The sequence below is a fragment of the Lactuca virosa genome, chromosome 4 (assembly GCF_052849685.1).
Source record: "Lactuca virosa cultivar CGN04683 chromosome 4, Lactuca_virosa_CGN04683_v6, whole genome shotgun sequence".
NCBI classification, from domain to species: Eukaryota; Viridiplantae; Streptophyta; class Magnoliopsida; order Asterales; family Asteraceae; genus Lactuca; species Lactuca virosa.
In genome coordinates this window covers 530,651,551-530,722,828 of record NC_136429.1, presented here as the reverse complement: position 1 = coordinate 530,722,828, position 71,278 = coordinate 530,651,551, and the positions used below count along the sequence as shown (strand labels likewise).

Genomic DNA, 71,278 nt, shown 5'->3' with positions numbered 1-71,278 from the left:
ATGGTATGAGTGAACCTTGGCAGCTATTGTCTTAGTGCCTAACAAAGAACCATGGCAGCTATTGTCTTAGTGCGTAACAAAGAACCTTGGTAGCTATGAATTTAGTACCGTATAGATAAACCTTGGTGACTATGAAGTTAGCGCCTATTGAATAAACCTTGGTGACTATGGAGTTAGCGCCTACTGTTAAGTAAACCTTGGTGACTATGGAGTTAGCGCCTATTGTATAAACCTTGGTGACTATGGAGTTAGCGCCTACTGTTAAGTGAACCTTGGTGACTATGGAGTTAGCGCCTGATAGCTATGGATTTAGTACCTAAGAGATAAATGTTGATAACTATGGACTTAGTACCTGATAGATAAACTTTGGCAGCAATGGACTTCGTGCCAATTCCTTAGGTCAATCCTTAGGAACGAATGAAGGAAGGATAGTCGATTCTTAGGGTAAAACCTTAAGAAATAAAGAAGATAATGGGGATGGGTAACTGGGTTGATTGTTTGATGATTGAAAATAATAATTATATTATTGTGGGTTGAAAACCCTATATGCTCACCAGGTTCCCAAGCCTGACCCACTCAGTTTTCTTTGCATTACAGGTAATGGCACAAGAGTATAAGTCAGATGACTTGACGAGAGATTTTGGATTATAGACCAGTAGTTATAAATAACTGTTGTAAGGTCTGTATTGTACTGTTTATGCTTTTGGTCTGTATCGGAACATGACATCCCGAGATTTTGTTATTTAATGAAAATACATTTCTTAAAAGAAATGCTTTGATAAATGGTTATCATATTTTGTTTTTGGGACAAATTCCGCAACTGTTTTCTTTAAAAGATAACTCTGATTTTAAAACAAAGCATAAACAAACCGGTCTTTTCTGGCCGTGAAATTGGGGATGTCACAACGTAACACCCGAAGCTCTTTGGTTGAAGACCTTATTTTATTTTTTAATTGTTTCCGTTGTAGTTTAGTCAATAGTTAAGTGTTTTAGATTATCTTAGGAGATGTAGAAACGATTATTTTGCTATTTAATATGCTTTGAAAATTAGGATGTTACAATCACTAAGATTGCCGGTTTCTATTTACTCAAAATAAACAAGAATATATATAAATATTATTTGAAGATAAGATAAATGTGTTTTTACTCGAGTAATTTTATTTTATTGGGGTGGAATTCGAGTTAAAATACAAATAAAAGCTTAGTAATATTTAGGACGTCCACAGTCCATTGAACTATATCAAGTTTAATGGATTATCAAATCATCATATTATTTTTTCTAGAACTTTATCATTATTTTGATAGAACGAATTAAACTTTATTAAATTCAATGGAACATACTTTAAAAAACATTTATTACAAAAATTTATGACATGTATTTAATGTTTTATTTTTTCTATTGAAGATTTCAATGGTCCTTCATATTCATATCTATAGAACTTAGATATAGAACTCTAAGGTGACATTATATTATGGTTGATTTTAACTTATTGAAAGTCAACTAGATACTCTACCCATTCAAATATTCAATTAAACTATACATTATGGTATGTATTATTAAAATGTATATAGTTGATAGGTAAACCCGACAACAGAGCGGGGGTTTGACCCTGATCCGCTCCAAACCCGTGCAAAGTTGTAACATACATAAAATATGGTCCCAAAATTTCGTTTTTAAATTATTAAATAAACCACATCTGTCAAAACGTCCAATCATGTTCTTAAATCAAAATATCCATAACAAATATCAGAGTAAACATCCCAGGAAAAATCATCATTGTGTGTGCAATGCAGTCATCCCGAGCTCTTCCCTTTGCTACCGGAAGTACCTGAAACCAAAACTGAAAACCATAAGCACGGAGTCTCCCCAAACTACCACATACCATACATATCATGCAAATAGGAGATACGGGCCCCGCCCACACTCGAGGAGATATGGGCCCCACCCACACTCAGATAACAGGCCCCGCCCTAAGAGATACGGGCCCCGCCCACACTTAGTGAGATACAGGCCCCGCTTACACTCATCTAACTAAGAGATACGGACCCCGCCCACACTCAGCTAATCATGAGATACGGGCCCCGCCCACACTCTGTGAGATACTGGTTCCGCCCACACTCAGCTAATCATAAGATACGGGCCCCGCCCACACTCTGTGAAATACGGTCCCCGCCCACACTCACATTCCTAACAAACACATACAAGTATCACACAAACAGCAAGTATAACAATCTAACAATCCGACTGATATCTATACTCAAGTAATGATGAGATACAGGCCCCACCCACACTCCGCGTTCCTAGACAAGAACATACAATCTACAGGGGTCGTCATTGGTGCCTTCGACCCGTTCAATCCAGGAGGGAAACTCACCTCAAGTGTCGGATGATAGCTGAAATGTCCCTGCTCCAGAATCAGCTCTACTCAATCCCTAAACCAAAACAACCCATTAGATACTAATCTATATTCATAATCCCATAAGGGTCAACATTGGTCAACTTTCCCTATCATTCTGTCCTCACGTCATGACCTTCCTTGGCTCACGTTGTGAGAGTGAACTCGACTTGGATCGACACAACGAGTCAACTCGGTTCACTCGTCTCAGGGTTTCAGATCGGTGCAATCATCATGCTCACGTCGTGAGGCTATACTTCTCATGTCGTGAGAAATGTTATATTAGCATTAAGCTCTTAATCCTTTAAGAGGCATGATGGGACTTTCTAGAATGTCTTATCCAGTCTAAAGGACCATTAAAATCATAGCTTTTTAGTCATGCACGTCCAATGCATGAACTTAACACTAGCTAGGTCAAAAAGTTGATATAATAATAAAGATTCAAGCTTGGAGCCCAAAACTTCCATAACAATCTAGATATGAGAGTTCTAACACATCAAATGACCCAATGGTCCATAAAGTTGCAAGCTTTATGGACCTCATGCATGGTAATCCAAACTTCCATGCAAAGAAGGTAACCATAACGTACATCTAGCAAGATTAGAAGAGAAAGGTGGGATCTTTGAGACTTATAGAAGCTTATAAGCTCAGAAATGCCACAAGGAGGGGTCTGGCTTGCCAAGAGGAATCGCCTCAAGAGCTTCTTCTTCTTCTTCAAGGAACCAAAACACCAACAATCACTCAAGAGCTCAAGAGGGTTGATTCTAGGGTTTCTCAGAGGTTTGAGGGTGAATTTAGCTGAGGGTGGGCGACCCTGGCCTCCTCATTCTATTTTATACTCGAAGTTTTAGGGTTTGGGACCATCAGGCTCGACTCATGTTGTGAGGCCTTATTCCTCACGTCGTGAGGTTCGAAAGCGCGGGGAGTCAAATGATCAATGGTCCTACTCATGACGTGAATACTATAGCTCACGGTGTGAGCCTCTTCTAAATGAAAAAATTAATATTTTTAATACCTCAAAGTCCGGATGCTACAATTCTCCCCCACTTGAATTAGACTTTGTCCTCAAAGTCTACTGCTGCTAAGAAGAGCTCTGGGTAACGCTCCATCATCTCTTCCTCTGGCTCCCAAGTCCATTCTGAGCCCTTGCGGTGCAGCCACTGCACCTTCACTAACTGTACAACCTTGTTTCTCAAGGTTTTCGTCTTCCGGTCTAGTATCGCCACTGGTCTCTCGACGTAGTTCAGGCGATCATCCACCTGAATATCCTCCAAGGGCAAAACTGCGGAATCATCTACCAAACACTTCCGCAGCTGCGAGACATGAAATGTACTATGGATCTGACTAAGCTCAGCCGGTAGGTCTAGCCGGTACGCCACCTTGCCCACCCGGGCTAAAATCATGAACGCACCGATGTACCTGGGACCCAGCTTACCCCGCTTCTTGAACCGAATGACACCTTTCCAAGGTGACACCTTCAGGAGAACCATATATCTTACCTGGAACTCCAAGTCCGATCGGCGCTTGTCGACATAACTTTTCTGCCGACTCTGAGCAGTATGAAGCCTGCTCCGGACCTGCTGGATCATCTCAGTAGTCTTAAGTACCACTTCCGTACTCTCCATGACTCGTTGACCGACCTCGCCCCAACAAATCGGGGTCCTACATTTCCTCCCGTAGAGCATCTCGAAGGGAGGTATATCTATGTTAGCATGATAACTGTTGTTATACGAAAATTCCGCTAACTAAAAATATGTATCCCAACTCCCACCAAAATCCAGTACACATGCGCGTAGCATATCCTCAAGAGTCTGAATCATCCTCTCACTTTGTCCATCCTTCTGAGGGTGAAAAGTTGTACTGAAGTGAAGACGTGTGCCTATCTCTTCGTGAAACCGCTTCCAAATTTAGAAGTGAAACAAACATCTCGATCTGACACAACCGAAACCGACACCCCATGACGTGCCACCACCTCGCAGACGTAGATCTCGGCTAGCTTCTCAGCTGATATACTCTCTTGGATAGTGGTTGAAATGCGCACTCTTGGTCAACCGATCAACGATGAACCAAATCAAATCCACTCCACGTGCAGTCCTGGGAAGCTTTGTGATGAAATCCATAGTGATGTCTTCCCATTTCCACACGGGAATCCCCAACGGTTGCATCTTGTCGTGAGGTCGTTGATGCTCGGCCTTGACCTTCTTGCAAGTCAAGAACCGCTCCACAAACCAGGCCACATCTCGCTTAATGCATGGCCACCAAAAATCAAGGTGAAGATCCTTATACATCTTCGTTGCCCCGAGATGGATGGAGAACCTAGACTTGTGGGCCTCCTCCATCAGAACCTAACGTACACCACCCAGATATGGCACCCAGACCCTTCGATGCAGGGTCAATAATCCACGGCTATCATAATCAAAGGAAGCCAACTGACCCACAATGCGCTCGCTCTTCCGGTGCTCTTCCTTCATAGCCTCTACCTGTACCTCGCAGATCTGCTCCAGCAATGGAGTAACCGCTATCATCCTCAAGCATATATCCCTGATCGGAGCCGTGACTGCCTTGCGGATAAGAGAATCGGCCACCACATTGGCCTTCCCAGGGTGATAAAGGATCTCGCAGTCGTAGTCCTTCACCGCGTCCAACCAACGACACTACCTCATGTTCAGATTCGGCTGGTCCTTCAAATACCTCAGACTCTTGTAGTCCATGTAAATTGTACAACGAACCCCATTAAGGTAGTGTCGCCAAATCTTGAGGGCGAAAACAACGGGCCCCAGCTCCAGATTATGTGTCGGATAATTCGCTTCATGAGGCTTCAGTTGCCTCGAAGCGTACGCAATCACACAACCCCGTTGTATCAGAACTACACCCATACCCGTGATCGAAGTGTCATAGTAACTATGAAATCGTCAACATCCTCTAGCAAGGCCAGAATCGGTGCCTCGCACAACCGCTGTCTGAGAGTCTCGAAAGCTGCCTGCTGCTCAGGCCCCCAACGAAATGTCACCGACTTCTTGGTCAGTCGGGTCGATGGGACAATAATCTTGGAGAAATCCTGGATGAATCTCCGATAGTAACCCGCCAAACCAAGAAAACTCTGAATCTCGGATGGAGACCTCGGAACCTCCCACTACATCACAGCCTCTACCTTGGCCGGATCGACCAGAATACACTTCTGGTTAACAAGGTACCACAAAAACTGCACCTCGCGCAACCAGAAATCACACTTGGAGAACTTTGCGAAAAGTCTCTCCTTTCTCAATGTCTCCAGCACCTCCCTCAGGTGCTCCTCGTGTTGCTCTTGAGTCTTGGAATACACCAAGATGTCATCGATGAAGACTATCACTGACTGGTCCAACATTGGACCGCACACGCGGTTCATAAGGTCCATGAATGCGACAGGAGCATTGGTGAGCCCAAACGGCATCACCACGAACTCGTAATGACCATAGCGAGTCCAAAAGGTTCTCTTATGCACACCGCCGTCCCTTACTCGCATCTAGTGATAACCCGATCGTAGATCAATCTTGGAGAAACAAGATGCACCATGTAGTTGGTCAAAGAGGTCGTCAATCCTCGGGAGGGGATAACAGTTCTTCACCATCAGCTTATTCAACTCCCGGTAGTCTATACACATCCGATAAGACCCGTCCTTCGTCTTCACAAACAGGATCGAGGATCCGCAAGGCGAACTGCTCGGCCTGATAAATCCCTTGTCTAACAGCTCCTACAACTGTGTAGACAACTCCTGCATCTCGGGAGGAGCCAACCGATATGGTGCCTTGGCACCCGGAACTAGGTCAATCCTGAACTCCACCTGCCTCTCCGGAGGTACCCTAGGCAAATCCTCCAGAAACACGTCCGAAAACTCCCGTACGATAGGTACATCATGCACGGTCTCCTTACCCTTATCCCGGATATCCATAACATAGGCGACATAACCTGCGCAACCCTACTGAAGGTAGCGCCTAGCCCTCGCTGTAGAACACAAAGTCGGCCCATGTTGCGGTCTCTCGCCCTGAATCACCAACCCTCCCCAACTTGGAGTTCGAACCCACACTAGCTGCCGCTCGCAGTCGATCACTGCCCCATTGGGGCTCAACCGGTCCATGCCCACGATAACCTTATTCTATCGCAGGGGAATAGGGACCAAGTCTATGGAATACTTCTCATCGAACAACTGTAGCGTACATCCCCGATGAACCCTCGCAACCCGAACGGTCCTATCATCTGCAATCTCTACATCAAGAGGACAGTCCAGTTCCCCCGGAGCTCGAATAAATCGCTTGCTAAGCGCGAGCGATACGAAGGATCGGGTAGCCCCCAAATCAATTAATACCAGGGAAGATATATCGTTTACAAGGAATGATCCTAAAATTAAACACATCAATCACAAATGACAATTCAGTATAAATAAAGTGATATGGAGAAGTACATACATGTCAAAACATCGGGAGCTGCACACACCTCCTCTGCTGTCAGCTGAAAATCCCTGCTCTTCACCACTAGTGCATTGGTCCGACCCTGGCGGCCGTCCGTAATCCTCAAGTTCGCAGGAGCGGGTGCTGGCACTAGTCCCAATGCAGCCAAACTCAGACATTGGGCCCTTTTTTGGCCCGTTCTATTGCACTAAAAGCAAATCAGATCAGATACCGGGGTGATGGTGGTGGTAGCAGTATAATCCTTGTAGACATGACCAGTCCGGCCGCACTTGAATCCGCCATAACCACCCACCCTGCACGCTCCCTCGTGTGTCCTACCACACCTGCCGCAGCGGCCTCGGCCCTGCTGGCCCTTTCCTCGGGAATCCACCTTGGGCCTCTTGCTCGAACCCTCAACACTGGTCACCGACTCTGGTTTCCTCTTCCTCTCCATCTCGAAATCAATCTCCCTCTCCCGAGCCCTCGCTATCATATCTTCCAGCGTTTTGCAGCTGGATCGGCTAACAAACTGCTGAATATCGATCCTCAACATATCATGATACTGGGCTTTTTCATCTCCTCGTCTGCCACATACTGCGGAACGAGAAGGGCCCTCTCCCTTAACTTAGCGGTGATCTCAGTCACCGTCTCAGTAGTCTGCTGGAGATCCTGGAACTCCTATACCAGTTGTTGCACCTCTATCACTGGTGCAAACTCGGCCATGAACCTGGTCGAGAAATCACTCCAAGTCATCGCATCAATGATGATATCGTCTCCAATAGCACGACCAACCTCCTCCCACCAATCACGTGCCCTGTCCTTCAGAAGACAGGAAGTAATTCGGACCTTGTCCCCCTCGGGACAACGGCTGGTACGGAAGGCGTTGGCAACATCTGCCAACCACCTGCTGCTAGCGATGGGGTCCCTAGCCCCATGATAGTCTGGAGCTCTACAAGATCTGAACTCCCAGAATGTCAACATATGCGTCCCCATCATGGTCGTCATCTCAGTGTGGAATGCGCTCAGCCTCTCATTGAGGATCTCCAAAATGCCTCCTTGACCGTAACGAAGATCACAGGAGTCTGGTCAATGATACTACATGTAATCTCAGATGAGATGAACTCCCTCATCTGATCGTCAAGCTGCCCGGCTCTAGAGCCCGAGCCTGATCCCTCGCCGGCACCAGAACTGCCAACTAGTCTACCATGTAGCGTCACCATACTGAAAATACACCATAACAATCATCAGAATACTCATCATAAATCGAGGGATCACACACGCTACAAGTTCCATGGTTTTATCTCAACCCTCCTTGTCTCGAGTATGAATCCTCTGCTTTCAGTAGTACATGCCCATACTACCTTGCACATCTATTCGTACTTTCCTCAAGGAATGCCTTGACTTCACCAAGTCTCTTTCACTACTACTGCTCGCTGCACTTATCTCATCCTAGGCTTGCCCTAGGGTAATCTCCGACCTACTCTCCGCCATCAGTTGCGTAAGAAGTCCCTGCTACCTCACCCAAACTAGCTCGCGAATACCATTACATATTACTAAGACCAGATAATTTTTCGAATGAGAGGTCTCTCCCTACAGCGGTTGGACTCAAACAAGTGTTGTGAAATAGGGCTAAACCTAACCTTCTGAAATTATTTAGTCCCCGTAATATGTAACTTAGCGTATTCGTTTACTAGTTAGTTAAAGATAACTAGAACTCCTAACAGCACAAAGCAAGAAGCATTCGAGCAGTGAGTAACCAAAACCAAGCATATCCTAATCAGGCCATCATATCACTGACTAATCAGTACTGGCATGTAGTTCAATAAGCTCATACAGTAGGCATACAAGGCATCCTTCCAAGATCCTTAGCCCTAATCTAGCATGCAGTTCACATATTCACAATTCATATCATAATATAAACATGTATGGATAATTTGGGAGAACTTACTTGAGCTCGGCTGATTGCATGCACCACATCCTTTTCTCTTTTTAAAACCCTTTTTATAAAAATGATTTTCTTTTGAAAATTTTCATATCAAGTCCTCAGTTTGAGTTCAGACACACACGAGAGTGTGCCCGAATCCCTCAAACCAAGGCTCTGATACCAACTTGTAACATACATAAAATATAGTCCCAAAATTTCATTTTTAAATTATTAAATAAACTACATTTGTCAAAACATCCAATCATGTTCTTAAATCAAGATATCCATAACAAATATCAGAGTAAACATCTCAGGAAAAATCATCATGGTGTGTGTAATGCAATCATCCCGTGCTCCTCCCTTTGCTACCGGAAGTACCTGAAACCAAAACTGAAAACCATAAGCAAGAAGCTTAGGGAGTCTCCCCAAACTACCACATACCACACATATCATGCAAATAGGAGATGCGTGCCCCGCCCACACTCAGCTAACTAAGAGATACGGGCCCCGCCCACACTCTATGAGATACGGGCCCCACCCACACTCAGCTAATCATGAGATACGGGCCCCGCCCACACTCACATTCCTAACAAACACATACAAGTATCACACAGACAGCAAGTATAACAATCTAACAATCCGACTGATATCTATACTCAAGTAATGATGAGATACGGGCCCCACCCACACTCCGCGTTCCTAGACAAGAACATACAATATACAGGGGCCGATATTGGTGCCTTCGACCCGTTCAATCCAGGAGGAAAACTCACCTCAAGTGTCGGATGATAGCTAAAACGTCTCTGCTCCGGAATCAGCTCTACTCAATCCCTAAACCAAAACAACCCATTAGATATCAATCTATACCCATAATCCCATAAGGGTCAACTTTGGTCAACTTTCCCTATCATTCTGTCCTCACGTCGTGACCTTCCTTGGCTCACGTCGTGAGAGTCAACTCGACTTGGATCGACACAGCGAGTCAACTCGGTTCACTCATCACAGGGTTTCAAATCGGGGCAATCGACATGCTCACGTCGTGAGGCTATACTTTTCACATCGTGAGAAATGTTCTGTGAGCATTAAGCTCTTAATCCTTTAAGAGGCGTGATAGGACTTTCCATAATGTCTTATCCAGTCTAAAGGACCATAAAAATCATAGCTTTTTAGTCATGCCCGTCCAATGCATGACCTTAACACTAGCTAGGTCAAAAAGTTGATATAATCATAAAGATTCAAGCTTGGATCCCAAAACTGTAACACCTTGACTCCCAGGCATAAGTTTTAAAGCCTTATATATACATGTTTAAGGACCTACTCGACGAGTTGGTTTCCCCAACTCATCGTGTAGAGGCGGGTTAGCCCGCGTGGATTAATGGACCTTCTCGACAAGTCGGATGACCCTGACTCAACGAGTAGAAGCTGGAGAATGAAACCCTAATTTCCAGCATTTTGCACCCTATTTAAAGGGTCATTAGCCTCCCTCATCCTCCCTTACCATTCCCATTGAGTCCAGAAAACCCTAATCTCGAATATCCTCTATATGTGTGTGTAAAGAAGCTTGGATAGTGGTTTTGTGAAGAAGTCTTGAAGAGTGAGGAGCTTGGATCGAAGATGAGGAAGTGGATTTGTCATCTACTTCATTTTGGGAACTAACATGATGTAAAAAGCTAACACCTTGACCCTTCCATACTTAGATCTCTCCTTTGGACATTTATGGTCATTTTTGGGGTTTAATGGAGCCACCTTTGGGTTTGAGCTTGTCACAAGGACATGGTCTTAGATTTGGACTCCTATAGGTCCCAAATCCATAAAGCTATTGTATTGACCTCTCACCATGCCCTAAACCTCATAATAGACATGGTTTTGGTGTTTTAAGCCTTTAAGACCATACATGCACGTAAAGTTTGCAACTTTACATGGTAACCATGCCTTAGGAAGCTAGATCTACAATTTGGAGCGTTGGAATAGCTTAAAAACATCTGAATGAGAAATGTACTGAAGGGACTCGATGAGTTGCATGGTCAACTCGATGAGTCAGATGAAGATTGGGCGTTTTTAGTTCTGCATGGACTCGACGAGTCAGCGAGATCACTCGACGAGTTACTTAGGGTTTTCTCGACTTCTGGACACGCATGAACTCGACGAGTTGTCTGGAAACTCGACGAGTCAACTAGGGTTTTCGAGACTTTTTGAGTTCTGAAGGAACTCGACGATTCTGTAAGCTGTACTCGACAAGTTGGGTCAACATGGATTGTTAACCTTGACTGTTGACTTTGACCAAGGGTTGACCAGTTTAACGTCTGAGGGCATTTTGGTAATTTGGGAATTTTTGGAAATGGATCATTAGTGGTTATAGGTGTTGGTGTTTGGAGCTGTGTTTCAGGAGTTGATATTTGCAGTTCAGTCGACAGTGAGAGGTGAGTTATCCTCACTATGCTCAAGGGTCTAAGGCACCAAGGCCGGCCCTTTGAATTGTTATTCGGATATGTTACTGTTGTGATATGCTATATCAGTATCCTAATATATAGGATGTAGTTATGCATAATGACCTGTAGTTTGGTCTAGTTATGCATAATGACCTGTAGTTTGGTCTGATTGTCTATTTACTGTTAGGTGATTACCTATTATATGTGCACATGCTTGATTGGTAGTTGAGGGTATTCCATCCTGAGGATGATAGGACCCTAGTATGTTGTCTCTATAGACTGTATATGATTATTTGATATATGTGCACATGTTTGATTGGTTGTGGGCATTCCAACCCGATGGTTATGGGCCGAGAGTATTCCATCCTGAGGATGATTGGACTCGTGATATGCGGGCATTCCAACCCAATGGTTGTGGGCCGAGAGTATTCCATCCCGAGGATGATTGGACTCGTAGTATGCAGGCATTCCAACCCGATGGTTGTGGGCCAAGAGTATTCCATCCCGAGGATGATTGGATTCGTAGTATGCGAGCATTCCAACCCGATGGTTATGGGCCGAGAGTATTCCATCCCGAGGATGATTGGACTCATAGTATATGGGCATTCCAACCCGATGGTTGTGGGCCGAGAGTATTCCATCCCGAGGATGATTGGACTCGTAGTATATGGGCATTCCAACCTGATGGTTGTGCGCCGAGAGTATTCCATCCCGAGGATGATTGGACTCGTAGTATGCGGGCATTCCAACCCGATGGTTGTGGGCCGGGAGTATTCCATCCCGAGGATGATAGGAATCATAGTATGTTGGCATTCCAACCCGATGGTTGAGGGCCTGGGGTATACCAACCCGATGGTTGATTGGCCCCATAGTATGTTGTTTGTTATTGTATGTGTATTGTTGTGTGTATGGGTATTTTGCGGGTAACTCACTAAGCCTTCGAGCTTACATTTATCGATTATTGTTTCAGGTACTGCGGATGACCGCGGGAAGGCGAAGGCGTGACCATACACTTCCTCGATTTATGATTATGATTTCAATGAAACTCTGATATGAAACTATTTTGAAAACATTTTGTAATAAATAATGGTTTTTGAATGATTTAAAAATTTTAAAATTTTCATGAATTTTATGGATGTTTCAAGTTGGTATCAGAGCCTTGGTTTGAGAGAATTAGAGGAACACTCGTGTGAATCTAATCTCAAAATAAGGAAAGGTTTTTAAAAATGATTTTCAAACGACTTTAAATTACAAAAGAGGATGCGAAGTGTAGGATCAGCCGGAGCCAGTAAGTAGACCCCAAAATTCCATACAAGTTATCTGATATTGTGATATGTTAGAACAGCATGCTAGTGATAGGCTAGGGATCTTCAGGATTTGCATGATAGAATTGTCTGATTATATAATACCCGATAGCCTATGATCCTTGCTTATATCAAATTGACATCATTACGGTAGTTGCTTAGTGTATGCATCATAGTTGTACATAACTAAGATCTTATAGCCTGAGAATGTTTGGTTTGGCCATATTTCCTGTTCTTGTCTGATGAACGGCTTAGGTGTAACGCCCGCAGATTCGGGCTGGTCAATTTAGAGACAATAAACATCAAAAATGAGTTTTTGATGGAAGATTATTTAGAAGTAGTAATCTTAACCAAGTTATAGTATATGTTACAAGGGTTCCGTACATATAAAGAACGCCGAAATCCGACTTATAACGAAGAAGTTATGCCCCATCGAAGTTTTGCGACAAAAACCGGCACGACACTGCGCGACGTAAATAGTGAATTTACAATAGATTGAGTTTTAGCCTTAGCGATCTAAACGAAAGTCGTAGCATACGTTAAACCGAGAGCGTGCATAAAAATAACGCCCAAATCTGACTTCGTATGAGGAAGTTATGATTTTTCTAAGATTTTGCATAGCAGTTTACAGCCCAGAGTTCGAATTTTAGATCGATCGGTTTTTGGCCAACGCGACCTAAATGAGAATTGAAGATCTCATTAATAGGAGCTCAACGATAAAAAGACAGATGAAAACGAAGTCCGTATGTAGAAGTTATGAATTTTACGCAGTCATTTAATAGTATAATCTTCTCTTACTGTTAAATTTAAAATCGGTTGAGAATTAGCTGATGGAGTCAAAAGGAAAGTTGTAGATCTAGTCTTTACCTATGTGTGGATATAAATAACATTGAAAATGGAGCTCGTATGCTAAAGTTATGAATTTTTAAAGATTGGTTGTTTTACCTGATGTGTTCGGCGCCACGTGTCAGCACCAGACAAAGCCTTGGAGCCTACGCAAGTCCACGACGTGAATTCAAGTTTCATGACGTGAGTTGGCCCCAGACAGCCTATAATTAGGAGGTCGGGGGAAGCTCTCTTCTCACACCTTTCACCACCTCTTTCTCTCTCTATACTCTCTCTCTCTAACCCCCCCCCCCCCCCAGCCTAAGGTAACTCCCTAGCACGAGAAGGAAGCCCGGAGCGCCCGACGGCTCCGAAAAGAAGAGCTTTCGGCTCAGAAACTCTGTTTCGGCGGAGCCTGGTTTTGAGAAAAACCCGCTGTAAGTGAGATGTACTTACACTACCTTAAGTATAGCTAATATTTAAATATAGTAATGTTATTAGGACCTTATAATAAATATTTGGGCTATTATTATGAGTTATATAAGTGTCGTGATAATATCTTTTTAACCACTCGCGGTACGGGGAATCTGGTTTGAAGGACCGCTTGGGTTGTTGGATTTCAGAAGTGCTATATGCCAAAATGGTCCTACCATCCGGTGTTTCGTGTCTGGCCCCTGTCTGTACATAATGGGTGAAAAGTATTATGTTAACGCTTATATAATAGTAATAATAGCAAGACTATTAATTAGTCTCGGTGAATATTAGACTAAACTCTAGTGGTAATAATACTAGGTTTCGTCCAAGGAAATTGTTTTGTTAAGAAGCGAAGCGCTGTCTGAGTTCGGAATCACCACCTTATCAGGTGAGTGCATAGCCCCTTTCATGAACATGATTTTAATACAAGTATTGATTGAAGTATTAAATATATGTTTATGTGCGAGTTATTTGATGTTGCCTGAAATACATGTTAAGAATATACCTAATTATATATGATGATTTAGGATAAAGAGTAAACCTAAATTAATTATAAGGAATATTGGGTAGTATTTTCTTACGAGCACGAGTGAGTTATACTCAAAGAATAGAACTTTAATATATGTCATTGATCCGGGAGCATGGATTAGACATAGTCATTGTCCCTAGTCCGAGAGTATGGATTGGACATAGTCAAATGTCATTAATCCGGGAGTATGGATTAAGACATAGTCAGTTGTCCTTAGTCCGGGAGTATGGATAGGACATAGTTATTCGTCATTAATCCGGGAGTATGGATTTAGACATATACATTTGTCCCTAATCCGAGAGTATGGAATAGGCACAATTATTGATCCGAGAGCATGGATTAGGTCCGGGAGTAAGAGGTAAAATTTAAGGTCCGAGAGTATGGATAGTCTCGTTGTGAGGATTGACGGGGTGGGGTAGGAATTGATTATATATATGGGGAAATTGTATATTTTGTGAGTTCTAAATTATATATATATATGATATAGCATTGTGGGATTGAAATCCCTATGTACTCACCAGGTTTCCCAACCTAACCCACTCAAGCTTGTTTGTATCACAGGTGTCGATACGAAGCCACATTAGACTGAGAGATTAAAGAGATATAAATCATTAGTAATGTAAGTCCCAAAAATTAGCTTGAGTATCAATCAGATCCACTTGCTGGTGCGGAATCCCAGTCAAGTGGATGATGCAAGATAGAATGGAGAAGAAGAAGAAGAAGAAGAAGAAGAAGAAGAAGAAGAAGAAGAAGAAGAATATCAATCTATGATGTATTGATGATAAGATTGATGCTCCAACATGAGATTCACACACACACACACACTTCTCTTCTCTCTTACTTTCTCTCACTAGAACACCTTGATTTACACACACTTAGCACCTACCCTTGTGTTCTACCCTCTAGGCCTACATCTATATATATGGACCGCAAAATCAAGGCCCAAACCCAATGCTAGACCGAAAACACATGGGTTTTCGGTCCAAGCTACAAATAAACTAAATATTACTTTCGGCCCATGACTAAAAATAATAAATGCTTAGAAAAGCAAAGTATAAACCATATTTTTGACCCAACAATATCCCCCTTGGTTTATAGCTGTCTTTTCTTTGACCCAACAAACTCCCCCTAAAAATGTAGTTGGCTTTTCTTGTCAATCTTCATTTGGAGCTTGGCTTCAGCTTTTATCTTCGATATCTTCAGGACTTCAAGATGAGCATATGTGTAACACACGGTTCCTGGTACGTATTTAAATTCAATTAACTTGGTATTTTACCCTGGGACTCGGCGAGTTGGAGGCCCAACTCATCGAGTAGACTCGACTGTTGATCGGAGGATTAAGTGACCTACTCGACGAGTCGGGAGACCGACTCGGCGAGTAGGACTGTCTGGATGAAACCCTATTATTTGGGTTTGCACCCTATTTAAACACCTTAAGTGGTTCCTTTTACAGCCTCCATCGTCCATTCCACTCCAGAAAAACCCTAATACGAAACCCTAACCATTGTTGAGTGATTTTGAGTTCTTTGTGCCATTTTGTGCAAGTTAGAAGGTTGAAGAGAAGAAGAAGGAGCTTGAGATTTCAGAAGGAGCAAGGAGATCCAGAGGTTTTGCTTCATTTCCTGTTTATTAGAGGTAAAAAGTCTAGACCTTGCTCATCCTTTCATTAGATACTCTTTTTGGGAGTAACTTAGGGTTTTTGGAAGCCATTCTTGGATGCAACCACAATTTTGGGATAAGAACTTCAGATCTGGAACCATTGAGGGTTCCCATGGCATAAAGGTGCCAACTTTATGGCCATGGGAAGCCCATGCATCTTATAAACCCCATTTTATAGCTTTTTGAGCCAAAACCCCCATGCATGGACATCAAGATTGGAACTTTACGTATAAAATGGAGCCTAGGAAGCCAGATCTATGGTTTTGATGCTTAAAGACCCATTATAATCGACTGAATAGTTTTGGATAAAGAGGGACTCGCCGAGTCGCTTGGGTGACTAAACGAGTCGGATCGTATTTCCCATCAAACCCTTTCTGTTGATGGACCAGATGCTAAGTTAGGAGGACCCTTAGTTGTCTAGGCTCATTAGCAACCTAGAAATGATGGAACTCGGCGAGTGTATGAACAGACTCGGCGAGTTCAAGGCAATGTCCCAACCCCATGAAGACGGACTCGACAAGTTCAAGGAAAACTCGGCGAGTCATAGACTGGACACATTCATACGGATGAAGATGAACTCGACGATTTCAAGAACAAACTCGGCGAGTCGGTTGAAGATGGTCCCTTGCTATGATTGAAGGAGAACTCGTCGAGTTCTTGCTAGACTCGACGAGTAGAATCCGGATTGAAGCATTTTGAAAGGATAGGGACTCGACGAGTGGGCGGACCAACTCGGCGAGTCAAGTCAACTGGATGTTGACTTTGACCAAGGTGTTGACCTTGACTGTGACTTTGACCTGAGTTGACCGGGAAATGGTGATTAAGGAAGAGTGTTATGTGTAGGGTCCGAGAGGAGTTGATTCCCGGCATCAAGTTCAGTTCAGACGCCTTACGACATCGAGGTGAGTTACCTTCCAGTAGAAGTGGGTCTACAGCCATAATGTTGGCCCACTAGTAGGAGATGTATGTTAGATGATTGTCTTTGTGATATTCATCTAGGTTTGTTGCTACGTTATGTTTATGTGCTAGTATGATACGATGCTATGTGATAGTGGTAGTAGGGGGTGAAATAGTCCCCGGATACTGGTTGAAAGATACCGAAGGGGTCGTCAGAACCCGTGCATGTCTAGTTGTATGATTATGATATGTTATATGTGGTAGTAGTAGGGGGTGAAATAGTCCCCGTAACCGGTTGAGATAAACCGGAGGGGTAGGTCGGACACCCCGATATGTCTGATAGGGGTAGGTTAGGCACCCCGGTATGCCTAGCAGGGTAGGTCGGACACCCAGATATATCTGACAGTATGTTATTGTATGTTATGTGGTATGATGGGGGAACTCACTAAGCTTTTTGCTTACAGTTTTCAGTTTTGTTTCAGGTACCTCTTCAGCGAAGGGGAAGGAGTCGGAACGGTAGTAGCGCATCGCACACACTCGATTTCCGCACTACGACATTCTTGGGATTGTACTCTGACATAATTATTATTCCATGACATGTTTTTATGACACTTGTCTTATGAGTTATGAGTTGATATGGTATTGATGTTGCTTTTCAGTAAACAGTTTTTAGTAAATTACTTAATCACAAATGAAATTTTTAGTCTTAAAAATCGAGGTGTTACAATATGAATCTTCTATGCGAGTCACTTCATCTTGAACAGTTGGGCATTTCTTCAAAAATTTGACATTGAATGCACGTTGGGTGTGGAGGCTTCTTGTATGGATTCTTGAAAATCTGCGCTTTCAGCTTGAGAATCTTCAGAGAGAATATCAGAGAGATCTAATCTTCTGGATCACTTTAGCAGGTACATAGATAGCAGCAAATTGATTGAGGAGGCTTCAATGCAATTCGTCACATAATCTTCAAGTCAGCTTCACCTTGCTTCAGATGTTGAAAGATTGTATGTTGAAAAATGATCTTCACTTCTAGTTCCTTCGAATGAATGTTCTTGAATGATCTTTGTTGCGCCTTGAAAAGTAACCGTGACTAAAAAGTCCATGTGGATCACAGAAAGAATCATAAAGACCCTTCTCACCACAGTTGTTCAAGGATGAATCCTTGGCTCAGAAAGAGACTTCTCGCAGTATCTGTCTGAACTCGGAGGAACGCACTGCGATTTGTTGAGTATCGGAGAACTACTCGTGGCTAGTTTTGATGTTAGCCCCTGTATATCCTTGATCTCATAGATCTCAATACAGTTATCAAGTTAACGATTTAACTTGGCCCTTGGCAAGACGTTTAGCGATACATGTTTCCCGGTTGGGTGAATCGCTCTGGTGTCGTGACAGTTCTTAGGTAAAGAAAGCTGACAAGACCAATCTGACAATTTGTACCGTTTCAGACTTTCAATTCCTTAGATACAACAGTTTTTTAAAAAGAAACTGCCTGATTGGCATTTTGTACAATGTCACACCAGGTATGAGCCATTATCCGTCAATTCATGGGTGAAATCTAGAACATATAAAATGTTTACCGTCAATTCAAAAATAAATGGAGTTGGATTTTGGGTTTCACATAGAGTCATGGTGACAACAACATCAAAGATCATAAACACAGACTTTTTGGCAACCGTCAGCCGAGTTGTTTTATACTCTAACCTCAAGGGGTACCGGTACGTGGAAATGATTTGATGGAGAAGTTTTAGATATGGGTGAAGAATGGTTGGGTGTTTCACATTGGTCATGGTGAAAATGACCTTTGATCATTAACATTTGATGCGAAGACTCCTATTAAGACTGGTATATGTCTCAATATGAAAGAGTCTATCACTTGCATTTGAATCATCCGGCAATTCCTTGTGAAAGTATTGTGAAGTGTAATGACCGTCAATTCCTTTCCACTTTCAGGTTTCTTCTCCTTGCTCAGAATATTTCGATACAGTCTCCTTGAGTCTCATCTTCTCCTGAATTTACTTTTCAAGACAAATGAAATTTTGAGATAAACATAAAAAATAAAAGTAAACTTAGCACACTAAGAAAAAATAAAAGTAAAATACGCTCAAAAACAAAATTTTTGGATTTTTTGATTTTTCTGAAAAAGAAATAAAAACAGAAAGAAACATATTTTTGTATTTTTGAAATTTTCTAATTTTTTGTTTTGTTTTTTTTAGTTCTCCCCCTAAATTTGTGCATATAAGAAAATATGAACAAATAAAATCAAAAACAAAAGTAAAATACAAAAACTTTTGGGATCAAAGTTGTCAGACAAATTAACTTGCCTTTATCACTAAATCTCATATCATTTCCCATATGATTACCTACCAAAAAAGACATATTTTTTTAATTTTTGATTTTTTTTTTTTTGATTTCTCCCTCATAAGTTGAGCATAGGGAAGAAATAAAATAAATGCGCAAAATTAAAAGAAATTTTGTCTTTGAAACGAATCATTTTAAGAAAAACTCAGGAGCATCGAAAGAATTCATACCGAAAGTCAGCAATTGAAGAGGCAAGCAACAACGAATTCAGCCTTAGTTGTGTATCAATCTCGGAACAGATCCAAAAATTCTTCACATCATGAAGCACAAACCCCATTTGTGATCCTCTTCCTTCTTCCTTTCCCGCAAAGGACACATACTCTCACTTAAAGTTCTGAGTGTTGTACAGTTGAGAGATGCCTCCTATCAAATGCCTGGAACAGCTACTATCAACAAATCGAAGTCTGATGATATGCCTCCATAGCTGCTCTGACACAGAGCGGGATCAGTTGGTCTTTGGAACCCAGTCCATTTTGAAACTGGGTTGACATTTTTCATCAATGCAAGGTACTTTCTCTCATGACATATCCTGCTTATCACAAACAGAAGATGAAGAAACGTTAGAATCATTAGATGATTTGGGAGAGTGAACCTTTGGTACCCATCTATAGTCGGGTTTAACCCATTTCTTGTTCGATCGGATGGGTGCCTTGTCACTTGCTTTTGAGTTTGAAGTCGGTCGTCGAGATGGCTTTGACCTAACTAGTAATGATTTCACTGGAGCATCTCTTGAGCTTGGCGTCTTGGCCGACATTGACTTCTTGTTGTTGGGAGTTGATTTCTTGGTCTTCTTTGCATTCCAGTCACCATTTCGTGATTTTGACATTGAATGGTTTCTTTTGGAATAGCTCCCTCTTTGTGCATTCTATCATCCTTGTGCGTAGTAGGGAACGTATGCACGATTTGGACAATTTTTGGTAATATGTCCAGGTGTTCCACAGTGAAAACACGTTTGTTTCTTCACTTGGAAGTTATTTTTGCTTGTCCTTGGTAGCACACCCTTGCCTTGTCTCTGATTGTTCCCACAAGCACACTTGCAGCAGGCACTCTGCTTAATTTACTTGTTTTGGTGGCTTGTATTTACCAACAACATGTTGATTAGAAGCAACTGAGTTAGAAGCAACAGATTCAGAGTTCAAGGTGACATTTGTTTGTTCAATAGTGTTCTCCTTGTTCTCATCTTCCACTACTTTACCTGCACATGAAGTAGAATCATCAAAAACGTTCACCTCAACACCCTCAGTTGGGCCTGATTGTTCAGTCTTAACTGAAGCTGGTTCAGGGAGTGGGCCAGACTGAGTAGGTGTCTCTACCTCATTCGTTTCAAGGGGTGCGGTATAGTTGTCATTGAAGGGAGGTGGAACACTGTGGTACCCTAGACCCTTGGTTTGATTGTCTTTAAATGTTAATTTCTTTTCAATTATGGACGCAACTACCTCACTTGACACATCAAATTTTCTGAAATTAAAATTGTATTTTCAAACTTATTTTTCAGTGTGTCAAGTTCAGCAGTCAACTCAGCAAGTTGTCCCGTAACATATCTATAATTTGCACATTTATTGCTATATTCATCTTGAAGCTTTCTAAAATCCTTAGTTTTGGCCTCTAGTTGTGTTTTTAAAGGTTTTTGGGCCTTCCTAAGTGTATATCCTTCATATTTAAGGTCCTCAACTTCCCTTTTTAGCAAATCATTTTGTTCACGAAGAAATTTATTCATAGCTTCACAAGATTGAGAGCATGAAACTTCATTGACCGGGATGTTTGAGCAACTCATTGTTTACCAAAAAATTGCCCTTTGACTTAAAACCTCAAAAGTCAACCTTAAAAGTCAAGCTTAAAAAGTCAAACTTAAAAGTCAAACTTGAAAAGTCAAACTTAGAAGTCGAACCGAAAAGCTAAAAGTAAAAATTTGAAGGTTAAACGAGAAAGTCAAAGTTTAAAGTCAAAGGTCAAACTTGAAAGTCAAAGTAAAAAATTTAAGGTCAAAAGTCAAAAATGATAGTCAAAAATTAAAAACCAAAATTTTGGGTAGAAAATGGAATTTTAAAATTCAAAAAATTGATTTTTGGGCTAAAATTGTTAAAAATCCGAAAATAGGAGCGAAATTTCGAAGCTATATGATTCAAAAAAGGAAGATGTTTAACGTGTGGTTTGCTAGACCAAGTGGTAAGGTGGCGGGTTGAGTGTTGGAGAGACCCGGGTTTGAGTCTTGCTCCCAACAACATTTTTGAATACACGCGCAAGCTTGCTTGTGCTGGAGCCTCGCACCGAAGACATTTGGACCGAACACGTGTTGGACACCTGTTGGGCCGAAGATTCGAGGACCGTAAACGAGGACTGGACCGCAACTGCCTGCTGACCGAACACATGCGAGGTGCGTGGCCGAAAACGTCTAAAGCCGGCCGTAAAAGCTTCTTCAGTTCGGCTGTAAAAGCTTCTTCGGTTCGGACGTAAGCACTTCTTCTGACCGCAAACCCCTCAGAAAAGCAAGCTGTTGTGCGAAAATGGCCGCCGGAACTCGCGTTTTCAACTTTTTAGCACCAGAACTCGATCAAAAAGCCATTTTTACGAAAAACACAAAAAACAAACCCCCAATATTTTGTCAAAAACTATCCAAAAACGCAAAATCCTTCAAGAAAAAGTGCAAAAACGCTCCAGATCTTGCCAAAATGATTGATACAATCGAAGCTCTGATACCAACTGTAAGTCCCAAAAATTAGCTTGAGTATCAATCAGATCCACTTGATGGTGCGGAATCCCAATCAAGTGGATGATGCAAGATAGAATGGAGAAGAAAAAGAAGAAGAATAATATGAATCTATGATGTATTGATGATAAGATTGATGCTCCAACATGAGATTCACACACACACTCTTCTTCTCTCTTACTTTCTCTCACTAGAACACCTTGATTTACACACACTTAGCACCTACCCTTGTGTTCTACCCTCTAGGCCTACATATATATATATATATATATATATATATATATATATATATATATATATATATATATATATATATATATATATGGACCGCAAAATCAAGGCCCAAACCCAATGCTAGACCGAAAACACATGGGTTTTCGGTCCAAGCTACAAATAAACTAAATATTACGTTCGGTCCATGACTAAAAATAATAAATGCTTAGAAAAGCAAAATATAAACCATATTTTTGACCCAACAATCTCCCCCTTGGTTTATAGCTTTCTTTTCTTTGACCGAACAAACTCCCCCTAAAAATGCAGCTGGCTTTTCTTGTCAATCTTTATTTGGAGCTTGGCTTCAGCTTTTATCTTCGATATCTTCAGGACTTCAAGATGAGCATATAAATCTTCTATGCGAGTGACTTCATCTTGAATAGTTGGGCATTTCTTCAAAAATTTGACATTAAACGCACGTTGGGTGTGGAGGCTTCTTATATAGATTCTTGAAAATCTGCGCTTTCAGCTTGAGAATCTTCAGAGAGAATATCAGAGAGATCTAATGTTCTGGATCACTTCAGCAGGTACATAGATAGCAGCAAATTGATTGAGGATGCTTCAATGCAATTCGTCACATAATCTTCAAGTCAGCTTCTCCTTGCTTCTGGGGTTGAAAGATTGTATGTTACCTTGGGGGATCACTAAAGGTGTTGTGATTGAGGACTATGGACAGGTTGCTTACATGCTACCTTGTATAACTGAAATACATATTATCCATTTACTATTAAAACTTACTCATTATACCTCTCCTTTAGTGATTTCCATGTTTTTGTATTTTCTGTTATAGGTTTCATTTGAAGAGAAAAAGGAAGAACTATTTGAGATGGTATGTATGAATAAAGATCTTTATAAAAAAAACAACTTATATAATCTTCATATGCTCCCATTTCAATTTTATATACTTTTTTTCCATGTCAGCATTCCTGCATGGTTCACTGCAGATACTAGGCTTGGAAGCATAGCTTGCAGCTTTATAAAAGACCCGGAAGTTCTCGCATTCATAGATCCTGAGGTGGGCTTATGACCAAAATTAGAAACTTTCACAGATCAAATTCGATATGAAACCTTGAAGTAAGACCAAAATAGAAAAAAAATGATTTTGAAAGCACAACGACTGTTTTTGGTATTTACTCTTCTGTTTATAAATGTATGATGTTATTGTTTGCAGAGGACATACTTTCAGCAAAAACGTGTTCAGTGAACGAACTGTTATAGTTTTTGATCAGGTATAACTAAATTTGAATTTATATGTGCAAAGCAGACATAGCCTAGGTTACTTTAGGTTTATGATCCACTAATCATTATACATTGTTAATGACATTGTCAGTGTGAAAGAGAATACCTTATCGGGTGTCTAAAGGAACAAAAAATGGCTGATTTGGAGGTGTGTATATCAGTATATGTATGTATATTAATATTATGCAATCACATATACATATATAGTAAAAGAAATGGGTTGATATTTTATTATTGTTTATAGGCATTGCCAAAAAGGAAGTGGTTTTGTTGCACGGATTGTGAGAGAATTCATTCTGTTTTTCAAAATTTGTTAACTCAAGAACCAAGATTGTTGATGATGTCCTCTTGACTTTTGTGAGGTAGAAGCAAAAGGATAAGGAGGAGAAGGAGAAGGAGGAGGGGGACAAGTATGCGATTTTAAATACCTACTTATTTTTACAAATGACGTGCTTCTTATTGTAAACAATGTTTATGATTTCTTTTTTTAATTTATTGTTTTAGAAATAAGTATATATTCTTTTGACTTGTAGATCTTTTTAGACAAAAAGTTATAGTTGAAGGGTATCATTTCAATCGTGATTTGGTGGTAGTCAAACACACTTGTGACAATTAATATCTACATTAGGTTTATTTGTTGAATCAAGAAATAGCAAAAAGAGCATAATTTAATGTTTTTGACTTGCAAGATATTGAAATGCCACTTGGGTTTTCTTTGTTTGAAAAAAAAATCACAATAGTGAATCTCTAGTTTGAAAATCAAATATTTTTTTGTTAAGTCTACTTACTTTTAGGTATTGAGATGTACAGCTAAGGAGAAATCAAGAGAAAAAATCCATTTGTATTGTAAACTTTGGAATTAAGGCTATGGAGAGTGGTCACACCCACCCCACCGGAAAAGTGTTGTCACATGTGCGTCACGTCAGCTTCACACCCAACCCACCACCAACCCACTAAAGATTGTAAATGGTTACCACTCCACAAATTCTTTTTTTTTATTCTTTTTATTTTTTGAACATTATATTAATTAAAAAGCGTAATTTATAACATACATTAATTTTTTAAAACATAAAAAAATAAAAGCACATTTCATTAATTAAAACATAGAAATTTAAAACTTAAATTAGTAAAATTAAACATTACATTGTCTAAATAAAATAAAATTTAAAAAACATAGATAAAGTGGATGTGTATATATAGAGAAATTGAAAAAATAAAAAAAAAAGTTTTTTTTTAATGCTCAAACGGTCCGCATAACGTTCGAATTTTGAATGGCCAATCAACGATCTCGTCTTCGTCCGTCTTCCGCCTCACGTCACACGCAGCCCACCGGACTTAGGGGCGGGGTTCACGCGTGGGGGAGGCTGCCACCTCAGCCCAAGACGCGTGAAAACGCTCCCATACCGGGTAGCCTAAAATATGCTTCTTCTGTTGGAACTTTCCCGAGGGATGTTTTTGAGTTACCTATTTGTAGGTTCCTGCTGTACTTGTGCTTTGTTAAAACATGCTTTAGTTGTTTTTATGAATTTTTCTACTTTTGTTTTTATTGTTTTCTAATTTTGTTTTGAGCAGAGTGGGTTACATGGTTGGTTTCGAGATGTATGATGCATTCACTATGTCACTAAGAAATATCAACCGTCAAATTTTCCTTCTGATGTAAATATATATATTTTTCTCTTCTTCCTTTTTTTTGTGTGTGTTTTCGTTGTGATGGTGTTTTTCATTTTTTAAAGAAAGAGAGAACACAGTCAAATAGAGCATTTAATAATTTTATTCTAAGCCTTTAACTATAAAAATGTTTTTTGTATGTAGGGAGAATCACAGCCTTCAATACAAATAGAGCAGACTAAGTTTCAGTCACGAGTGTAAACATATATGTTTCTATCTTAGATGTTTTTTTTTTGAAAGAGCAAGTTTCTATCTTAGATGTGTAAGTGAAACTTAAAAAGCCGTCGTTTTCTAATTAATTTTTATGTATTAAGAGCATGTAGCCAATGCATATGATTATTTACCTTTTTCTTCATTAACTATGAGGATATATGCTTATTCCTTTTAATTGAAATTGTTTCTATTTTCATTCATTACATTATATCCCCATTCTTTAATCCTTAATATTGATAAAGGTTTCTTCGGGTTGTAGTGATCCAACCACATATAACATCTTTTTGGCCTACAAAAGAGCTGATGGGCGTCAAAACTCACCGGGAGGTGTACGAAATAATAAAAAACGACGCCTAGAACCAACTCCCATCTTTTTGATACCATCTATCTCTTAAATATTCTATGTATGCTTTTGTTATGTAGCCCACTGTTCACCATGTACCAACTTCCACAATATAAATCATCATCTTCTTGCTACCTTATGCAGACACACTTAGTAAAAAAAACAAAAATCATTCCGATCCATACGGAGTGTGGGCACTACGCTAGTTTAAATAAAAAGTTAACTATTATACTTAAAATATAACAACAAAAATAACTTAATTCAAAATAAATAAACTCAAACATTAAGCAATTAAAACAAACTATGTGAATAATCTGAAATTGGAATGCATAAATGACAATGAAACTTCAACAATAAATTTAGGGTAAAAAATAACAATCTAAACTTTAAACCAAATTAAAGTTTTAAATATTATGACACCAGCATAAAGTTTAATGTAAAATATGATGTTGGATTAAAGGAAGTTTATATTTTTTTTTACAAACAAAACACAAATATTGACATAATTTTCTCATATATATATATATATATATATATATATATATATATATATATATATATATATATATATATATATATATATATATATATATATATATAGATCCGGTAAGAATTTTTTTTTGGTAGGAAGGTAAGAAGTTTTTTTTCCAACATATTTTTTTGACGAACAAAATAAATGAATCACTAGATGATTCATTTGTAAGATGATTCACAAGAAAAAATTCCCAAAAAAACATCTTTATCATTCATTTTTAAGTAAATTAAGAAAAAATTCATTTTTATGACAATTTTAGTGAATAACAACAAAATCATTGTATAAATGAATCATCGAGATGTTTTTTTGAGAATTTTTTCTTGTGAATCATCTTACAAATGAATCATCTAATGATTCATTTTGTTTGTTCGCGAAAAAAATATGTAGAAGAAAAACTTCTTACCTTCCTACCAAAAATTTTATTCTTATTTGATCTTGACTCTATATATATATATATATATATATATATATAAAAGCTTAGGTACTTAAACTCACCATACAACGTCGTTTTGTATCATATATACATTATAATTGTCCAAGGTTCTTATGATTCAACTTCTAACTTGATTTACTTCCAAGATTTTTATAAATTTCACATTTATCTTTCTCTTACATAATTTTCATTTTCAACTATAATATATATAGCCTAGTATGTGTTCGGCAAAAAATGTGATGTAAAAGGAAGAAAATATTGGAATTTCGAAAATCATGAAAGTAAATTAAGTTAGAGGTTGAAGTTTAAGAACATTATAATGAATATATTAAACAAAACGACGTATTATGATGGGTTTGGATACCTAAGTTTATATACCCTTAAGGGTATATTCACTATATATATATATATATATATATATATATATATATATATATATATATATATATATATATATATATATATATATATATATATAATCTTATAATTTATAGTTGTATTTTTGGTTTTTTCTAGATTAAAAATAAATAAGCTATAGTTCGTTTTGAAATGAAACAATTCACTTATATATTCTTATAACTTTAAACATAAAAAACTAATCACAAACAATAATTTTCAGATATTTTTTTTGGTTAAATTGGATTACAAATGAATTATAGAGATAGTGAAATCCCATCGTATGAAAATTTATGTATGTAAATGAATTTATTTTAATAGAAATCTTACATTAATTTAATTTGCGTGCGAACTTTTTTTTCGTTTGACAAACATATACTAATCAAATAAGAAAGCTTAAGTTAGCTACAGTCCAAATGGGTAACATGTAAGAATAAGTGTTAAAAACTGTATAACGCTTATATAATTATAGGAAATTAATAAAGATAAAATCAACAATTATAAACAAAATACATATATGCTGATGTAGATTTGCAGAAAACAATTTAATAGAGGCTTGCAAAGGAATTTCATAAAACAAAATTCCGTCCCTATTCTAGCAATAGTATCGGACTTATATCTTAGATGATATAACTATCAAGAATCAAGTTCTATGCATGAGAACTTGAAATCTGTCGAACTATTTTATGCTTTCATAAAAAAATAAAAAATAAAAAATAAATAAATAAAAATAATAAAAATAATAAATAAAAACAAAAATAAAAACAAAAATAAAAATAAAATAAAAAGAGAGGAGAGAATATGATGAGGTTTTATGGACTGTGTTGAATGTCAAATTAGCCGACTATAGAGTCAAAGCCATGAAGCAAACGTGAAGCCCACCTTCCTAGAGTCTTTAGCCCGTTTGATAAATAAAAGTACTAAAAAAGCCTTATAACCTTATAAAGAGAGGAAGATTTAGACCTGCACATTTGCGGTCTCAGACCGATCTTGGGTCGGTCTCGAAACGGTCCGGTCTTTTTTCAGACCGGTCCCATTCGGTCTTTTTCCCATCCGGTCGTTTTTTGGACCGGTCTTTTTCGGTCTCGTCTCTCGGTCTTTCCATATGTCTTTTTCGGTTCGATTTACGAGTTTTTTTGTTCTGTTTCGATATTTTTCGATTCTTTTGTTTTGGTTTCGAGTTTTTTCCATTAATAAATATGAGATTGTCATAAAAATAATAAATTAAGATTTATTAAAAATGATAATTTAAATTTTATAAAAGAAAAAATGAAATAAATTAGATAGTTTGTGATTAAAAATTGTATAATTAACACAAAAATTATATATTTATAAAGTTTGCTTACAAGTCTATTTTTCCAGACCGGTCCGGTCTTTTTTAGGACCGGTCTCCGAACGGTCCGGTCTTTTCGGACCGGTCCGGGACGGTCTCAAGCCGGTCTTTTTTCGGTCCGGTCTTTTTCGGTCCGGTCTCGTTTTAGACCGGTTCGGTCTCGGTATTTTTTTGGGTTCGGTCCGAGACCGGTCTTTTTGTGCAGGTCTAGGAAGATTTCATATTGGCTCCTAAGTGATAACTTGGGATAAGCTAAACTTGACAAAACACCAAAGTATAACATACATTTGGTGATTTAAATTTGTACTTAAAACTACAAGTTGATTGTTAAGTAATTAAAAAATAGATGAAATTATTTAGAAATCATGTTGAAATTGAATATAGTGTCTCAAATAAAATTGATGGTAGGATGTAGATCCAACAAGAAAATACAAAAATTGTGATAATCGTAATATGTAGTCATTGGATTAAATTCATCTGATTACTGTGATTCGTAAGAGACTAACCGTTTCATAACCTTCTATAACCGTCAAATTATCTGCTTAATTTAAGTGTTTTTTTTATCTAAAGGCCAATATCTTTTTTCACTTGTGACCATATTTTTATTTTTTCCTTTATAAGAGTTTATCGATGCTAAAAACTAAATATTAGTTACCCTTGTACCTTTTAAGTTAATTGGGCTTACCTGGTTAAGCCCAAAATCTATGCTTTCAGAGATCAAAATTTTCCCTGTATCTTTTTTCCCGATTGCTATTCATTCTCCAAATTTGATTTCTCTCTTCCTTCCTCAAATCCCCCAAATCAGTGACGTCTTGTAATTTTATTCCTCCTTAAAATCGACGTACGTTATATAATTGGAGCAATTTTTCTCAATGCATCAGATTATCGTATAGTTAAAGCTAGTTGTCTTCTGTTGCATCGTAGTTCTAACCAAGAACAGTCCATCTCGCCTTCGTCTTCTCGTCAAACAGGTATTCTTCGTCTCATATTTCTGGCAGTAGGGGTCTTTGGTTGGTGTAATTCTTTTGTTACTGATTCCAATCTTTGTTCCCAAGTAGAAAAGCTTCTCATAAGTCCTAAGTAAACTGGCCCAACATAAGGCCCGCTTGCAACCGGATCTAACCCGACTGGACCCGGCGTCTGCATCTCAACGGCCAAACCCGCAGTTATCGTAATCGCCGCACCAACAAAATGGCAGCAGGATCCGATTCCAATTCTGCACCCCCCTCCGGCAACAGCTTCTCGTCCGCCGCTAAGGACGGCATGACGGTGGAGGAGTGCGAAACTATGATCCAAAGAAGCCTTAGAAGTAATTCCGCATAACCTTTTTCAGATTCTTAGTGTTTAGGGTTTATAAATTTTTGCATCGTAATCACTGAATCCGCCATAAATATCAGCTCCATCGGTGAAGTTTTTACGGGAGCATTTGGAGAAAAGTGGATGTAATATCGCGTCCAATTTTATCAAGGCTGTTAATTGCGACCAAAAGATGAGTGGTGGTTATGTTCGCGGAGAAGGGGTAATAATAATCATTTCATATCCATTAGATTACCCTAATTGTTCCTTTTGATTTACACAGTTGAAACACATATATGCTGCAATTTGTAGATAGTGGTATGTAGCAATTACATGAACATTCAAGATGAGGTTAATCAAGTGGTTATCCATGAACTAATTCATGCATATGATGACTGTCGAGCTGCAAATTTGGATTGGACTAATTGTGCTCATCATGCTTGTAGTGAGGTCTGAATCCTTATCAGTTATCATCAACCTTCTTATCTTTTTTCTTAAATCTTAATCAGTCCATTAAAAATCTTATTCCTTTTTTGCCCTTGTTTCTATCTTATAAACAGATTCGAGCTGGGCATCTCAGTGGTGATTGCCACTATAAAAGGGAACTCTTGCGAGGTTTTGTCAAAATAAGAGGCCATGAACAAGTAAGTTTATTTTTTAGTAGTAATTAATATCTGCTTATTAAATTTTCAAAAAATTACCCTGTTTTTATTTTTATTTGATATATGAAGGAGTGTGTGAGGAGAAGGGTAATGAAGTCATTAGCCAACAATCCATATTGTTCAGAAGCAGCTGCTAAGGATGCAATGGAAGCTGTGTGGGAGACTTGTTATAATGATACAAAGCCATTTGACAGAGCCCCTTGAGATTTTTTTTTTATATTTTCTGGGTTGAGTTTTTCCCCGTTTTTATTCAAAGTATGTAATTTTTTAAGAAGACTTGGAGCATTGATATTCAAAGTATATTTGAGAATTTTTCCTGAATATTTTCTCTATAATGTTTTTGCATTTCCATAATAATTGTTGTTTTCGACTTAGAATCATTTAGTCTAGAATATATAATATTATATATGATTGTTTCTTTTTGACTTAATGAGTTGAGCCAAAAAAAACCTTTGCTTAATATATTATGAAATAAACTCTTTACTTATTCGTCATTTTTTTTCCTCTCCAACTTTCCAAAAATCGATGTATATCGTTAAATTTGTTTTTTGGTATTAATATATATTCAGTCTAATAAATAAATAAAACATTATGTATACATCATTTTATCTCATTACTTATACTATACAGTCACTGTACTCGTATAGAACTTAGAACTTAATCGAGATTTATATTATAAAGCAAAGTTATGATCTTATATATTACTAGTATCTTTGAAAATGGGGAAATGTTTGTTTTTTTTTTTTTTTTAATCAAGTGAACATCGAAGTACTAAACAACTATTTTTGGCTGTATTACGAAGACGCAGAAAGAACAAAAAGAAACACAGCAACCCAACGTTCTAGAGCTTAAATTATCAATTTATTATACAAAAAGATTCAAACTTCAGAAATTTCTCACAACTTTAATTTAACCACACTAATTTTGGTTCTTTAACCGAGGTTATTGGAAGTAGCTAGGCTAGCATGTTCCAAACAGTGGACATACCTCCTATACAAATAGCCACATCATTAAACACATCAAAAAAACACAGAATTTAGGTTTAGGTTTGCATGGAGAAGGTTTTCAAGATAGCCATAATCACATGTCTCTGTTTGATGTCTCACACATGTCAAAATATTGCTGCTATGGATCATGTGCTGCGTCATGATTTTACAGGTAAATGTGTCGAAATTGTCATCTTTGTGGTTATGTGATATATAAGAGTTAAATAAAAAATAATCACAATTTTGCCACAAACTTGCTACAAAAAGTAAGCGATTATTACAACTTAAAGTAGTAAACATGTCGATATTACCATCTCTAGGGCATATATATGCCTATAAAAACTCTTATATTTTAGATGTTTTTTTTTTTTTGGAAAAGTCATTGTAAAAAAAAGTTTTCTACAAAAAATCATTGAAGATTTTTAAGTTTTCAATGAAAACCGTTTCATGATTTTTAACCATTCAATATTAGAATAACTGAATAACTGATAGAAAAATTTGTATATTTTGGATTTCTTTTATGAAAAAAGTCCGTAAAACGATATGAATTATTCAACTATAGGAGCTTTTGCGTTTTGTTTTTATCCTCATATTAAATGGTTAAAATCTAAGATGGTTAAAATTCTAAGATGGCTAATGAAAACTATACAATCTAAAACAGCTTTAATGGAAAATTCTTATTTATGATGACGTTTCCATTAAAAAAAAAAATCAATATGTAAAGGCTTTTCTAACATTTTTAATTATATATATAGTCATCTGATTATAATTGTTTAATATTACACGGTCCTTTTTAAATTGCAGAAAAAAGAATGAGTGGTAGTGGTGGTGGTGGTGGTAGACAAAACAGGTGGTGGTCGGAGGAAGATTATAGTTTACCTCACCGTCGTATTCCTGTGCACAATGATGTCGAGCCATAATATAATATACGTATACTCCACAAGGTTCTTACAACCATCTTATTTTCACTGTATCCCTCCTATAACACCACTGAACCTAGAAAATAAATTTTACTCCACTCACCACTTTTATATATATATATATATATATATATATATATATATATATATATATATATATTCTAAAAAATGAAAGAAGAGAGATAGAGAGAAAATACAGGGAAGGAGAGAGAAAGAGAAAGAGGAAGTACTCTATCTCCTTGCCATTGTAGCCAGTATCACACCACACCATGATTACAGTGCTTGGAAATTGTCTTTATGCATAAGGAGGGGGTCCCACATCACCCTACGCCCTTCATTACGTGACTGTATTGTATGATCTAATTATATGTATTTATATGTTATCTTATTTTAATCCCTTTTATTAAATTTTATATATAAAGTTTTATTTGATATAGTAAAAGATTGTTGTCTGTACATCAAGGTCTCGTTAGCATTTAATAGAAACATATGATTAAAATAAAATTAATTTAGGAAGTTTAAATTACAACATATACACGATCTAAATTACAAATTGTTTCAAAAGTGCACTAGAATTGGTTTCCCCAGGATCAAGATTATGGTTGTAGATGGATTAAATCTATCCTAATAAATTAATATCTATTTTGTCAAATGTCAACTTCTCATTCAATTTGATACATATTATTTTCTTAGAATTTAAAGTAATTAATATTCCACATATCGTTTCTTGTATTTTTCATCTTCATTAAAATGCACATTTTGATAATTATATTTAAGCATGGACCCCTTCCAATTTAAGCATCCTAAATTTAATCAAACTACATTTAAGTTATTTAAATATGGTTAGTTTTCAAATGTCCTCTTACATTTTCGATGATAAGTTATCTAATCTCGTGTTCAATTTTCGATATTAATGAACTGATAATGCAATACTTGGTGGTGATAAATTGCATAACGGCTTTTTAATTCTTTGATATGAGGCATGTTGTATTTGGACATTGTCATTTTCATTTTAGGACCTTAATTTCATTAATTTTGAATTTTAAAAGTTTAGTTTTAGTCTGAAACACTTATATAACATCTCAAAATAAAGATAAGATGATTCATCAAATTAGAATCTACCTTAATATATCAAGATCGTTTTTATCAAATGTCAACATCTTATTCAATTTGACACATGTCATTTGTTAAAAACTTTACGTTTATTCCACAAATGTCTTTGACCGTATGTTTATTCAAAAAAATGTCTTTCCACTTGCTTTATGTTTTGTGATGAAAATTAATACTCCATCCATCCCAAAATTATTGTCCACAGACAAAAAACATACAAATTAAGAAAACATTAATTATCATTAACTTTATTAAATGAAATGACAATTGTATCTTTTTGTTGCATTTAGTTTCATCATTTTGTTGCATTTAATGTCATGGTAGATGAGGGGTATTTTGGTAAGAGAGATATTTATTTTTAGAAGTAGACTATTATTTTGGGATAAACCAAAAAGGAAACATGGACTGTTAATTTGGGACGGAGGAAGTAAAAGTCAAAGACATTCACTATTAAAGGCGATGTTTTTTTTAAACAACTAATGTTCACTCATGAGCAATTGTATGTTGCATTGTAAAGAATAAAAAATAAAGATGAATTAAAAATATTCATTTTAGATAATGAATGTAAACTTAACAATATGACATCTAATGTTGTATTCAAAGAAGTTTTTGGAAATTTATGATTCAGGACAATTATTTAAAATATGTCAATATGTTTTTATTAGTATAGATTGAATTACTTACTTATTAATTATTTTCATTTGTATTTATTTCAAAACTTTACTTTAAAAAAAAATTAATGTTTACGTCTTGATATTTTTTTTAGTCAACTCATGTAATATATGAGTCTCACAACTAATTTATTAATGCATTACGAAAGAATTATTTAAAACGTGGATCATGCTTATATTTTGAGCTTCAAAAACATGCACCATGTTTCATAATTCTTTCATGGATCTTTTTCCATTATTCACTATTTTAATAATCAATTCCCTACTTATTGTCGACTTGCAAGAGCTTAAACAAAGTGAGATTGTCGTTGGTGCTTTGAATGGAAATATTAATTTGAGTAAATTTTAAATATGATCGGTAAGTTTGTATCTTTTTAAGGGCCGTTTTTTGGTTTTAATCCCTTTATTTAACTTTGTTAGAAGGTAATAAATCATTATCAATTGGCTATTTTTCTTTTACCCTAAATCTTTCATTTATTATTAATATAGCTATTATTATTATTTTATAGTGGTCCACAAACCTCATCCCTCCATTCCCTGGTTGTCGACCTTTCTCCGATTAAGGCTTTTGACAAAAACCTAAAAGCTCCCAATTTCAAAGTAACGAGTAACGACATCCATATGTATTTGAACATATAGAACTTTTGAAAATAACTAAATGATTAAAAGAAAGCATATACACAATTGTTGGTCATGCATTGACTTTGAAGTATAAACAAGATAAAAACACAATTAATCGTCCATTTATTTTCACTATTAGACCCAATGATGTATTTACTTTTCCTTTTTATTTTTTCTATCACATCAACTTTTCACTCAATCTCCTTTCACTTTTCAAAACCAAGGAAATTGTTACATTTCATTTCCTTTCACTTTTTTTTAAAAAAATACATATATATTTTTTATACAAATATTATACTCTTTTTGTGTTAGGACCTAATTAGTTTGTTTGTGCTAGGCATATACATTATAGGCTTTGCAATTGTATTGGTTGGGCTTAGTTTATGTTTTCGGTTGGGTGGACCGAAATCAACATTGATTTTGGTCCATTGGTGTTCTCGGTTTTGGGTGGGCTTGTATTTGTTATGTTCCCTATAAATAGACTTGTGATGTCCGTTTTCTGGTTAGCAGTTTTCAGCCATTACATTGTGATAGAGTCCATTGTACCAGACGATTAATTCATTTCAATCGTGTGCATTTGGAGTGATTTCGGTTCTTCTTCTTCTTGATTCATTTTGTTTTGATTCATTGATATTGTTTGATCACTAGTTGGTTCTTAGTTTGGGACTTACAATTGGTATCAGAGCCAATCTAGTGTCAAACCGTGTTCAAGAAGCTTGAATTTGGACTGTTTTCATTGATTTAATCCTTGGATCGAAAACTGTTTTGAGTTTATTGTTCGAAATTGTTCATTGTTGTTGTTGTGTTCTTGGTGGTCATCGAGGATTCAAAGAAAGGAATCGAAAATCTGTTTGCAATCGTTATTACTGGGCGTTTTCTGTTGGAGACTCTGTTGGTATTTTCGGTGGAGCGTGTTTAGTTTTTGGCAGAAATCTCGTTTTCAGCCGAAATCAACTATTTTCGGCAGAAATCTGGTGTTTTTGGTAGAAATCATCATTTTCGGCCGAAATCACATTTTGGCAGAAAACTTGTTTTTAGTAGAAATCTCATTCTTGGCCAAAATCAGTTGTTTTCGGTCAACCAAAACTCAACTATTGATTTTTCTGAGTTTTCGGTGTGACAAATTTTTATTTTTAATCAATTAAAAAAACAAACAACATTAAAAAATATGGAACCTCAACACAGTGCATTACATCAAGAACTGGATTCAATCATGGGAACTACTACGAGAATTCCACGTCTCTTATATATCGATTGGTTTCCAGAATGGAAATACAGGATTGAGAAGTACATCAAGATGAAAGACTTAAAGATATGGAGAAGCATCTTTAGGGGCCCAGTAAGAATTACCACAACAATGGAAAATGGTACAGTCATTGACAAAGAAGTGGAGAACTACACTGATGAGGACTTTGAGAAGATTGAGGAACAAGAAAAGGCACTTGCAACGTTGACCATGGCATTGTCCTCTGACATTGCTCAAGGATTCAGATAATATGATTCAGCAAAGGCACTTTGGGAAGCCTTAATAGAGGTTTATGAAGGAAATTATGATATGAAACAGAGTAAACAGGATATGTTGCGTCAAAACTTCAACATGTTCAACCATGTTCTTGGGGAAACGCTTGAAGCCCAACTGCAACGATTCATCACACTCACTACTGAAATGAGCACTGCTGGAATTTATATACCACGCTCGAAGATTAACAAGAAGTTGTTAAACTCTCTTCCCAAATCATGGGACATTTTGTGATTAAGAAGACTAAGGATCTTAACAGGCTTACTCTTGCTGAAACTATGGCTATCATCAAAGCTTGTGATTTGGATGATAAGCAGCGTGAGATAAATCATGTAAATTTCTACTCTACAGCAAACCTGGGAATTTCATCAAACAATGGTTTTTCATCCTTCACTATTCCACAAACTCAAGCATTCACTGTTCCACAAACTCTTGCTATTCCACCTATTATGTCTTATCAACTCTTTGCCTCCTCTTCAAAAGCCTGAGATAAATCATATTAAGTTTTATCAACTTTTTATAATGATTATATTTTGATAAAATGAATGGCAATTTGATCTTTTATTACAACACATAGTAATAGACAAACTAAAATAAATAAATAAAAAATAATTATAAAATAGGTTGTTATGTGAATTTGACTTATAAAAAAAAGTCCAATTTTCCAAAATGTTTGGTATAGAACACATCGCCGCTTCTTTTAACATTGCATACAACTTGAATGTAGTAAGCATCGAAACTGCCGACGACTACGTGTCTGTCTTCTCCGCCCGAGCCCCACCTCCTTCGTCATTATATCTTCAATTTCTCTTTCTCTTCTTCATTTCATTTCATTTCAATTCAATTACATCTTTCTCTCTCTAGATTCATGGCCCCTGTTAACAACATTGTACAAATCAATAACAATGATCACCCCCCAAAATATAAGGTTACAATCGTTGGAAGTGGCAATTGGGGTAGTGTTGCTTCTAAGCTCATTGCTTCAAATACCCTCAAGCTTTCTTCTTTCCATGGTTTGTCTTCTTGACTCAAAGATTCAATTTTTTTTTCTTCATGTTATTGAATCGGTTTCGTGAAAACCTATGTTTGATATTGAACCAATAGATGAAGTGAAGATGTGGGTGTTTGAAGAAACATTACCGAGTGGTGAAAAACTCACAGATGTCATCAATCAAACCAATGTAATCATAATTTTCCCAATTCATAACATTTGTGTTCAAGATTTGTAATTTGATTTCTCTCAAAATGTTGTTTTTTCTTTTTCTTTTCTGTTAATCAACAGGAAAATGTGAAATACTTACCTGGAATTAAGCTTGGGCGTAATGTTGTTGCTGACCCTGATCTCGAAAATGCAGGTATCATCATATCATCATCTTCTTCATCAATCATCATCCTACCAAAAAGACTGAATCTTGAAATTCAGGGGAGGACCATTTATCACGTCCACATCCTGAAACATTTTTACAGCTTTTCTATAGTATTGTATATTACCCAAAACAATTTCGCAATAGAAATGTGTTACGTTGCCTCGCATTCTTGAATTTAAAGAATTAGGGTTCTATTCTTGTACGTAGTTATCTGTGATTGATGAAATTAAAGAATTATGTTCTTAATCTGGCAGTGAGGGATGCAAACATGTTGGTGTTTGTGACCCCACATCAATTCATGGAGGGTATATGCAAGAAATTAATTGGAAAGATTAGAAGTGATGCTCAAGCTATTTCTTTGATCAAAGGAATGGAGGTCAAGAAGGAAGGTCCTTGTATGATCTCCACCCTAATTTCCCAACAATTAGGCGTTAATTGCTGTGTTCTTATGGGTGCTAACATCGCTAATGAGGTGATATTCCTCTAAATTATTAATAATCCAACTTCAAAAAAATACTAATTATGTTTAAACAGATTGCAGTGGAGAAATTTAGTGAAGCAACAGTAGGGTTTAGAGGAAACAGAGAGATTGCAGAAAATTGGGTGCAATTATTTAGCACTCCTTACTTCATGGTCTCAGCTGTAAGTGCAACTAATTGATCATCGAGTTGTTTAGGGGCTTTTTTGGATTTGTATGCACTTTTGAAACTTGAAAGTGATTTTCTGATGCTCAATAATCATAATCAGTTAATTTGATGTATAACATATGTTGTAGGAGATAACATTTGAATGTACTTCATAATAAGTCTTTGGTAAATTCCTATTGGAGGAAGTAATAGATAAAGCAAAAGGGTATAGAAGTAATTTCACTCTTTCTGTAACATTGTTGTTCTTCCACCAACCCTGAGTGGGCCCACACTATCAGGTATATGTACACAGCTGCCCACTAGCTTGGTGACATAAGAGTTCAGATAATCATTTATCACTTTCAAAATGCACATCCAAACACCTTTTTATTCTAATTATATGGTTGTTAGATGTGAAATATATATTAAAAAAAAAAAGCTTTATTTATTATTATTATTTTTTTTTTACAGTGTCAAGATGTGGAGGGAGTTGAACTATGTGGGACTTTAAAAAATATCGTTGCCATAGCAGCAGGTTCATTAATCCCTCTTTTTTATTTCGTTTTTCAATCGATATAATAATAAATAATTTGAAGGGTTTTAACGGGTTTAACTCGTTATTGGCAGGGTTTGTGGATGGATTAGACATGGGAAATAACACAAAGGTAGCTAGAATAAAAAAAAGGAACTTATAAAAAATCTTGAAAAGAAAAAAACAAAATCATAAAGCTACAATCTTGAATATTTTCTTGATTAATATGATACCACCAGGCTGCAATAATGAGAATTGGGTTGAGAGAGATGAAAGCCTTTTCAAAGCTCTTATTTTCTTCGGTTAAAGATAGCACGTTTTTTGAGAGCTGTGGTGTTGCTGATCTTATAACAACTTGCTGTAAGGAGGGGCAATTTTGTCTTTTATTCTGTTTCTTGTTTTCTTAGTTGATTTTCATAGATTTGAATATGTGATGGCAGTGGGAGGACGAAATAGGAAATGCGCAGAGGCTTTTGCTAAAAATGGTGGCAAAAGGTTTGTCATTTTTGCCATCAAATTTCACTCCATTAAATTTATTTATTATTATTATTATTATTTTTGTTATAATTTGCAGATCATTCGATGAGCTTGAAGCAGAGATGTTGCAAGGACAGAAGTTACAGGTAATTTCAGTTATACTGCAAAAGTTGAATATATAAAAAAAAACTCTCAAAAGAGGACACCTAACTAAGAATTTCATTTACATCAAATCAAGAAAAGTAGCGGAAAATGACGAAAATGTCAGTGATTAATATTTGTTAGGTTGTTAAAAAAAATGTCGACTTTGCGTACTTCATTGAAACTTTTAGGTGTTAAAATAGTGAAAAAAAAAAGGGTGGGGTAGATTGTCCCACTTTATGTATGTTAGGTTGTTGAAACATACAAAATTTGAACTTCAAATACTTGATTAAAACTTTTAGCGGTCAAAATATAAAAAACAAACGCTTTGAACTTTAAAAACTTGATTAGGTTGTTAAAACATAAAAATATAAGCTTTAGCCTTTAAGCACTTAACCAATGCATGAACTCAAGTTAAATATTCAAAATAAAGTTAACTTTTAATTATTAAAATTGAATCAAATGGCATAATGGTCATTTCACCAATGATATCTTATCTCCATTTCTCCAAGGCCCATCCATATAAAAACCAAACCGACTCCTTTTACCATTAGTGTTCTACGATTTATCTGTACATGTACCTGTAACTGTAACTGTAACTACATTTTTGTTTTGAAGGGTGTATCAACAGCCAAAGAGGTATACGAGGTTTTGAAACACAAAGGTTGGTTAGAAATGTTCCCATTGTTCACAACCGTGCACGAGATTTGCACAGGCCGTCTACCGCCAACCGCCATTGTTGAGTACAGCGAACACGCCCCGAAATTTCCCATTGCAGTCAACCCGGACGCATTTCAATGACTCATAAATCCATCAACAAAGTAACATGTACTCTACTTCTAGTTCATAAATGTAATCTTGAACTCGTTTTTTTGGTTTTTTTTAAGCATTTGTTGAATGAAAAAGGTAGAATAATGTTTCTACATAAGGGAATATTGCCAAATGCAAGTATATCTATCAGGAAAGCTTTCCGATTCCCCCTGTTTCAAGATCAAAATCCATTTTGAAATATTGTTGATCTTCGAACTTTATAAAAATCTTTTAGGGGGTGGTGTGAATCTATGCATTATACTTTCTTTTTAACCATTTAATATACTAATAAACTTCATTTATAATTATTTTATAAAATAAGATATTTATACGATATGGTTTATTTCACGTAAAAATTAAAATGATGAATTTGTTATCGTAGTAAATGTCATTTTATCTAAACAAATATATAATTTTGGTAAATTTACTAAATAATAAGAATTTATCAAACACTGAAATAATTGACAACTGACTATTTGTTGATTAAGGAAGTCTCCATGGTTTAAGTTACATAAAAAGGATTAAAAAATTAAAAAGAGAAAAGTGGTAAAAAGTTAATAATAAATTCATAAAAAAAACTTGCCCCCATGCAGGATCGAACTACAGACCTCCAGTTTACAAGACTGGCGCTCTACCACTGAGCTATAGGGGCTTAATCAATGGAAGAAATTATTGCGGCTTATTAATAAACGATATTTGCTTTATTAATCAAGGTAGATAGATTGTTTTATTCCTTTAGTAATCGAGAAAGATTGTCATATATCTTCACTAAATCAATAGGGATTTTGTTATAACTTATAAGTTAACTGATCATCAAATATTCTTTCATGGGTTCACCAAATATTCTTTCATGGGTTCATTGATCATTAATCAAGATCAATCCAACTACTAACTAGTTGACTCGATCCAAAGTCAAACTTAATAGAAATTTTCCAAATGTAGGTATGAACATTTATGGGCGGTGGTAGATGAAAGAATCCTTGAGTATGACTATTATATCTGCCTTAGTGGCTAAAATATAATAACAAAAACTTCGAATAAAAAACAAAGGTGGTGATTTGTACTGTAGAAGTCATCAATGCATGAACTCAAGTTAAATATTCGAAATAATGTTTTAATTAGGTTGATAAATTTGCAATATATAACCCTTGAACTCTAGGTTAGTTATCTATTAATTTCAGAATTATTAAAATTGAATCAAAGGGTATAATGGCCATTTCACCAATGTATCTTATCTTCATTTCTTGGAGCACCATATAAATATATCTGTAACCACCGTCCCACAACTGGAAAGTGAAATCTTAAAATGTGGTTTTGGATTCAAAACCAGTCGGACTCTTTTGATAATTGGTGTTCTGCGATTTATCTACTGTTACAGAAAACTACATTTTGGTCTTAAGTTACCGATTGGAGATTCTAAATTGTTGGAGGTCGCGAGAACTGCATTTATTTTAGGGTGGCGAAGTTAGTGAGAAAAAGATTATGTTGGTTAGTTGGAAGTCTACTATGAATTCCTTGGAGAAAGGTGGCATTGGGATTGGAAGTGTTGAGTCGTTTAACTAGGTCCTTTTGTTGAAATGGAGGTGATGATTTGCTTCTAATACTCTAGCTCTTTGGATTAAAGTGATAAATTAAGTCCATTCCCAGGGAGGGTGGTGATTTGAGTTTGGAATATTGTTAGTTCCATAATTAACCTTCATGATAGACATATTATTTCTGTAGACACTTTGAAAAAAAAAAGTTGGGGTCGATAAAAATACTCGTTTTTTTAAGGACGTTAGAAATGTGTCTCTCAATGTTGCTTTTCTTAGGTTGTTACAATTGGAAGTGGAAGCTAACTAGCTTATTGATGATAGACGCGAAAAGCAACCGTAACAACCTAGGAAAAACAGTGGTAGATGGTGCGAATTTGATCCACCCTTTCAAGGTCATTATGGCAAGGACGTTTTTATTTTGACATTGCCATAATCGTTTTTCAAAGGATCAGAAGATGGTGCGAACTTGATATTGCTTCTCTGAGTAGAGTAGAGTCAGTGATCTTTCTACTTGGTTAGAGACCGGTCATTTTGTTGGTGACAAAAAACCGATTCTCGATGCTATTATTTTTATGACCTGGTGTAATATTTGGAAATTTTTAGATATACATTTGTTTTTTTTTATAGAGTTGAACCGAGAAAATGTTATTTTTTATAGTATAGTGGGTTGTTCTTGTAATTGTGTTATGCATAGAAAGAATAAACTCAATTATGTTTTGAGTTATTGGCTTAAAAACACGTTGCTAATTCCTTTCATTATAAGGATATAGAGGAAATTTTTCCTTAATATAATAACTTCGTTTATAATTATTTGATATAAAATACTATATGAAATGGTTTATCTCAGGTAATTAAAATGATAAATTTGTTTGTATCTTTGTTGAAGTAAACGTCATCTTATTTAATAAATATATAATTTTGGTAAATTTGTTTACTAAATTTTTAAATAATAAGAATTTATCAAACACAGAAATAACGGACTATTAGTAACTTGTTTTTTACTGTTGATTATCAAACTGTACAAAATCATATGAAAATATTCCAAAAGAACATCGAACATTCCTTAAAATTTGTTATGATGGGCATATTTTGTTTATTAGAGTTGCTAGGTTTAGATTATATAAAAAGGATTATTAAAAATAGAAAGATAAAATTAAGAAAAGCGAAAAAACAACTGAAATGCCCCCATGCAGGATCGAACTACAGACCTCCAGTTTACAAGACTGGCGCTCTACCACTGAGCTATAGGGGCTTAGTTGATACGAAATATCCTACAGATTATCCATAACCGATATTAAACTTCACTAATCAAAGTACATTGCTTTATGCTTAACTAATCAAGAAAGATTGTCTTATATCTTCACTAATCAATAAAGATTCTGTTATATAATTTTGGTGATCATCAAAGAATGTTTCATGGGTTCCTTGTTTTTGAGATGAATATATGAAAAGTGTCCATCTTTATTCACTACAAACTATATATAACTAATAACTATAACCCAAAACGAAATATATCACTATATAATCAAGAAAACCACTTACATATATAAACAACAAAGAATATATCCATTCATTGATCATTCATAAATCGGCTTAAAATTCTTGTAAGCTATAACAGCATAAAAAGGATCCGAACCAGACAACAATCCAAATACCCCTTTAATCCAATCAAAACCCGAACTAATATCCGGTTTTTTGCCATCAGGTAGTTTCCTCACCACTTCCGGTTCAGTGAACCCTTCAACACACTGAAAATACTGAACCACCAACTGCACCCTACTGAACCCGGTTCCTTCTCTCCATGCACCAATCGCCTTTTCATAGAACATCCGGTTGCTAAAGCTCACAATAAACACACCACCGGGCCTCAATAACCGGAACACCTCCGCAAAAACCTTCTCCGGCTGTTCAAGATACTGAACACTAACTGTGCATAACACAGCATCAAAACTACCACTTTCGAATTCGAATTTCTGATCTTGGTTTAGATCTTTAACAACGAAGTAATCGAGTCTCGGGTTCTTGGCTAGCTCCTGTGGGTTCAGTCCATGTCCGATGACTTTCTTGTATTTGACATTTTCAGGAAGATGGCTAACCCATGAGCTCATGAGGTCAAGAATTTCGAAATCTGGGCTCAATCTATCTCTGTAAAGATTGGTTAGTGTTTTAATGAAGTTGTTATCGACATGGGTGACGAATCTTGGGTAGGTGTAGAAGTTTCTGTCTGGAGTAATGTCGAATTTGGTTCTGCCTTCTTTTGTGAGAACTGTACGTTTGATTTTTCCTGCTGATGAGGTTGAAGATTGTGGGGTTTTTGGGTCGATTTGGTTTTGGGTGTTGAAGAAGATTGTTGTGGGTTTGGGATTAGGGTTCCATTTGAAGGGCTTGAGAGTTGGTTGAAAGGTGTTCATGTTCACGAGGAAAGCTTGTTTCTTGTTCAGAAGCTTTGTTGTGTTGTGTCCATTGAAAAGGAGAATAAGAGATGGATAAGTTGATGTTTTTTATTTTTTATTTTTTATTAAGTAAATATTTTCAGTGGTGGAAATGACAAATGGGCTTATGGGCATGAATTAATGAATATATGATATATTTTAAATGGGCTTAATTGGGTTGCATTTTTTAGGTTCAATTTTTCCATCAATGATGGATTGGGTCCATACTCCATACTCCGTAATTTAAAGGTGCATCCGGTTTTTAAAAAATCGGCTTTCTTTAGACCGAATTCAATTATAATCGGTTTGAGTTTTTTGATTTTTTGAAAGTCAAATTGTTTGGATAAAAAGTCGGTTTGGTTCGATTTTTTTAGAAAAATCAAGAAATAAATTGGACCAATTAATAAGTGGGGATTCAATTTTAAGCTAACATGTTTTGGGAATACTGCTTCGGTTTTTTTTTTTTTTTTTTTTCTTCCTTATTAAAAACAGTTTGAAATATGCACCTCTACTCTGTATTAGAGTTGCACAAAGTAAACTGTTTTTTTCTTAACCAGCCTCAACTGAAATCGATTGTCGGTTTGATATAGGTTTTTATAAATAACTAAAACCATTATTTTTCCTGGTTTTTTTTTACTGTTTTTTCCATTGTAACCGAACCATTTTTTAATTGAAAAAAGATTTTTTAAAGCGATTTCACTTCAAAAAAAACAAACTAATTAAATATTATTGATAAATTATGTATAAAACTTAAAGTTCATTACCTTTCTAAGTTATTATTTCATATTTTTAATAGAAAGTCAGGACAAATATGGTTAAATTCAGATTTTGAGATTAAATAAAGTTAATTGATAATCATTATCTAAGGGGTTGTTGATTAAGTCAGTCCTAAGTATGATATCAAACAATCTGAATATGACCGAATCAGACCCAACATCTTACTAGACCAAGTAAGATGCATATCAAATCTACTCTAATAAATGAATGTTTTTTTGCCACTTGTCACACTCTCATACAATTTGCCAAATGTCATTTTGTGGTTATTTTGAATTAATTTTTTTTCCACATGTCATTTTATAAGTTTTTCTATTTTATTAAATTCCACATAATATTTTAATGTAATAATTGTAATAAATATAATAATAAATAGATATCAATTTCATTAATAAATTTACCTTTTAATTTTAAAATTACCAAAATTAAAGCTCATTAGTTTTTTTGTTTATTTATTTAAATTATTTGTTTAAATTTAAAAAATAAAAAAACATCTTCATTATAATAATTTATTATTTTTCTTATTTTCTTATAAATTAAAAGTTTTCAAATATTTAAATCTTTATATATAACTTTTTTTTTAAATTAACTCATTTAATATATGGGTCTCACAATTAGTAACCTTAATATATGATATGAGTGGCAAAAATAATTCAAATCATGCGATCTACTTACAAAGACGGTAATTTTGATATGGAATTTTATTAAAAAGAAAGTTAAGCCGAAGGAGGCCGTTAGTTATAAAGCCCGGACCGTTTATCCTTTACGTGGGCTGCAAATGGGTTCCATAACTAATCATGGGTTGAAAGTTACTTAAGGATTCATAAAATTTCGATGTCACGGTTTATAAAATTTGGGTTCTATTTGGTCGTTGGTTTGCAAATTCTTGATCATTATACTTTTTTTTCATGGTTAAAAAGGATATATTAGTATACTACATCTTGGAAACCAAGTAACCAGTTCAAACCGGTTATGCATTTGAAATCACGGTCTAGAAAGGTCGGGACGGATTTCAGGTATTTCTTTTTTATCTTTAGAAAATGCAACATTTTTTAAAGATAATAATAATAATAATAATAATAATAATAATAATAATAATAAAAAGAATTAGAATAAGAAGGGGGGAGTATTAGATTAAGGATTCTAAACTTGATCTTATCAAAAAGGGTATCTGCCAAGTCAAGTTTTCTTCGGCAAACCATAAAAGCAAAACCCCAACACAAACAACACAAGAAATCAATCAGTCAATCAATTCACTTTTTTTCCTCATATTCATCGTCATCAAATTAGGTTTCAACAATGTCCTACGATTACCTTTTCAAATACATAATCATCGGTGATACAGGTATTCTTTTCTCCAATTGTATCTTTGATCATTGATCATGTAAACCCTAAACAGTTCAATTTCAGAAAACCTAATTCAACTTAGTATAACGAATTTTGGTGTTTGTTCACTCTCAGGTGTAGGGAAATCGTGTTTGTTGCTGCAATTCACCGACAAGAGGTTTCAACCAGTTCATGACTTGACTATTGGAGTCGAATTCGGTGCTCGTATGGTCGCCATTGATGGCAGGCCTGTTAAGCTTCAGATTTGGGATACCGTATGTGTTTTTTCTAATTTCCTGATTCTTCAATTGATTCTGCTGCTAGATTTCTAGTTTTTTCTGCGTAAATTCTTGATGATGATAGTAAGGATTCATGAATTAATGGTGAATGATTCAGGCTGGCCAAGAATCATTCAGATCGATCACCAGATCATATTACAGAGGAGCAGCTGGAGCTCTTCTGGTTTATGACATCACTAGGTATGTGTAGCTATCATATCATATCATATGTAACGATTTTATTGCATTCACAAGTTGTATTCATCATTGATGATCTATTTTGTTTATTCAATTCCAGGAGAGAAACATTCAATCATCTAGCTGGATGGCTTGAAGATGCAAGACAACATGCCAATCCCAACATGACAATCATGCTTGTAGGAAACAAAAGTGATCTTTCCCACAGAAGAGCTGTCAGCAAAGAGGAAGGAGAACAGTTTGCAAAAGAAAACGGACTCTTGTTCTTGGAAGCATCTGCAAGAACAGCACAGAATGTTGAAGAGGTACACCCTGTTTCTGTTTCCATCTTTTAAAAACTTGAAATGGATTTTCTAATTGGTTTTGTTTGATTTGCAGGCGTTTCTTAAGACTGCAGAAAAGATACTTCAGAAGATCCAGGAGGGTGTGTTTGATGTATCAAATGAGGTAATTAATTGGATTTTAATTCAAGATTTATAAACTTATGATTTATGAAAAGGTGAATTGTTAATTTGTAGTCATCGGGGATAAAGGTGGGATATGGACGTCCTCAAGGTACAGGAGCAAGAGATGGAACAGTTGCTCAGAGCGGTGGATGTTGTGGTTGATCTTGATTCTTGAAGAAGCATATATTATTATTATTATTTTTATTTTTTAATATTGGAACATAATATGTAATGTATAAATATAAGTGGATTTTGGTCTTTTGAACCAATTTGATCATCATCTTTTAGTTATGTAACTTGAAAATTGTTATGGAGGTGTATTATATAAATAAGAAGATAAATACTTAATTAAATGCACATAAAGTAAAAACAAGTAACTAAATTTAGACCACACTTTTTGGGCATTCTGGCTCACGGATTTCAAAGAAATTGAAATGCAAATTCCAGTAAAAATTATGTTTTGGTTGATAAAATCAAAGAAATTAGAATTTTTTAAATTTTATTAATTTTTTTGTTTAAAGAAATTGATTATTTTTTGGATAAAAACAAGGCTGTTCAGATCGAGATCTTATCAAAGTTAACTTATATTCAAATTTGATTGTAAGATATTGAGTATAAAATATACATTATAGCTTGATGTTGATTGAGATCTTGATATGGAGTTATCTCTAACTTTTCAAATATGAAACATATTTTTTGTTGTTGCAAACCGTAAAAAATTAGAAAGTAAACATCTTAAGTGCAAAAAGAAATAAGATCATTATGACCATGTACAACTAAAGGCTTAAGATCACAAAGAATGTACCATGAGTATGAGGTGCCTAATTTGAAATGAATTTATGAAACATAGAGGCTTATTGAAACTTACAATACTCGATCTCAAGTTGAGACGAATTTTTAGGCACGACTATATAATAAAACTAAAGAGGTGAGATCGGACCGTGTTAAGATCCTAATATCCTAGTCGGGATCTTAAGATCTCCCTATAGATCTCGTTTCAAAAAGATCCTACTAAGATTGTGATAGAAACTGATTTAATTAAACAGTAGAATGCTTACTATTTAGATTAACAGGGCCAAATTCGAGATGGCAAATCTCCTCAATTACAAGAACACAAATTACTTATTATCTGACTGAAAACTGTAAAACATCAACTATAGGTTTATTACAGAAAAGATAACTGCTCCTAACTTATTGGATCAGAACTGTTCCTTCTCTTTTAACTATTATGTTGTTGACCTAAAGGATCCAACTGATTTCCAAAAAGGGCATTAAACTGCTCTTGCTCCTGCCTCTTAACTCGGGACTTCTTTCTTGTATACACTTGTAGGTTCTTATCATTACTTCCCCCTCGGTAAAACGACTTGTCCTCAAGTCGAAAATAAGGAAATTGCTCAACAAATAGATCGTAAGATTCCCAAGAAGCTTCTTCCATAGGACGATTAGCCCAAGAAACTAGTAATTCGAGTACAAGTTGGTCTGCTTCATGCATCCATCGATGATCAACAATTGAAGCAGGTTGAACATCAAATTCTCAATCCTTTGTGATAGGCAAAGGAGCAATAGAGGTTGGAGAAAAAGACCCTGGAACTGGTTTGAGCATAGAAACATGAAACACAGTATGTATTTTCGCATCCGGAGGTAATTCAAGCTCATAAGCCACTGGCCCAATGACACGTTTAATCCGATAAGGACCAAAGAATCGGGGAGATAGTTTTTCAAAACGACGTTTAGCTAAGTTGTGTTGTCGGTAAGGTTGAATCTTTAAGAATGCATAATCCCCAACCTGAAAAGTAACTTCACGTCGTTTGGTATTTGCTTGATTACGCATTCTATCTTGAGCTTTCGTAAGATTGAGACGTAACAATTGCAACATATGATCACGATCAACTAATTGTTGTTCCAATTCTGCATTTTTGGTTTCGCCCATTACATAAGGCAAAAGGAGAGGAGGATCGCGACCATACACAATGGAAAAAGGAGTTGTGCCTGCGGAAGTATGGTACCCAGTATTATAAGAGTATTCAGCCCATGCTATATATGAACTCCATTTAGTTGGTTGTTCGTGAGCGAAACAACGCAAGTAGGCCTCGAGACACCGATTGAGAACTTCTGTTTGACCATCCGTTTGAAGATGGTAACTGGTACTCAATTGCAATTTAGTTCGACTCAAACGAAAGAGTTCCTGCCAAAAAATGCTCAAGAAAATAACATCACGGTCCGAAGTAATGGAACGAGGAAAACCGTGTAGACGAACAATTTCCTTACAAAAAAGGGCAGCAACACTTTTTGATGTAAAGGGGTGAGACAAACTCAAAAAATGAGTGTATTTGCTTAAGCGATCAACTACCACCAAAATAGTATCAAACTTGTTGGATGGGGGTAACCCTACAACAAAATCCATTGAAATGTCCTCCTAAATTTGAACTGGAATTGGTAAAGGTTGGAGGAGACCAGCTGGGGAAAGTGTTTGGTATTTTTGTTGCTGGCATACGAGGCAATTTTGCACGAATACCCTGACTTCCTGTTTCATTTTTGGCCAAAAGAACTGGAGGGATAATCGTTTAAGGGTTTTTAAAAAACCGCCATGTCCGCCAACTGGTGAATCATGACACTCTTGAATTAAACTAAGTTTAAGATCAGGTATGTCTGGAATAACCATCCTTCCTTTGAAAAACAAAAGCTGGTCATGCGAAGAGAAATCAGGAACTAAAGAAGGATTTGTATGGAGCTGTTGGAGAATGTCGATTGTATAAGGATCTTGTTGAATGCCTTTTTTAACATCAACGAGTTCGACACAATAGGGTACAGAAAGAGTGAACAGTTCACCTGAATGGGGTCGTCGAGAGAGTGCATCCGCTCCCTTGTTCTCTTTTCCAGCCCTATGAGTTATAGAAAAATCATAGGGCATCAATTTAAGTAAAAGTCGTTGTTGTTCAGTTTTCGTGATGCGTTGTTCCAACAGAAATTTCAAAGTGTAATGATCGGTACGAATAAGAAAGTGACGACCCAATAAATAGTGATTCCATTTCTGAACAGCAAGAACAAGAGCTAACAATTCTCGATCATATGCTGACTTAAATCGATTGGAGGGAGAAAATCCTTTGCTAAAGTAAGCAATAGGATGCTCCTCTTGAGAAAGAATAGCACCAATTCCAGCTGAAGACGCATCGCATTCAACTATAAATGTCTTGGAAAAATCTGGTAACCGGAGAACAGGGGCTGAAAGTATAGCTTGTTTCAAGGTGGTAAACGCTTCTAATGCCTCGTTAGACCACACAAAACCATCCTTCTTTATAAGATTAGTCAAAGGTCGTGCAATCAAACCATAATTTCGTACAAAACATCGGTAATAACCGGTGAGACCGAGAAAACCGCAAACTTCTTTGACATTAGAAGGGATGGGCCATGATTGTACAGCCACAATTTTCTCCTGTTCCACTTGAACACCATCCCGGGTTATGATATGCCCCAAAAAAGAAACTTTAGATTGTCCAAAACAACACTTTGAAAGCTTGACATAGAACTGATGATCGCGTAGTAATTTCAAAGTTTGCTCAAGATGCGAAAGATGTTGTTCCATGTTCGGGCTGTATACTAGTATATCATCAAAGAAAACTAGTATAAAACGGCGTAAATAAGGACGAAACAAGTCATTCATGATCGCCTGAAATGTGGAAGGGGCGTTAGTTAGACCAAATGGCATTACCTTAAACTCATAATGCCCAGAATGAGTACGAAAAGCTGTTTTTGGAATGTCCGGTCCATGAACTCTGATCTGATGGTAACCGGAGTGAAGGTCCAGCTTGGAAAAAACGGTAGCTCCATATAATTCGTCCAACAGTTCATCAATATTTGGAATTGGGTATTTATCAGCTATCGTTATTGTATTGAGGGCTAGATAATCTACACACATCCTCCAAGTGTTGTCTTTTTTCTTGACAAGTAAAATCGGACTTGAAAAGGGACTGTTGCTAGGTTGAATAAAGCCCGCTGCTAACAATGCTTCCACTTGTTTTTCAATTTCAGCTTTTTGGTAATGAGGGTATCGATAAGGACAAATATTTGGTGGGGTAGAATTCGGTAGTAAGGGAATATAATGGTTCTGTGAACGGTTGGGAGGAAGACTTTTAGGTTCTTCAAAGACCTGATCATAACAGCTTGTCACTGATTGAAGCACTTTGGGAATTTCTGGTGGAGTAACCGGTTCAACAGCCAGGTATTGAAAACTAGAAGATTTTTGTGAGCCCGTAGTAATTCCCTGCAACTTATAAGTTTTGCCATCTACCTTAAATATCATAAACATCTCTTTCCAATTTGCTTGGACTGTATTTAATGTCTCCAACCATTGAATACCCAAAACCACATCTGCTCCACCAATCGAAAAAGGATAGAAGTCCTGGACAACTTTGAGATCATTGATTTGTATTGGAAGATTTTTACACATGTGACCACATCTGATGAAATCACCATTTCCAATCTGAACACCAAACGGTGCCACTGATCGAGTATTAAGTCTCAATTCCTTAACCAGTACATCTGAGATGAAATTATGTGTAGATCCCCCGTCAATTAAAATAATTACTTCTGTAGATTGGAGCATACCTTGAACCTTCATAGTTCTGGGATGGGGTTTTCCAAGAATGGCATGTAAACTAATTTCCGCCACATCATTCATATCTTCAGCCATCTCTTCAGTTTCATTAGGAGACTGCTCTTCAAGCTTTTCTTCCACTTCCAGCACCTTGAGAGTTCCTGTTTTACATCGATGACCTGGTCCATACTTCTCACCACACCGAAAACATTCCCCTTTAAGAAATCGAGATTGCCTGTCTGCATCAGAAATTCGCAGGGGTGGTTTGGTATTATTTTTGGTAAAGTTTGTTGTGTGGAGTCGTATCTTTGTACTCATTTTGATATGCTTTTGATGGTGTTGTCCAAGTAGATCCCCTCCCAAATCGGGTATGGCTGAGTTTAGATTCAAATTCTAAAGCGATACTTACCGCTTTGTATACTGTTCGTGGTTTCTGTATTCGTACATCCGCCTTCAATTCTTCTTTGAGGCCATTAAGGAACACTCCTAAAAGACAATGTTCCGGCCAATTAGACACTCGTGAGGATCGTTTGGCAAACTCTTGTCGGTATTCTTGTACCGTTCCTGTTTGTTTAACACTACACAAGAATTCGTCCGGATTCTGGAACTCAGTGGGTCCAAAATTTCTTTGCAAGGCTCGAACAAAATCCTCCCAAAAATCAACCGATTGATCAGTAGATATCCAAGAATAAAAATCCAATGCATCACCCTCCAAATGCATCGATGCTACATCCACCTTTTCTTCATTTGGAATGTCATAATAGCGGAAGTATTTTTCTGCTTTAAGAATCCAACCCCGTGGATCGCCTTCACTAAAGGTAGGAAAAACAATTTTGTTGTGGGGTCGGTGCCTTTGATTATGCCCAGATGATTCTCCCTCATCATGTCTTCCATTACCCCATCTTTCTCTATTGTGCGATTGAGATTTGAGGGCTGCTACCTCCCTCTGCAACGAATCTATAGATTCCAACTTCTTAGCAATTGCGGTTAGTTGCACTGCTACAGGATCTGGTGGCTGATTTCCCTCTTCTGAATTGCTCCGGGTTTGAACCATGTCTTCAAGAAGTTTCCCGGCAATGGAACCAAATGATAGAAACTGATTTAATTAAACAGTAGAATGCTTACTATTTAGATTAACAGGGCCAAATTCGAGATGACAAATCTCCTCAATTACAAGAACACAAATTACTTATTATCTGACTGAAAACTGTAAAACATCAACTATAGGTTTATTACAGAAAAGATAACTGCTCCTAACTTATTGGATCAGAACTGTTCCTTCTCTTTTAACTGTTATGTGGTTGACCTAAAGGATCCAACTGATTTCCAAAAAGGGCATTAAACTGCTCTTGCTCCTGCCTCTTAACTCGGAACTTCTTTCTTGTATACACTTGTAGGTTCTTATCAGATTGTGATCGTTTCTGGCTTATAGGATCTTAAAATTGTCAGATCGTAAGATCAAGAATTGGGATCTTGATAACAATGGATAAAAGTATAATTTTTTATTCCTTCTCATTTATTAAAAAAAGAACACCAGACATATTTGAAATCCTAACAAATTTCATTCTTGCCAAAAACATTTTGCGAACCAAACACACTATTCTACTTGCTCTAACTCCATGCTTCTCTATGGTTGGATCTTACCCTTTTATGCAACAAACAATGAGCGTTATTATTATCCCTCTCTGACGGCTTAACATGTATCATAATAAACAAATCAATAAAAGAAGGTTGCTATTACTATTTCTAGCATCACAAGACACTCTACCATGCAAACCAGGCTAAGTGACCCATTTATTGGCAGCGTGAAAGTTGATTTAAACAAGCAAAAAAAAATTAAAATTCCAACTATAATCAAAACTTGTGCTGCTTGGTGTACAACAACTACCAAAAAAATAAAATATATTGGAAAAGGAAATAAAAATGAGAGATGAGATGTTGATCATGATCATCTTCTGTCTCCAAATTGTCCTCCAGGGTTCCTTCCAAATCTTACCCGCAAATTGTCAACAGTACGAGACACCAACACCAATCTTGGATCATCCGCGGGTATCTCCCGATCCTAAAAAATATATGTTGGATATTTTTTATCTTAAAAACTTACATACAATTCAAATATAGTTTATTAGTTAGATAATAACTACTAATTATTATTACAGCATCCATATTCTGGTAAACTTCTTGTCCGGTTTTTTATTTTCCAACAACTTTATTCAATAATAAAAAGAACTGTTGTCATAAGTGGTTTGATTCTTTTCAAAACTTTTTTTCTTTTTCTTTTTAAATCACATTTAATATGAATTCTATTATAAAATAAAGGAAATGACATACCTTTAAACCACTGTAATATGCTTGAACAGCAGGAAGTGATGGAGTTATATTACGAGCTTGCATCAGATCCCATACCATATTAGCAATCGTATATCCTCCACTCTGCAACATAAAAAAATTAAATTAATACAAAATCTTTTTGATACTCAAAATAATTAAAAACAATAAAAAAAAATCCTGCTTACCTTTTCACCAGCTGCTGCAAGAAGAAGAGCATTTCCCGTTGATGGGACCAAATTAATACCCCTAGAAGTCATTTCCGTCTAAATCAATAAAAACACAAAAATTAATGATTTATTAGAAAAACATTAACAAAAATTCAAGTATATGTATTATGTAGGGGCAAAATCGTCAGTAATTTACCAGCTTCTCCAAAGCAACTTGCATACCCTTGGGTGTGTAACCAGTCATGGCTCCCTCTATAAGTGTCTGCATGAATAAATAGTTAAAGACCACATCTTTTTTTTTTATAAAATTTATTCCAGATATGAAACATATATAATATATAATCCTAAACTTACAGCATAAAGCTCTGGTACAGGTGGATTGTTTGAGCTCATGTAGTCTTCAAAAGCTTTGACCCCACGATCGATATCTCCACAACTCAGATAACACCTAAATGTCAATAATCATCATAGATAAATATTTTTTTTTTTAAAGAATTGAGAATATCAAATTATCAATATTACTAGAACTTAGTCACCTCACCTCATGATTTGAATCAGTATGAAAACATCAGGGTTTTTGTTATCTTTCTTAAGCATCTCCTGAAGAGCATCCACTGCCTACAACATTATACATGTCATATTGTGTATTTGAATATTTGATTATAATGAATCAGTACCTCAACATCTTTAAGATCTGCACAAGCATGGAAAGCAACATGATAAACTGTGAAAAACCTTTGGACGAAACCGCCCCTCCTGTGAATATAATTAGCAGTAGGGATATCATATAACTCTTCCTCAGAAATCCCCATCATCACATTTTCAGCACTGTCCCTAGTCTGTTCTAGTGAAGACCACCCTTTGGATTGCTCAACAAGCTCCAAGATCTTTTTCATGAAAAATAATAACATTTAAATTCATGAAACTGGAAAATAAAAATATATAAAGATAGTTCAAGAATTACTTTAGCAGATGTGTCTTTGGCTAATGGAGTCTTGTTCTTATGTGCAGCTATAAGTCCCGCATAGCAGAATTTGTTTAAACCAAGTCCAGCAGCAGTCATATCACGAATAATTGCATATCTGAAATGGTAATTTAATATTATATGATCATATGATAATCATAATATGTCTCTATTGAAGTGTTGACATATAAATAGATAATGAAATGCTTACACTTGATCTACTCTGCCAGTGGCTGCACATGCATTGATTAGACAGATGAATGTTTGTCCAGTAGGTTTTACTTCAAGCTTTTTCATTTCTTCAAAGATCTTTAGTTAAAGAGACAACAAATGGTTAGGAGATGAAAAGCTACGAAGGTATGATACAGAGTTACAGATACAAAGGAGTGTACTATTACTATATACCCGTGTTGCTTCAGTGGAGTTCTTACACTTCCCACATGTTGAGATCATGAAGTTGTACAAAACAACCTGTAACAAATATGAACAATGTCATGAAACAATTAACTGTTAGAAACAAAGTAACAGGAGGCAGAGATTCGATCATTAGAGTAAAGAAACTTACATCAGGAATCAAACCCATGGATTTCATTTGATCACGGAAGAAGAAACAGTCCTGTAGACGGACGCCTTTCATGCTACCAGCGATCAGCGCGCGAAATGTATCTTTCTCTGGTTTCACTCCATCCAACATCATATCATCATATACATCCCTCAACAAGTAAATCCTATAAATGAACATCCCTATCAGACTCATGAATTCGAAATTCTCAGAAACCCTAAAAGTAACGTGTATGATTAAACAATGAAACCATCGCGAAATGAGGGCGAGAGACATACCTTCTTTGAGAAGTGAGAGATCCAATGACGGTATTGTATTCAGACACATTGTTGGCGTAGTTTCTCTTGGCATAATCGTCGGCGGAAACGGCAAACTGACGACGGCCAAGTGCTGCGAGCAGTGGCTGGCGATTGGCTGATGAAACAACAACAACAACAACAACAACAACAACAACAACAACAACAACAAAGATTAAGAAATTGGATTAGTGAAGAAATTTGGATAAGAAATAAGGAAATAAAATTGATCCCAAACCTACCAGAGATACAACGCAGGAACTTCATGGATTTGAAAATCTGGGGAGAGCTAAGATTGAGAGTGAGAAATGACGAGGGTTCTTCCGAGGTTTTGGTAAAGGAACAAAGAATGAAAGAAATGAGAACACTTGAAACCCTTTTGGTTATGGTTATGCAAATTAAATTACGAATTAAATCTAAAAAAAGTACTTAATTCATTGGCAAAATACATAAAAACATAACTTATATTATATATTATATAGGGGTAATTATTAATCTAACCAAATTAAGGAAGTGATTATCAAATTTTAGCCAAAAATTAGTAAATGTCCAAATATAGCCCACGAAACCATAAGTTTCTAAAATCCTCTACTGTTTCGCCATATTGTCTACTGTTTCGTGTTTTGTATATATTTTTTTTTTTTTTTCATTTGTAAGCTACAAAACCGTAGGTTTTGGGAAACCGACGGTTTCCTCTCGATTAGCTACGGTATCCCAAACTGTAGCCTACGGTTTTGGGGGAAAATACGGTTTTTTTTGTCTACTGTTCTTGGGGTTTCGTCTACTGTTTTGTGAAAAAACCTACGGTTTTAATTTTTTTTTTAAATTTTTTTTAAATTTTTTTATAAGATGTAGAATTATTTTAACAATTATTTTGTTAAAAATTTTTAAGAATTCAAAACATTAGACTTTAAAAAAATAAAAAATAAAAAATAAATAAATAAACGGATTCTTTTTGTGATATAGAGAATTAAAAAGATTGTTTATAAGATGTAGAATTATTTTAACAATTATATTGTTTATAAAATGTAGAGTTGTTTTTTGACAATTATTTTGTTAAAAAATATTTTTTGTAAAATATAAAAACTAGTTTTGCTAAACTTTACTACTTTTTTGTCAGAGTGGACTACTGTTTTGTAAAACTTGACTACTTTTTTGTTAGAGTGGACTACTGTTTTGTTAAACTTGACTATTTTTTTGTCAGAGTAGATTACTATTTTGAACCTACCCTATATATATATTAAGTATTTCATATTTTTGAAATTATTTTGTATTTCGAAAACTGCACTTCTCTCTAGTTTCTTTATTCTCAAAATTAACATAATGAGTTGTAATGAATATTTTGTATTGCTCATTACGGATGGAAGATGGGAGTTTGTTAATTCCCAATTATCATATGTTTGGCCACCCGAATACAATCCGAGAATGTTTTATTTCGGTGTTGAATTTTACGAAACCACCACGTACACCGAATTTGTTCATTTGGTCAAGTGCAAGATGAGTCTTCCCGAAGAATCAAAAGTCAGTATGGCTTATCAACATCCAGAACAACTCTATTATTGTGGTATTGTTGATGATCGTGATATTAGAAAGCTGATCAAGGTAATAAATATCGTTGGAGATAAATTTGTGTCTGTCTATGTGGTGGTTGAAGAAGGCGTATCGCGTAACGAAGTGGATGATAGAGGAAAGGCATCTGCAGCTAATTTATCAAGTGGAAAAGGGAGCAACAACCCAATAGGTAATTTTAAAAGTCCAAGTAAAAGTCAATATCATAGTATCGCTGAAAATGTAAATGTAGTGCCTGTAGTGACAGAACCGATTATGTATGTTACACCGGAGAATTATAAGTATATCGGTGATAATGATGTTGGTACATATGTTAATGATGTTGGTGTAAATCATTACTTTTACCAAAAAAAGGCACTAGATGTGGTGGATAAGGTTGGTAATGAATCTGCAAAACAAGAAGTTCCATTTTTGCATGATGGTGAACTAAAAGGATATGGCGAGTTTGCGGATTGTGACAAGTTGGATATATCCGGCCTAGAGAGTGATTCTAACGGAGAAGAATTTGATGATGAACCTAAAGTTATTTATTCAGATACCATGTTTCATGGTATGCCCCCATTGCCTTCGTGTCCTGTAAACGATGATGTGAACATTCCATGTCAGATGGTGGATATAAATGAAGAGATTAAGGTTCTAGACATTTTTGATGACAAAGAGTTGCTCAAGCTTGCAATTGGAAGACAATGCATGGAACAAGGTAAGCAGTATAAGACTACCAGATCGAGCAAAGAGAGGTTCGAGGTGGTTTGTTTGGTAGAAAATTGTTCTTGGATGGTTAGGGCAAGGGGAATCAAATCGACTACTGCTTTCCAAGTCACAAAAGTTGTTGACCAACACACTTGTTGTGCAACAAACTTGGAGTCTAATCATCGACAATCAAAGAAAAAGGTACTCGGGCACTTTATCGCTGAAGTATTGGCCGGAGATTATAATAGAGTTTATCGGGGTAATGAAATTGTGAGGGACATCAATTCGAAATTTCCAATCAATATCTCATACCAACAGGCATGGTGGGCAAAACAGTATGCGTTGTTGATGTTAAGAGGTACCAAAGAGGATTCATTCACCAAACTACCAATGTATCTGCACAACTTGGTGAAGCACAATCCAGGAACTGTTACTCAGATAAGAACAGACGATGATGATCGGTTTGAGTTCGTGTTTATCGCGTTGGGTTGCTCGGTAAGCAGTGATAATTTTTATAACAAATATAAATATGAATCCTAATTGGTATTTGTTAATGCAATAAAAAATAATTGTAGGTACGAGCGTTCATAAAATATTGTAGGCCGACCCTAATAATTGATGGTGGTCACCTAAAGGGTGAATTTAAAGGTACGATGTTGCTCGCAGTGACAATGGACGGTCAAAACCAAATCATGCCTGTTTCTTATGCCATATGCAAAAGTGAATGTACGGAGACGTGGTCCTGATTCCTTCGAAAAGTACGTGAATGTATAGGCAACCTGGAAGACCTTACAATCATATCTGATAGGGCTCCATCCATAGCGACGTCAATTGCAAATATATTTCCTCACGCCCATCATAGAATATGTGGTATCCATTTGTATTTCAACATTTCAGCAAAATTTGGAAGCAACGATACAATACACGCATTATTTTGGGAGACATGCAAAGCGTATACTATTAAAAAATTCGATAATGGGATGAAAAAAATTAAAAATGTAAATAATCGTGTATGGGAATACCTACAAAACATCAATCCAGAAAGATGGGCTAGGGCACATTTTCCTGGGAATCGGTATTTTCTTATGACATCAAATAGTGCGGAGTCGATAAATTCAATATCAAGATTTGCAAGAAAGATGTCAATATTGATGATGATTGAGTATTTTTGTGCAACAATGCAACAATGAAGTTTTCAGAAACGTAATGTTGCAGGTACTAATATTTTATATATAATAGTACTGGAAATGTTATTTTTACTACTCTTATGATATTATGAAATTATGTCTATTTTTTTAGCTGAAACAAAAACAACACTCACCCCATGGGCTGAAACGATTATACAAGCTAATAAGAATGCTTGTAATAATTGGATGGTGTACCCTATCTCAAATAGCAGATTTGAAGTGAAAAGCTCTACTCACAAAAGTGTCATTGTTGATTTCCAACAAAGAACCTGTACATGTAGGCGGTGGCAAATAGATGGCTTACCTTGTGGCCATGTCATAAAAGTGCTAACAATGAGCCGTTACGAAGATTGTTCGGAATTTGCTTTAAAAGCTTACTTTACAGAGACACTGAGGAAAACTTACGAGGAGTCTGTGAACCCCTTACCAAGTCCATCTGAGTGGGAGATCCCAGATGATTTGATGACCGTGAAGCCACCCATAATGGAGAGACGTCAACCGGGTAGGCCAAGAAACACTGGTCGTATTCCGTCGCAAGGTGAGCGTCCCATACAACAAGAATGTTCTACATGCGGTCAATTTGGACACACGAGGAACGATTGTACGGGTAGGGGATCGGGGAGCGGATCTGGGGGGAGGAAAAAATCTACACAAAATGGCATAAGGACTGATGAATTTGCATCCGGAAGCAGGTCACAGAACGAAAGCGTGTACCCTACTTTTGATTTCAACAGCACATTTGATTTAAATTGTCCTTAGATTAATGTAGGAAAGTAATGACTTCCCGTATTTGTAATTTGTATTGCTTGTATTAAACTGCACTTCTGAGATTATTAATTAAATCTACTTTATTCCATGAAAAATAAAACACAAACATAAAACATTATTGGAAAAGAGATACACCCGCACGAAACATTACATAAGACATTTCACATAAAAGTGCCTTCTACATGAAATATTTGTTATTTATAACTAGAATCCATGCATCCTCATACTCTAAGTCACTTCCCTCGTGCTCCAAAATGTAATGATCTTTAACCATTTCTAAAAGATCTTCGTCGTTGTTTGGATAACGATACCTGTTTTTAAGATGATGATACCATCGATTGAACCATGTGATTTTTTCCTTTAAATCCATCCACTTACCAACAATATCTTCTTGTGTTCGGTGCTTTCCTTCTCCCAGCGAGAGGTTAAACATAGCTGTTATGCGGGTCCATTCATCACCTTCAAAGCAATCAGGGTTAAGCATGGTTACATCATCGTAAATGTTCATCCAACATCGTGTTACCACCATTACCTCTCTTATCGTCCATGGATGTGGAGTATTCGACGGAGCAGCTGCGTTGGAAGAAGTTGCTTGATTGGAGGCCATTTTTTAAATTTGTTTGTTAGTTTGTTTTAATTTTATAGTACTTAAATAAGAAAAAATATTGGCATACAATTAGGTGGATTCTCATAAGTAATGTTTGATACTGTTTGAAACGACAAATATACTGTTCGAAAAGACAATACATTATGCAGGCTACGAACCAGTAGTCAAAGTCTATGAAACCGTAGTCAAATAATGTGAAAGAGTATCCAATTGTCAGATACCTTATACGGAGATACTATTTGAAACGACAAATATACATCTTCGAAAAGACAAGACATTATGCAGGCTACAAAGCAGTAGTCAAAGTCTATGAAACCGCAGACAAATAATGTGAAATAGTAGTCCAATTGTCAGATACCTTACACGGAGATACTGTTTGAAACGACAAATATACTGTTCGAAAAGACAATACATTTTGCAGGCTACGAAGCAGTAGTCAAAGTCTTTGAAACCGTAGTCAAATAATGTCAAAGAGTATCCAATTATCAGATACCTTACATGGAGATACCATTTGAAGCGACAAATATATTGTTCGAAAAGACAATACATTATGGACCTTGCATTTACAGCTCCTACATATATATGTGTCCGCATGTGGTAATGGCCTTACCTCCACAACCTTAGGCAAACTAAGTAATTGGTAATTGTCTCTTACAAGTGATTCGAAATGAGTTTCTCTGACAGTGACCATGAAGAAAGTTTTAACAACTTGCATGTTTACCTTTATAACCTAAGGCGAACCAACCTGCATACTCACACTCACATCAAAAGGAATTTGATGGATCGTTTCCAATCTTGTTTTCTGGCTATTGGATGGGTGGTATATATCTTTTCCAAATTTCTTTTGTTGCTTTACATTTGTTAATATTGGTACATTTAAACTAATTGATTTGCACTCTAAAAAATACAGGTCCATGCATTCGTAAATTGTTTCTTGCTTGTCCTCTACATAGGTAGTGTCCGTCTTAGAGGGGACTACCTAAAAACAATGTTTGTAGCGGTTGCTAAAGATGGGAACAATCTGACTATCCCTATAGCATTTGGTATGGCGGTTGAAAATAATGTGGTAACTTCTACGTGGTTCCTAATGAGGTTAAAAGAATGTCTCGGGGAGGGTAAGGAAGTAGCCTTCATATCCAATATGCATGATGTTGTTGGCTCTTGCGTAGATAATGTTTTCACTGATTCTTATCATGGTTACACTTGTAAGAGCGTCCACAAATATTTACGCACAAGAGTAGGCTCTGGAAGATCAATGGAAACTTTGTTCTGGATAACATTAAAATCGTACATTATGGAGACTTTTGAACAAAATTTTTCTAGGCTACATATTGATGCTCGTGAAGTGCTTACGAATATCGGTCATCCGAAATGGGCAAGAGCCTATTTCCCTAACATCCGTTCGAATGTACTCAACATGGAAGTTCCTCAATATTTTTTAGTAGTATCGCTCAATCATCGTAATGTACCGATAATAGCGCTTATTAAGGGAATTCGTGGGTACATGCAAAATACATTTGTTGAACGAAGTATAATGGCAGGTATATTTTCGGGTGCAATATAAAAGAATTAAATAGGTTGTACAACAACCTTTTCTAACCATATTTAATTTTCAGGGAGTTTGACTGGTGTACTAACACCGTATGCTCAACCGGTGGTTCAAAGAAGGATGCAAAAGTCTGTTCGTTGGCAAGCAAGACAGATCCCCCAACAGATATCGTCTCACATGCCGACATATGTGTATGAAGTATTTGATTTTAAAACAACTTGTGTTGTAGACCTTAATGGTCGTACTTGTTCATGTGGAAAATGGAGCGGTCTCGGTATAGCATGTGGTCATGCCATCGCAACAGCACGTGATTCAAACATGCATGAAATTGTTAATTTGGTTCAAGTATATTACCATGCTAATGTATTTCAGCTCGTCTACCAGACACAAACCGTTCACCCACTTCCCCCACCATCTGAATAGGAAATACCAGACCCTTTGATGGCTGTTTTATTGCCGATGTAAAATTTATTCCCTTTAAATATTGATGCATGTAATATATTTGTCGTTGACTATGTAATATATTTTTAATATATTAGGTTTGTAATATATTTTTAATGTATTAGGTTTGTAATATATTTGACATTGTGTTTGTAATATATTTGAAATATATTATGTTTGTAATATATTTGCCATTGTCTTTGTAATATATTTTCCATTTGTTCGTGCTGTTAAAAACCACGTAAAATAACATAAGTTGCTATTTTTAGCTTACGATAAAATTATGTTTTTTAGTTTGATTTTCATGTTTTATATGTTGGTTACGTTGTTTTTACATAGTTCTTCGTCTGAAAATATCCGGATTTCAAATCCGATATCGTTACATCATTGGTTTACCCTCCAAAGTATGCTTCGTGCTGTTAAAAACGACATAAAATAACATAAGTTGCCATTTTTAGCTTACGATAACATATGTTTTTTAGTGTGAATTTAATGTTTTATATGTTGGTTACGTTGTTTTTACATAGTTCTTCGTCGGAAAATATCCGGATTCCAAATCTGATATCGTTACATCATTGGTTTTACCCTCCAACTTATGCTTCGTGTTGTTAAAAACGACAGAAAATAGCATAAGTTGCCATTTTTAGCTTACGATAACATACGTTTTTTAGTGTGAATTTAATGTTTTATATGTTGGTTACGTTGTTTTTACATAGTTCTTCGTCGGAAATTATCCGGATTCCAATGATTGACGTTATTGGTAACTCGTGCGTGTTTGTTGTTAACCAATTCAATCCAATCGGAATGCTGATATATTTCACATTGAAACGAACTTTAGGAAAAAAGGCTCGAGCCCATTTTGCAATTGCAATATTTTCAAGCCAGCGAAGATCATTCCCATTAACCTCATTTGTTAATTTGTTCAAACAAACATAAAATTTAGACACACTATAAGTTTTGCATGTCTTCCAGAACAATTGTTCCACAATGGTACTTCCTGTGGAAGCCCTAACTTTATCGGCTATATTTTTACAACAATAGCCATGATATGAATCTGGGTATACCCGCTGAATGGCGTAGTCTATGGAATCAGACATATGGCTTATGAAACCAACTTCAATAGTGTCACCTAAGCATTCTTTTAACCTTGTCATGAACCAAATCCAAGCCTCGTCACAGTCTATACGTCTCAAAGCGAATGCTATGATCAGGGGTTCATGATTACCATCCAAAGCAAGAGCAACATACATTGTCGTTATGTTCGCCCCAATAAGGGGTACATGACCAACAAATATTGTTGGTATCATGGATGTGACAAAGGTAGTAATCTGTAAGAAACGATACCAACATTAGGCAAATATGAACTTGAAATATAAAAAATACTTACTGTATAGAAGGACATACCACGCATCCCAATGCGACAAAACAAAATTGAAACCGGTCTCTCATATCTTTCTTAATGATTGTGAAAGAGTTACGATTTGTTCTTTCAAGATTATGAAAGAATATTGGTAGGTTCGAAAAACTTTTTTTGTATACCTCATTGAATCCACTCATTTTGCCAATCGGTATGTTCAATGAATAAGGTGTCCACTATAAATGGATTTCATTTCAAATTGAATGCAGGGGTAATTATTCGTTTTTAGAGTAGTCATTTCGAAATAAGATTACATTATGCAAGGTAGAAAGTAGTCAAAGTATGTAAAACAGTAGTCAAATAATGTTAAATGTCAGTACACAGTAGGCAATACCTATAAAATAGTAGTCAAATTACAATCATGTGTCTGAAATTCACTGTACGATAAGACAACACATAAACTAGTAGTCAAATGCTAGTAGACAGTAGTCAATACGTATTACACAGTACTCAAATTACAATCATATTTTCTAAAATTCACTGTACGATAAGACAACACATAAACTAGTAGTCAAATGGTAGTAGACAGTAGTCAATACTTATAAAATAGTACTCTAATGGCATGTAACATCCGGATTCCCATGTATCTTATTTTATGCATTTATATTGAGTTTTGGAGAGGGACTCGGCGAGTAGGCGCCCAGACTCGCCGAGTAGGATCGCGCATGGTTGGACTGATTTAGTGACGGACTCGGCGAGTCCACGCTGTTTAATAAAACCCTAATTCTCGGGGCCTGAGCCCTATTTAAGGACCTTTATAGCCCCCATTTGCGGCTATCAGACCCCTAAGAAACCCTAGAAATAAGAGAGAAGGCTTGTGGTGCAAGAGGAAGGCTAGTTCATCACTCTAAGTGTGATTTTGCAAGAAAGAAGGAAGGAGGACAAACAAGGAAGGTTAAGGAGCTCAGATCTATCATCCATTTCATCAGAGGAGGCTACTAGAGGTACTAATCTGTGCTCAAACTCGTGTATTTGGTGTTCTAGTTGAATCTAGGGTTTTCTTGTGCCTTCTTTGGCTTGGATTCAAAGTATATGAGGTCCCAAGGTGGAGTTCTTCCTAGATCTGGACCTTAAGAGGTCCAGAGAGTCCTATCCATATTGCTTTTTGCTATTCCATTAGAGATATGGCCCTAAGTTGCCATTTTAGGGGTTATTTCACCCAAAGAAGCTTTATGGTCATTGCATGGGTGTAAAGGTCGGACCTTTACGTGATTATAGTGGTTGGGAAGGCCAGATCTATGGATTAGAGGAACAGATCTGACCTCAGAAGGTCATTTGAGTGTGAGCATGGAATGAACTCGCCGAGTCCATGAGCGGACTCGACGAGTTGAGTCGGGTTGCCCCGCGACTCGCGATCTGTGATGACCCGTGGAGTATAGGGTTGACCCAGGGAGTCAAGAAAGGACCAGGGGCGAAGAGGGCAGGCGTGTACTCGCCGAGTCACCTTAGTGCACTCGACGATTCTGGTCAAGAGTGGCCGTTGACTTTCGTTGACTTTTAGGGTTTCGGTCAACAGTTGGACTTTTGAGTCAAGGAGGGGTAAAATGGCCTTTTACCCTTCTGAGGGATCGTAGAAGGGGGTTTGATCTAGCCTTTGAGAGCCATTACTTATGGAGGATACTTTGTATGTGATTAGGCGGGCACTAGATCAGTAGATTCGTGTGCGAGATCATCCGAGATACCCGAGGTGAGTCTTCTCACTATACTTTACCTTGAGTGGTAATAGAGCTATGTGATAGAGTATTTTGTATGTTATGTATGTGATGTGTTGCACTGCATTATTTCTATGTGACATATTGATGGGTTTTTGAGCATTCTAACACTTCCTAAGTGTACATGCAACCCTAATAACCTTGAATCTATGTTTTCTCTATATACATGCAAATTTCTTTTTCAAGGTTATTTCCTAACTAGCATGGCATGGGGATTACATAAAACATAAAAACTAGTAGAAATATATACCTTGTTGTTGCTTGGATTCCTTCAAGACTTTGTGAGCCTAGCACCCCAAATGTTGTGCCTCAAATGCTTCACACAACACCACAAGAATTGGAATAACTTGAGAGAATACTTCTAGCACTCAAAATTGGTTATGCCCTCTCTAGTAACACTATGTCCACTAGGTCCTCATTTTGCTAGCCATAGGGTTCCTTTTATAGTGTTGTCACAATTAGGGTTTACACATGAATGCCCTTAATTGTCATGACTCTTGATTTCCCATGACCCATGGATTTGTAACTCCCATGGACTATCCATGGAGCTCCATATGGTTACATCCATAACCCATAAACCATGGATCATTAATCCACCATAAAAGAATTGATGATTGTCATAATCAACCCTATATATTTAATTAGTCTCACTTTGATCACCAAATTAATACTAGATTAATACTTGATCAATACTAATTAAATAATACTATTATTAATATATTAGAACTTATAATATATTAATAATGATAAGTGCCTTATTCTCTCATTTAGTCTATCCAAGTATTGCAATGCCATGCAACCCAAATGGACCATGCCGGGTCGGGTCAAGTACATACCAAATAAAGTTATGGACTTAGACACTATATCCAACAGTCTCCCACTTGGATAAGTCTAATAACTATATTTGCAAATATGACTTCAAAATCCGACTAGCAATCGTAGCTCTTTCAAAGTCTCTCGGAACTGAGATGATGATGATACGCCATTTAAGATAAATGATCATATAATCCTCTGTTCTCATGATATCAGCCGGACAAACACATGGAACATGGTCTTACTTATTGTCCAGCATTTGTTTCTCGATCTCTGATTTGTTTCGACATAGAACTAAATTGAACACATCAATTAGGTTCTGACCGGGCCCGGTACATAGGTCAAAACCAAATCATCGAGGGGCCCAGATATCGCTTCTATTTCTAGAAGGAACAGATAAACTTCGACTGATATGCTTGTACTAACTACTTGTTGAATTATTCACAAAGGCACGTTTTATAACATCGAGTTACCAATGCGTTTTTGTACAATCAATGAATAACCAACTCATAGTCAACAACTCATATCTCTAGGTTTGAAGATTTATATGATATTACCGTCTCACGATCACTCGAGATAAATTCCATGAAGTGATGCAAGTGAGCGTGGGTTGGATCCAATACTCAGCCCTTATGAGTACTCATGAATGTTGTAGCAACCATTGCATTGTCCAAAGCACTTTTAGACAAATCATACAAGCCAAATTCATGACAGTCTTAAATTAATACTTACTTCCAAAGTTTGACTGACTGTGGATGGTTTGAATAATAACATAATTATTCTGGAAGTAAAAACATGCAAAATTGAATCATAGTAAACAATCAACATAAGATAGTAACACCTTACTCATAAATAAATAACAACTTTTATTTATCATCAAATGTCAATTACATTTTACAAGTTTCAGGAATCTAATTATTGAAACTAATATCATCCCTCAGCCCAATGCGTCTCGCATGCTGTAAATGCTTAACCCTGCTCAGTCCCTTCGTGAGGGGATCTGTCGGGTTCTCATTTGATGATACCCTCTTAACCACGAGGAGTCCTTCTATTCGATGTCTGATGAAATGGTATTTTCTGTCAATGTGCCTAGATCTCCCGTGATCTCTTGGTTCCTTAGCCAAAGCAACCGCACTTTCGCTGTCACAGAAAATTTCCATTGGCTCTTTTATAGCTGGTACAACTCCAAGGTCTCCGATGAAGTTCTTTAGCCATATCGCCTCCTTAGCTGCTTCACTTGCTGTTATGTACTCTGATTCACAAGTAGAATCAGCTACTGTCTCCTGCTTGGAACTTTTCCAAGTAATTGCCCCTCCATTTAGGATAAAGACCCAGCCCGACTGAGAGCGGAAATTATCCCTATCAGTCTGGAAGCTAGCATCGCTATACCCTTCCACTCTCAAGTCATCACTGCCTCCGAGGGTAAGGACCCAATCCTTAGTCCTCCGCAGATACTTGAGAATGTTCTTTACCGCTGTCCAGTGTGCCTTGCCAGAGTTCCCTTGATATCTACTGACCATGCTCAAAGCAAAGGCCACATCAGGCGAGTACAAGTCATAGCATACATGATCGAGCCCACATCGGAAGCATATGGTATATGACTCATTTCAGCTATCTCAGCCTCTGTACTCGGACTCTGAGTCTTACTCAGCTTGGCATTACTCTGGATTGGTAATTCTCCTTTCTTGGAATCTTGCATACTGAACCTCTTTAGTACCTTATCCACATAAGTACTTTGACTAAGTCCAATTAGTCTCTTACTCATATCTCTCAATATCCTTATCCCTAGGATATAGGCAGCTTCCCCAAGGTCCTTCATAGCGAAACACTTCCCAAGCCAGGAATTAACCTCCTGCAAGGTTGGGACGTCGTTTCCTATGAGAAGTATGTCATCCACATACAACACCAAGAAGCTAACTATGCTCCCACTAGCCCTGACATACACACAAGACTCATCCTCACTCCTAGAAAAGCCAAACTCTTTGACTTTCTCATCAAAGCAAAGATTCCATCTGCGAGATGCTTGTTTCAATCCATAAATGGATTTATCAAGCTTACACACTCTATTAGGGTATCTTATATCGACAAAACCCTCTGGTTGAGCCATGTAAACATCCTCGGCCAACTTTCCATTAAGGAAAGCGGTTTTGACATCCATTTGCCATATTTCATAATCATGAAATGCAGCTATGGCTAACAATACTCTAATAGACTTAATCTTAGCTACTGGTGAGAAGGTCTCATCATAGTCAACTCCCGGAGTTTGAGTAAAGCCCTTCGCAACCAGTCGCGCTTTATAAGTGTGTACCTTCCCATCCATGTCGGTCTTCTTCTTGAAGATCCATTTGCACCCAACTGTCTTACGACCTGGTACATTGTCAACCAAGTTCCAAACTTGATTGTCATACATAGACTGAATCTCGCTGTCCATAGCCTCCTTCCATTTAGCAGACTCAGGGTCTGCCATGGCTTCCCTGTAGTTATTAGGTTCATCCAAATCTATTAGTGTACTATCACTAATAAACGTATCACCTTCAGTGGTGATGTGATAACCATAATAAAAATCAGGTGTGTTCCTCACCCTAGTGGAACGTCTTGGAGGTACAGACTCATCTATCGGATCAACAGGAGTTTCCTCCTCAGGTTGGTCGATAGCATTTGAGGTTCCTTCACCACTTGACTCTTGAAGCTCTTCAAGGTCAATTTGCCTCCCACTGTCCCCTTGGCTTATGAATTCTCTCTCACGAAAGACTCCTCTTCTTGCTACAAAAACCACATTATCACTGGGTCTGTAGAAGAGGTAATCAAAGGATCTCTGTGGGTAGCCGATAAAAATACACCTCTCACTTCGAGGTTCAAGCTTATCATGAGTCTCACGCCTCACGAAAGCTTCACAACCCCAAATCTTGATGTGGTCCAAATTGGGAACTTTCCCAGTCCACATCTCGTGAGGTGTTTTGGCAACCTTTTTAGTAGGGACTAGATTAAGGATATGGGCGGCAGTCTCTAAGGCATACCCCCAGAAAGAGATTGGTAACGAAGCTCGACTCATCATGGAACGAACCATATCCAACAAGGTTCGATTGCGCCTCTCAGCTACACCATTCAACTGTAGTGTCCTGGGAGGTGTCAATTGTGAGACAATCTCACATTCCTTAAGATAGTCAAGGAACTCAATGCTAAGATACTCTCCTCCTCGATCGGATCGGAGCATCTTGATGTTCCTGCCCAATTGATTCTCAACTTCCTGCTTAAACTCTTTGAACTTTTCAAAGGTTTCTGACTTATGCTTGATCAAGTAAATATATCCATATCTACTGTAATCATCAGTAAAAGTCACATAATAGCGATTAGCATCCCTTGTAGCAACTCTGAAGGGCCCACACACATCCGTGTGTACAAGGTCCAACAAACCTTCACCCCTATCACAAGTACCTGTGAAGGGTGACTTTGTCATTTTTCCAAGTAAACAAGACTCGCAACTATCATCTGACTTGAGGTCAAATGATTCCAAGACTCCAGCCTTTTGGAGTTGGCTTATGCGCTTCTTGTTAACATGTCCAAGACGACAATGCCACAAGGATGCTTTATCCAAGCTATCTGAAGAATCAATATACAACACATTATTTCCTAGATTGTCTACAACATTCACGGCTTCATATACACCATCACAAGGTAATGCTTTAAAGTGAAATACATCATTGTAATAAACATTAATAGCACCATTTTTATTATCAAATGAAAATGTAAAACCTTGTTTGTACAAGCCATGAAAGGAAATAATATTTCTCGCCATTTCGGGCGAGTAACAACACTTATTCAAATCTAACATTAACCCATTATTAAGCAATAAAGAATAAACTCCTATCTTGGTAACATGTGATGCTTTCCTGTTGCCCATGACTAAGTTTATCTTCCCGTGCTCCACTTGCTCACTTCTTCTTAGTGCCTGCAAATCAGTATAAATGTGAATACCACACCCTGTATCAAGCACCCAAGAATTAGCATTAGATGAGTTGTTAGACAATATTGTGTAAATACCTGCATGGGTGGGTTTAACCTTCCCATCCTTTAGATCTTGCAGATATTTAGGGCAGCTTCGCTTGAAGTGTCCCTTATCCTGGCAATAGAAGCACTGTGCTTCCTTTGGGTTTGAAGAAGGAGTAATGGGACCTTTCTTTGTCCCACTTGAAGAGGAACCATCAAGAGTCTTACCCTTGGTACCCTTCGAAGGGCTTTTCCTCTTCTTACCCTTTCCCTGCCCAATAGCCAAAACAGGGGCTGTTGAAGGAGTAGAAGTAGCAACTGCTTTACCCTTAAGGCCATTTTCAGCTGTCCTTAAGAGTCCTTGAAGTTTGCTAAGTGTGACTTCCTCCTTGTTTATATGATAAGTCATACGAAACTAATCATAACTTGGAGGTAAGGAATGGAGAATGATGTCAATCGCCATTTCCTCAGGAAAGTCAACATTTAGCTTCAGCAACCGGTCAACGAACCTTTGCATCTTCTGCAAGTGACCGGTGAT

General features: G+C 36.7%; 6 protein-coding genes, 1 long non-coding RNA gene and 2 other non-coding genes across 12 annotated transcripts; 4 read left to right on the top strand and 5 right to left on the bottom strand.

Annotated features, from left to right (window-relative positions):
* Positions 1-29,112: 29,112 nt before the first annotated feature.
* Positions 29,113-30,638, top strand: LOC145103761 (Ku70-binding family protein). 2 transcript variants are annotated; one of them, XM_079041021.1, is made up of 6 exons: positions 29,113-29,330; positions 29,418-29,668; positions 29,757-29,878; positions 29,968-30,105; positions 30,216-30,299; positions 30,387-30,638. In XM_079041021.1, exons 2-6 carry the CDS (start codon positions 29,551-29,553, stop codon positions 30,519-30,521), a joined length of 597 nt encoding a protein of 198 aa, XP_078897147.1. In that variant the 5' UTR covers positions 29,113-29,330; positions 29,418-29,550; the 3' UTR covers positions 30,522-30,638. The 2 variants fall into 2 exon arrangements, with proteins under 2 accessions (XP_078897147.1, XP_078897148.1); XM_079041022.1 differs by having other exon boundaries at positions 29,415-29,668.
* Positions 30,639-31,141: 503 nt separating this feature from the next.
* Positions 31,142-32,505, bottom strand: LOC145103760 (uncharacterized). 3 transcript variants are annotated; one of them, XR_013706844.1, is made up of 3 exons: positions 32,421-32,505; positions 32,183-32,299; positions 31,142-31,497 (listed from the first exon to the last, which is right to left on the bottom strand). It is a non-coding gene; the product is annotated as an uncharacterized LOC145103760 (long non-coding RNA). The 3 variants fall into 3 exon arrangements; XR_013706843.1 differs by lacking the exon at positions 32,421-32,505 and having other exon boundaries at positions 32,183-32,410; XR_013706845.1 differs by lacking the exon at positions 32,421-32,505 and having other exon boundaries at positions 31,142-31,456; positions 32,183-32,410.
* A 4,350-nt stretch (positions 32,506-36,855) lies between these two features.
* GPDHP (NAD-dependent glycerol-3-phosphate dehydrogenase family protein) lies at positions 36,856-40,305 on the top strand. Its single transcript, XM_079046718.1, has 11 exons — positions 36,856-37,157; positions 37,249-37,325; positions 37,427-37,499; positions 37,766-37,983; positions 38,046-38,153; positions 38,609-38,672; positions 38,765-38,802; positions 38,909-39,029; positions 39,110-39,164; positions 39,244-39,292; positions 39,906-40,305. Exons 1-11 carry the CDS (start codon positions 37,013-37,015, stop codon positions 40,086-40,088), a joined length of 1,131 nt encoding a protein of 376 aa, XP_078902844.1. The 5' UTR covers positions 36,856-37,012; the 3' UTR covers positions 40,089-40,305.
* Positions 40,306-40,677: 372 nt separating this feature from the next.
* TRNAT-UGU (transfer RNA threonine (anticodon UGU)) lies at positions 40,678-40,749 on the bottom strand. Its single transcript has one exon. It is a non-coding gene; the product is annotated as a tRNA-Thr (tRNA).
* Positions 40,750-42,812: 2,063 nt separating this feature from the next.
* Positions 42,813-42,884, bottom strand: TRNAT-UGU (transfer RNA threonine (anticodon UGU)). Its single transcript has one exon. It is a non-coding gene; the product is annotated as a tRNA-Thr (tRNA).
* Positions 42,885-43,118: 234 nt separating this feature from the next.
* Positions 43,119-44,117, bottom strand: LOC145109536 (S-adenosyl-L-methionine-dependent methyltransferases superfamily protein). Its single transcript, XM_079046717.1, has one exon. It carries the CDS (start codon positions 44,041-44,043, stop codon positions 43,210-43,212), a length of 834 nt encoding a protein of 277 aa, XP_078902843.1. The 5' UTR covers positions 44,044-44,117; the 3' UTR covers positions 43,119-43,209.
* Positions 44,118-46,004: 1,887 nt separating this feature from the next.
* Positions 46,005-47,363, top strand: LOC145109535 (ras-related protein RABB1b). Its single transcript, XM_079046716.1, has 6 exons — positions 46,005-46,183; positions 46,300-46,439; positions 46,561-46,643; positions 46,741-46,945; positions 47,019-47,087; positions 47,159-47,363. The coding sequence occupies exons 1-6, from the start codon at positions 46,138-46,140 to the stop codon at positions 47,246-47,248; spliced, it is 633 nt and encodes a 210-aa protein (XP_078902842.1). The 5' UTR covers positions 46,005-46,137; the 3' UTR covers positions 47,249-47,363.
* A 6,082-nt stretch (positions 47,364-53,445) lies between these two features.
* Positions 53,446-56,384, bottom strand: LOC145109534 (Pentatricopeptide repeat (PPR) superfamily protein). The gene is made up of 13 exons (XM_079046715.1): positions 56,243-56,384; positions 55,983-56,118; positions 55,708-55,870; positions 55,548-55,613; positions 55,354-55,451; positions 55,143-55,260; positions 54,856-55,065; positions 54,720-54,796; positions 54,533-54,626; positions 54,375-54,440; positions 54,197-54,274; positions 54,012-54,113; positions 53,446-53,742 (listed from the first exon to the last, which is right to left on the bottom strand). The coding sequence occupies exons 1-13, from the start codon at positions 56,265-56,267 to the stop codon at positions 53,629-53,631; spliced, it is 1,347 nt and encodes a 448-aa protein (XP_078902841.1). The 5' UTR covers positions 56,268-56,384; the 3' UTR covers positions 53,446-53,628.
* Positions 56,385-61,809: 5,425 nt separating this feature from the next.
* Positions 61,810-62,793, top strand: LOC145107169 (uncharacterized). Its single transcript, XM_079044021.1, has 2 exons — positions 61,810-62,362; positions 62,438-62,793. Exons 1-2 carry the CDS (start codon positions 61,810-61,812, stop codon positions 62,791-62,793), a joined length of 909 nt encoding a protein of 302 aa, XP_078900147.1.
* The last annotated feature ends 8,485 nt before the right edge of the window (positions 62,794-71,278 follow it).

Bases quoted from the DNA above. Each gene is read 5' to 3' on its own strand.
- LOC145103761 (XM_079041021.1), top strand. From the start codon at position 29,551: ATGGCAGCAGGATCCGATTCCAATTCTGCACCCCCCTCCGGCAACAGC. The intron at 29,669-29,756 runs GTAATTCCGCAT...CATAAATATCAG, and splicing joins GATCCAAAGAAGCCTTAGAA to CTCCATCGGTGAAGTTTTTA. The intron at 29,879-29,967 runs GTAATAATAATC...TGCAATTTGTAG, and splicing joins GTTATGTTCGCGGAGAAGGG to ATAGTGGTATGTAGCAATTA.
- LOC145109536 (XM_079046717.1), bottom strand. From the start codon at position 44,043: ATGAACACCTTTCAACCAACTCTCAAGCCCTTCAAATGGAACCCTAAT.
- LOC145109535 (XM_079046716.1), top strand. From the start codon at position 46,138: ATGTCCTACGATTACCTTTTCAAATACATAATCATCGGTGATACAG. The intron at 46,644-46,740 runs GTATGTGTAGCT...ATTCAATTCCAG, and splicing joins CTGGTTTATGACATCACTAG to GAGAGAAACATTCAATCATC. The intron at 46,946-47,018 runs GTACACCCTGTT...TTTGATTTGCAG, and splicing joins CAGCACAGAATGTTGAAGAG to GCGTTTCTTAAGACTGCAGA.
- GPDHP (XM_079046718.1), top strand. From the start codon at position 37,013: ATGGCCCCTGTTAACAACATTGTACAAATCAATAACAATGATCACCCC. The intron at 38,154-38,608 runs GTAAGTGCAACT...TTTTTTTTACAG, and splicing joins CTTACTTCATGGTCTCAGCT to TGTCAAGATGTGGAGGGAGT. The intron at 39,293-39,905 runs GTAATTTCAGTT...TTTGTTTTGAAG, and splicing joins TGCAAGGACAGAAGTTACAG to GGTGTATCAACAGCCAAAGA.
- LOC145107169 (XM_079044021.1), top strand. From the start codon at position 61,810: ATGTTTGTAGCGGTTGCTAAAGATGGGAACAATCTGACTATCCCTATA. The intron at 62,363-62,437 runs GTATATTTTCGG...TTTAATTTTCAG, and splicing joins TGAACGAAGTATAATGGCAG to GGAGTTTGACTGGTGTACTA.
- LOC145109534 (XM_079046715.1), bottom strand. From the start codon at position 56,267: ATGAAGTTCCTGCGTTGTATCTCTG. The intron at 55,871-55,982 runs GTATGTCTCTCG...GTTCATTTATAG, and splicing joins TCTCTCACTTCTCAAAGAAG to GATTTACTTGTTGAGGGATG. The intron at 55,452-55,547 runs GTATATAGTAAT...CTTTAACTAAAG, and splicing joins ACTCCACTGAAGCAACACGG to ATCTTTGAAGAAATGAAAAA.